General features: G+C 37.9%; 2 protein-coding genes across 2 annotated transcripts; one reads left to right on the forward strand and one right to left on the reverse strand.

Annotated features, from left to right (window-relative positions):
• The first annotated feature begins 41,130 nt into the window (after positions 1-41,130).
• LOC107611122 (protein FAR1-RELATED SEQUENCE 5-like) lies at positions 41,131-44,704 on the forward strand. The gene is made up of 3 exons (XM_088499349.1): positions 41,131-43,572; positions 44,088-44,375; positions 44,484-44,704. The coding sequence occupies exons 1-3, from the start codon at positions 41,662-41,664 to the stop codon at positions 44,511-44,513; spliced, it is 2,229 nt and encodes a 742-aa protein (XP_088355475.1). The 5' UTR covers positions 41,131-41,661; the 3' UTR covers positions 44,514-44,704.
• Positions 44,705-48,635: 3,931 nt separating this feature from the next.
• On the reverse strand, positions 48,636-52,049 carry LOC107619217 (uncharacterized). Its single transcript, XM_088499354.1, has 9 exons — positions 52,005-52,049; positions 51,802-51,899; positions 51,638-51,722; positions 51,456-51,530; positions 49,524-49,616; positions 49,295-49,429; positions 49,073-49,194; positions 48,874-48,943; positions 48,636-48,755 (listed from the first exon to the last, which is right to left on the reverse strand). Exons 1-9 carry the CDS (start codon positions 52,026-52,028, stop codon positions 48,636-48,638), a joined length of 822 nt encoding a protein of 273 aa, XP_088355480.1. The 5' UTR covers positions 52,029-52,049.
• Between the last annotated feature and the right edge of the window lie 8,899 nt (positions 52,050-60,948).

Here is a 60,948-nt window from a genome sequence, read left to right on the forward strand (position 1 = left end):
GCACATGATGAACATGAATCCATTCAAATCATCTAGGAAAAGCAGAATGCATCGGCTGCGTAGCACATTTCTTTAGTAGTGAGGAGAATACCTGATATGAGTAGTGAAGTAGTTATTTCCGTCTCACCTTTTGTGCTGGTGACACAAGAGACATGGGAGATGTGATGGGTAGCTATAATGGGTTGTGAGTTATTCCTGTAAGGTGTTATGTGTAGATCAGGTATGGTTGCATTGCATTTGGGCCAGGAGGGGAAAGAGTTCTTTTAGCCGTGCAATAGCTGAGGCTTCTTTGTTTTCCATTTTTTGACTCATGAATTTAGCAATGGGTGGTCAACATGACAGGAACGAGGGAGAAATAGAGTCAAATAGGGTATTGCATGCATATGTAGGTAAATAGCAATGGTTGGGTTGCGATCAGGTTTTTAACAACTTCTAGTTGTACTCGGCAGGGAATTCACTCGGAGAACGGCGACAACACCCATAATGTTCCAGATCGTGCTGTAACGACCTCAACTCAGTCAATGCATGTGTGTAGTCATGCGTATTGCAGCCCCCACATGGGTGTCGGCGGTGGGGGTTCCAACATCTTTCTCGGGGGGAAACACATCGAACAGTTTTTTTCTTCACAAGGTTACTCCGGTCACGTAGGGGGGTCTCACGGAGTACCAGCCAGCTCAGGCGCATTTAACCCCACAAGGCCCACCAATGAAGACCTGTTTGAGAAGTGGGTAACCCAGGTATGGTTGGAAGCATGCAGTTTGCTTTATGTTAAGTAAGGTAAAATTTGTGTATTCAGTTCCAACGATTCTTGGTTTTTTATGTTTCTTGTATGTCCCCGTGTACAGAATGCCTTGGGAAGACGGGGTGCAGCATGAGACAAGGGTTAGTACCATTTGCCTCTGCTCATGCTTGTTTCGTTGTTAATTTCTTTAATTCAGTTGATAATTGCTTTATAGTTAGTAGATTATTACTCAATAAGGTGATTGCTGCTGGTTAATAATGTAATGTATATTCGATTCATTGAGTCCTCTGGTATGGAAAAAATTATTCAAAAGAAGCCATCTGGCGGTAATTAATCTTCTCATTTTTGTGATCACTCAACAAATGCCCCAAAACTACACGTTCGATATTAAGATGAACTTGATTTGTAAAACCGAAGTGCACATTTGTTTCTGCCTGTAGATGAGTTCTGCGAGTCAACAATGCATTGCGATTTTACAATTTTTCCTGTAACCGTATGGCAAAGTAGAATGAAATAAGGCGAATGAAGAAATGGTCCTGGAGATTTGCTTTGGCTTTTGTTTATGTTCTCTTGTTAGTTGCATTGCTGCTTCTATTCATTTAGTTTAAATTCTTTCTGTTCTGCCGTTGGTTGCATTGGGCGGTCTTTATAGTTTATTGCATAGGAATTAGCGCAAAATGTTACTATGTGAGACATATAAGCCTGCGATGGTATAGTCGAATTTGATTCTCCTCTAGTCAAACGAGACTTTGATGGGTTAACATTATAAGGTATTGTCACTTTATTAAGTTTGTTTCATGGAAATAAGTGATGTCGTGACTGTTTTGGTAGCCTATGGATCCTTGTTTGTTTGTCTAGCTAGTCGCGTTTGGATTACAGTCGATTCTCCCCACCGATTGGAGTAACATCAAGTTGCGATAACTGTTAAGCATTACTTCTGTTGCACTTTTCCGTCCTATATTCATTGTCCTTTGTCCTTTTTAATCTTATTTTCTACTGTCTGTGATGCAGAATGCCACGTATAGAAGACTATGTTTTAGTGGTGTACCTTGCCTTACATGCAGATAACTTGGAACTAGTTTGGAGTGCATTTTGTGGCTTAATTTGTACTTGCAACTTGTCATGGGATAGCTCTTAGGTGGTGCAGTGGTTTTGTTATACTATTAATTTCCTTCTTAACTTATGCAAGGTTGTAATCCATGGTGGGGTTGTCCTCCATGATTTTTGTGCTCATCTCTTTGTAATGAATGGGATTCATTTGGGAATTATACAGTGTGCGCGGATGAATACTTTAGAGGAGAAGTAAGAAATATATTTAACCTGAAAATACCTCCAAATTAAAGTTTCCCCTTTATTTCAGTTAAAAAGTTAAGACGGAGGTCGAGAGAACCGAACCGGTCGATGACCTGGGAGAGGAACTGGTTCAACGGTTTAGAGGTTCAACCAACTCCAACAGACATTCAATCAGGGTTAATTAATTATAGATTAAAAATATTAAAAATTCAACGTGTATGCTTTTAAATATTAAAATTCAATTATTTATACCTTGATAGAAACTTAAAATTTTTCAATTTCACATAACAAATTATTCATTAAAAGTATACTGTTAATAAGTGTTTCAACATATGATCGTATTACATGTTATTCACTTTTTATTAGAAAGTTAAATTAGCAATGACTTTTATGTTACGACCAGTCTTCTTTGTCTATTAAGTCAAAAATTAACCTGACTATTGTGTTATGGTGAATGTATAAAGTGTGAGGCATACATGTTGACCAAAATTAATTGATTATGTCAAAGTATCAAAACCATGGGAGAAAAGAGACATATTTTTAGTAACACATGTGTGGACTTTGTTTCGTAAGAATAATGCTATTCTGTGGTTGGCCAGGTTTTTTTTTTTTTTTATTTCACCAAATTGCATCTGATAAGTCAAAGTAATATTTTAAAAGATTTATTGCAACAAAACCTAACGGGTCAATAGCCTGCTCATGCCCAGAAGACTTTTAGGATGTCCGCTTCTAAACACGGTGGAAAGAAGAAGGATTTCTTATTTTTTATTTGAATAATTAATGAGTTGGGTTGAAGACTCATTTATTGCTGGACCTCATTCGCGGTGAGTACATCACAGATTATTCCAAAGGGAGTCCTACGCATGTAAAGGTCTTCCCTTTCCTTGAAACTAAGCCCGGAACGTAGATCGAAGTACCTCGACAACAACATGGAGTCAGGGAGGCATCGTTTTTATGGTGTCCGCAGGGGTCGAGTTCCTGGGATTTACATGAATTAGGAGGATTGTAAGCAGCAGGTGAATGGGTTCAGGGACTGTGAGTTCAAGGGGTTCCCCAACGCTGACGATGCAGTGAGTTGGCTCCGTGCCGGGGGTGTTTTATTGGAACCCCCACCCCTACCCCCACCCCCACCCCCACCCCCATCGGCACCCCCATCGGCACCCCCATCACCCCCCCCCCCGCCCGCCACCATCACCACCACGGTTGGGTCTGGTTGGGAGCTCGGCGATTGTGGGTGGAAGTTCTTTATCGACACAGCTGCATGCGATGAAGGTTCGTTCCGGTCAGCGCACACGGTTGGAAGTAGGCTGCCGTCGTTCACGGAACGATTCAACACTGAAAGGTAGGTTCGACTCCTTGGGTATACTTTAGTTAAGCTAGTGATGTTCATTTTGTTTGGTCGCATTGCAGGCAAGGCACTTACAGGAGATACATGGGGGGCAGATTTCGTTATAACTGAAGACATGAAGGTGTATCTCATCCAAGTTTGTTCACAGTTACGTCTTGACTACCCGGTCTTCACCCGACGTGAGTCTTACACCCAAAATGGGGCGTAATTGCATGGTTTTTGGGTGGTGCTTTAGTCTGCGCAACATGGGGTAAATTGGGTGGTAGATGTATTGTTCTCTGAGGACGAAGCCGAAGCAAGGCAGGATGCTACGTTTCAGATGCTAGAGAAGGTGTTGACGATGACTGGGAGGGAGATTTGTGATTACAACTTCAGAAAGGTTGCTGCTTTGTAGAGGCGCGTTGAGGATCTAGAAAGACAGGTTTCGACCCCTCCGTACCACCAAATTCGCGAGCTTCAGAATGAGAACCAAATGATGCGGAATGAGCTGGAGATGTTTCACAAGATGTTCGATGATTAACTCTTGGAGATAGTTTAGGCTAGTTGACCATGGGCTGGTTTTCGTTGGTTTGGTTCATGTTCTAACCTGTGTTTGATTTGCCTTCATTGAAGTTGTTTGTTGTTTGATTTTGATGGTGGTTGTCTTGGTTAGCTCATGCCTGAATTTTACTTATCATTTTGTAAGCGTTGCCTTTGTTACAAGTCAATATTAACGCGGATATAGTATTTTCATGATTTCCATAACTCTTATATATCAAATTGAATTATTTTGGATGACTCCAATTGTCTGGTCGATTGAGTTATGGATTGGTTAAGGTGGCTGGAAATTATGATTCCTAATTGACGATGTGAAGTTCGGTTTAAATTGTGATTTACTGGAACAAGTTTGATGTTGCTAGTAATGAGTTAAGATTTGGAAATTCTGTGAAAAGGGTTACCGAAATAATTTCGACATTATGAGTCACTACCACAGAGCACATTTTGTTCTCTTTTCCATGCCTTTAGTTAGATATTACCCTGAATGGCCTCAAGGTTGAAAGTAAACTGGCGGGTTCAGTTTAAACAATTGAGTAGGGCCTTCTAAAGGTCTTAGTGGGTCGACATTTTACTATAGGGCTACAACTATAAGTTCCTTCCACGCTTTCCATGTTTTGAAGCTGCACCTTTAAGAACCAACTAAGTTTTCTCCTATGAATTTAAAATTTCTTTGGGATTTACCAAGTTGACTCTGACATCGCAGCCGGGTATTATAAACTGTCTTGCAAGAAACCCAAAACATTAAAGGAATACGGTTCATGTCACATTAGAAGGCGATAAGACTAAATCAACGCCATACATTTTTCCATCCAAGGCCCCGCTGTACTTCAAAATGGCATCCGTCCAGCAAAGATGCAAGATAAAGGTTTAACAATCTAGCTGATCATAGCACGCCGAAGGGCAAATCAAAAAAATCATTTAGCCCAACGGAAAGGGAACACAAGTGCTATCAAAAAATCAAATGTCCCGAAAGTTCCTAAACAACTGATCTGTACAAAAAATAATTTCCCCATGGTAACCAATACAGATGGGCGATCCAAAAAATAACTGCCCACACGTTACCGAGTAACAAATATTTACCATCGCGACTTGGCCTTGGAAAGGGCACGCTTAGTCTACGCAGTTTCCGTCTGCCAGTGTGCGAATGCTTTGGATACGGAGTCCTGTGCAAGTTGGTTTTGAGACTTCATCACCAAGTCTACTGCTAAGCGCATCCGAGTGGCAGCGTTGACATGCTGAGACGGCTCACAATAGCAACGGATGCAAGGTTAGTCACTTGCTAGTGGTGGCGCTAAAGAAGTAAAAAATTATAACTTCAGTTGGAATAAATTGTTAAGCTGTTTCCCACCGTACCTGCACCCCGTAGTCTTGCCACATGTGCGCTCGTATCATCCATTGTGCTACCCAGATGCCACAGTCCATGCTGCAAAGACACAAGTTTTAGTCAGTTCAGGATGCTTGTCAGTTCAACATGTGACTGAGACACCATCACAGCAAAGGGTTTACGATGCAATAATGACATTATGGCAAAGAGGGGTGTGTAGGATCTTACGAGTCTGCTGCCTGCTGAGGCACATCAGACTCTTCAAATTTAAACGCAGAGAACCGGGGACGCATCGCCCCGTCACCGGAGAGCCACGAATTTCCCAGTGTCATTCCCTCCAGGTAAAGCGCCTACAAGACGTTAAGAAAAACCATTGTTACTGGACGGTGCTCGATGGATATCATAAGCAGTGGGGTTATGGACTAGTGCCAGATAGCTAGAGTGGCTTACGACGCGCATCATGGCCGTTTTCCTTGCGTCCGCTTCACGTGGGTCTCTAAGTGAGTCTACGTAGATCAGCTTCTGCTCACGGACGTCGATTATCATTAGGTACCAGTGTTGGTCACACCACATGGGCTGATACACCTACAAACACCACGTAGCCAAACTCAAAGTACAAGGTAGGAGAAAATGTGTAGCCACATTATGAGTAACACAAAACTGGTGGTGGTGACAATACCCGGGTCACCTGGTCGACCTTACTGCGCATGTAATTGTTACGTATGGACCTTATGTTAGCTGAAGTGAGAGACTATCTGCCGATTGCAGCTTTCTGAACAGAGAAAAGAAAAAAACCCATCATACTACAAATATCATTATTAATAACAATAAGAATTCACCAATAATAGCGTTATCATTACTGAATAATAAGAAGTTCATAATTTATATTAAAATTATTGAAAGAATTATCTTTAATTAGTAAGATACGTGATCATTTTTAACCAAACCCGTTATAAAGTAGTGGTATTTTATAATTTTATTATGCACTATTCATATTCTTATATTTTTTTAATGTAGAAAATCCTATAAAAATTACAATTGGGAAAAAAATTATAATGATATATATATATATATATATATACTGATTAATCTATAAGAAAACCCACTCTAATATAGTACGATACATTGATGAATAGAGGTACCCCTAATTTTTGGTTTTTAATTTGAAAAAAATAATAAATACTTATAAAAAAAAGAATTAGCACATTCTTTATAGTTTTTTCATAGTATTTCAATGGTTAACTTTTAATAAAATATAAAATTATCTATATCTAAGTATTCTGTTACTGAATTTACTTCATTAAATATTCATGTGACGGTCATTTATATTTGTATGTTTTATATCAAGTAAAATATAAAGTACAGTAGTATAAATTAATTCGACTACCATATGTGTTATGTGAATTTGAAATTCATTAAAGTGTTTCTATCAACTAATAATAAGAGGAGAAATTCATAGGGCAATGATGACAAAGAAACAAGTACATAAAAATAGAAAAAGAAGAACTGCATGATAACTAATACCAAGCAATTCGTAACATATCATGGTTCCTAACATTAAGTTCCAAAAAATATACAAAACTCTAAACTATTGTGTTTCGCATCATGCCACATTAAATTAATTTATAGTGGTCCCTACTCTCACTACGACTAGACAGTGCCTTCTGCTGCACAACCATTTATGTTTCCATTTGTTCCTTGATTCCTAACGCCTACGAATTTTAAGGTTTAATAATTCATGCAACATTACTCCTAATAGTTGTTACTATTCCCAGAAAACCACATGGAAACGTGTACCTTTAGGGAGATGGAGGCAGAGCCTCATTTATTCTGCCTCCAGGTTTCCATCTAAGTCTTATTAATCTAGAGAGTTTTACCACATTGTAATGAATATTATTTGTTGCATTCCACAACCCAAAAGTCACAGATCGTTATGCAGACTACATGTCATAGTTGGCTTTAGATACATCAAAAAGAAAGGCCTTATCTGTGATATCTTTCTGGCTGCACAAATTTAACTTACAAGTTTTGTTATATTACACCATTCCTGGTGGTTATCTTGTTTCACCATAAGGTCTTAATTGTACCTAAAATTTGGTTAGAATGTTTGCAAATGTTAGCTGCTTTTTTTAGTAGAAGTGTTGACTTACTATCTTCTTATGACTAGTGCCTTACTTAGCAGATTCTTTTACTTTCTTTTATGAAGAGAACACAAAAGCTCTGCATAAGTTGGAAAATATAATGCGCAATGGTATTTGCAGGAAATTTTAATTTGGTTGTTCTGTGTATTGGTTTATTTGTTGGAACATTCTGCAACAATGAAAACAATGTTCACCACAGCTCTAATTTTTATTCAGTAACACATGTTGGGGGTTTATATAAAAATGTCCACCCCCTGGATCTGAGGTATATGTCCAGTATACTATCCTAATTTTTTCCCCGATGTATCAGTTCACAGAGGGCGCAGCAAAGCATTGGAAATCTGAATTAATCCCTAAATAGAGAAAGTACACTAAATAATTTAATTCATGCTTCTACCATAAATGTCTAACTATTCTTACCATGATTGTCATTGGCAGGAACCAAGCATTTGTATTCGATGCTAGTGTGAGCATGCAGACCACCGTGTTCAGCACCTGCAACCACACCAACACATATACACCGATTTAATGGAATATTGGCAGTATCTGAGATAACGGGGATGTCACAGGACTGGGCAACGAGTTAAGGAATTGGTGCTCACATCGTCCACAACCTCCATCTTCGGTGCCAGAGTCATGAGCGCTCCCCGAGTGGCATAGCAGTCCCCGATGTCTATAAGAATCTCGCTATCATCATAATAAACAGTCACAACTGCTGATCCATGCAATACATTGGAGTTCGGAACAGAGCGGAAGGATTGCATACCTCTCCGGAAGATGTCGCATGAAGATATACGTCGCGACGACCAACTCCACTCCGGACAGATTCATGTCATCGGTCGGGCGGAACACCAGGTTCATAGACTACATCAATACCACTGAGTTAGTTATGGCCCCTGCATATGTAACCGTGGTCCAATCCATACCAACTGGGAAGGACGAAGACATGACTACAATTAAATAGCTCACCTTTGGAATGTCCTGCACTGTCATACTCACTAGTTTGCCTATGTTAACGACAGCAGCAGGTTCCTTGCCTGCGAGAACGCTCCTTCGCCTGGCAGATGGGACGCCTGTCTCAAATTCATGATTTGCATGAATTTGCCATGGGATCTTCTCCGTCTGGTCGTCGGTGGTAAGATCAACCTGAAATTGAAGGAAGGGAATCCATGGGGATACCCACGGAAGGATAAAAATTGGTATAAAATTAGCTAAACGGGTAAAAGAAATCCTTGTTACATACGCACCACCTCCGGGATACGGAGGGATCGGGTCTCATTAGCAAATGGGTAAGGTTTCTTGGTGCACGAATTGCGAATCACACTTTTCACAACGCGTACCACTAACCAGCAAGTGCACTGGGTCGTCCAAGTAATACCTCACGTGAGTAAGGGTCGAATCCCACGGAGATTGTTGGTTTGAAGCAATCTATGGTTATCTTGTAAATCTTAGTCAGAAAGTCAATTATGTTTATCAGTTGAATTGTGAATAACCAAGAGAACATAAATTAAAGATTACTTGTTGTGCAGTAATGGAGAATATGTTGGAGTTTTGGAGATGCTTTGTCTTCTGAATCTCTGCTTTCCTCTGTCTTCTGATTCACGCACGCACGCCCTCCTATGGCAAGCTGTGTGTTGGTGGATCACCGTTGTCAATGGCTACCTTCCGTCCTCCCAGTGAAAACTACGCTCACGCGCTCTGTCACAGCACGGCTAATCACCGGTTGGTTCTCGATCCGGTTGGAATAGGATTTACTATCCTTTTGCGTCTGTCACTAACGCCCAGCCTTCAAGAGTTTGAAGCTCGTCACAGTCATTCAATCCTTGAATCCTACTCGGAATACCACAGACAAGGTTTAGACTTTCCGGATTCTCATGAATGCTGCCATCAATTCTAGCTTATACCACGGAGATTCTGATTAAGGAATCTAAGAGATACTCATTCAATCGTATATAGAACGGAGGTGGTTGTCAGGCACACGTTCATGATTTGAGGAAGGTGATGAGTGTCACAGCTCATCACCTCCATCACAGTTAAGCGCGAATGAACATCTTAGATAGGAACAAGCGTGTTTGAATGGAAAACAGAAATACTTGCATTAATTCATCGAGATACAGCAGAGCTCCTCACCCCCAACAATGGGGTTTAGAGACTCATGCCGTCAGAAAATACAAAGTTTTGATCTGAAATGTCATGAGATACAAAATAAGTCTCTAAAAGTTGTTTAAATACTAAACTAGTAGCCTAGGTTTACAAAAATTGGATAACTATGATGGATGATGCAGAGATCCACTTCTGGGGCCCACTTGGTGTGTGCTGGGGCCCACTTGGTGTGTGCTGGGGCTGAGACTTAAGCAATTCACGTGCAGAGGCCATTTGTGGAGTTGAACGCCAGTTTTTATGCCAGTTTGGACGTTCAACTCCAGCTTTTGATCCTTTTCTGGCGCTGGACGCCAGAATTGGGCAGAGGACTGGCGTTGAACGCCAGTTTACGTCGTCTATTCTTGTGCAAAGTATGGACTATTATATATTGCTGGAAAGCCCTGGATGTCTACTTTCCAACGCAATTGGAAGCATGCCATTTCGAGTTCTGTAGCTCCAGAAAATCCACTTTGAGTGCAGGGAGGTCAGAATCCAACAGCATCAGCAGTCCTTTTTCAGCCTGAATCAGATTTTTGCTCAGCTCCTTCAATTTCAGCCAGAAAAATACCTGAAATTACAGAAAAACACACAACTCATAGTAAAGTCCAGAAATATGAATTTTTCCTAAAAACTAATAGAAATAGACTAACAACTAACTAAAACATACTAAAAACTATATGAAATTATCCCCAAAAAGCGTATAAAATATCCGCTCATCACAACACCAAACTTAAACTGTTGCTTGTCCTCAAGCAACTAGACAAATAAAATAGAAGACTAATAGGTTGAGAAGCAATAATATCTCAGAGTTTTTGATTAAAGCTCAGATCCTAATTAGATGAGCGGGACTAGTAGCTTTTTGCTTCTGAACAGTTTTGGCATCTCACTTTATCCATTGAAGCTCAGAGTGATTGGCATCTATAGGAACTCAGAATTCAGATAGTGTTATTGATTCTCTTAGTTTAGTGTGATGATTCTTGAACACAGCTTCTTTATGAGTCTTGGCCGTGGCCCTAAGCACTTTGTTTTCCAGTATTACTACCGGATACATAAATGCCACAAACACATAACTGGGTGAACCTTTTCAGATTGTGACTCAGCTTTGCTAAAGTCCCCAATTAGAGGTGTCCAGAGTTCTTAAGCACACTCTTCTTTTTTGCTTTGGACCTTGACTTTAACCGCTCAGTCTCAAGTTTTCACTTGACACTTGCACGCCACAAGCACATGGTTAGGGACAGCTTGGTTTAGCCGCTTAGACCAGGATTTTAGTCCTTTAGGCCCTCCTATCCACTGATGCCCAAAGCCTTGGGATCCTTTTTATTTGCCCTTGCCTTTTGGTTTTAAGAGCTTTTGGCTTTTTCTGCTTGCTTTTTTTTTTTTTCTGCAAGCTTTGTTCTTTGCTGCTTTTTCTTGCTTCAAGAATCATTTTTATGATTTTTCAGATTATCAATAACATGTCTCATGTTCATCAATCTTTCAAGAGCCAACATATTTAACAGTCTTAAACAACAAATTCAAAAGATATATGCACTGTTCAAGCATTCATTCAGAAGACAGAAAGCATTGTCACCACATTTAACCAATTAGAATTTCTTTTTATTAAACTCGAAATTTTATTGCTTCTTATTCAAAAGATCTACTATTTTATTCATGTTTAATGATGATGAGAAAAATAAACTACAGCTTAATTGGAGATAAAATCAAATAGATACTAATTACTATTATATGACTTCTAAGGTAAACTTTTTATAAGGACACTGTCACAGAGTTAAGGCAGAAATTGGAAATTAACAACCTTTATTCTGGGGGTATGGGGGTTCCTCTGATCCTTGGGAGGCTTGGTATTACAGAAGACTTTTGGCGCTTCAGTTCCCTTAAGTCACGTCCCTGCTCCTCTTGTTCTTTAAACATCTGGGTCAGCATTTGACTGTGTTCCTTCTGTTGTTTTATTATTTGCTCCATAGCTTCCTGTATCTTGGTGACAGACGTCTCAAGATATTCCCAATATTCTGCTTGAGGAATCTCTGGGAGGAATTCCTGTGCTCTCTTCTTGATAAGATCCTCCTGTGCTTGTTGTCTCTCCATTGATGCTTTGGTGATTGACTTTTCAATTAGGATATATTCAGTTATTCCCATCTTGACTCCAGCGTCCTTGCAGAGCAGAGAAATCACGCTTGGATAAGCCAACCTGGCCTCTTTTGAATTTTTGTTAGCAATCTTATAGAGCTCAGTTGAAATCAGCTGATGAACCTCCACTTCTTTTCCCATCATGATGCAATGAATCATCACTGCTCTTTTAACTGTGACTTCAGAACGGTTGCTAGTGGGCAACAGAGAACGCCCAATGAAGTCCAGCCATCCTCTGGCAACTGGTTTGAGATCCTCTCTCTTGAGTTGATTTGGGACGCCCTTTGTGTTGGTGGTCCATCTGGCTCCAAGGATACATATGTCCTCTAGAATCTTATCCAGGCCAATGTCTACTCTCATCATCCTCCTGTTGAAGGAGTCTGGATCATCCTTTAGCTGAGGTAGCTTTAATATCTCTCTGATCTTGTCAGGGGTGGTATGAACAATCTTTCCCCTGACCATGGTCCGAAATTCGTAACAGGCTGTTCCAGATAGTCTTTTCTTGTCAGTCTGCCACATATTAGCATAGAACTCCTGGACCATGTTCCTTCCTACTTTCGTTTCAGGATTAGCTAAGACTTTCCAGTTCCTGGTTTGAATTTGCTCCTGGATCTCCGGATATTCATCTTCTTTCAGATCGAATCTCACTTCCGGGATCACTGATCTCAGACCCATTACTTTAAGATAATGGTCTGAATGTTCTTTAGATAAGAACTTCCCTTGATTCCAAAGTGATTTTGGAACGCTCTCTTTCTTGCCTCTTGGAGTGGATTGTTTTCCTTTGAGAGCCATAATCTTAGTAGTGATCTCGGATAAACACACCAAACTTAGAGGTTTGCTTGTCCTCAAGCAAAAGAAAAGAAAGGAGAGGGATAGAAGGAGATTGAGTAGCACTTGTTGATTGGAGGCCGAGCCCAATTTAAAGGGGTGGGGGGTGGGTTTTCGAAAAATTGGAAGAGATAAGATAAAAAGATTGAGTTGAAAAAGATAAGATAGAAGATAGAGTTTAATTTTGAAAAGATATGATAGATTTTTGAAAAAGATAACTCTGAATTTTGAAAAAGATAATATGGATATTTGAAAAAGATATGGATTAGTTGAAAATATTTTTGAGTGAAAAAGATAGATTTGTTTTCAGAAAAGATTTTGAAAAGAGTTGGATTGAATTTGGAAAGATGGATTTTTAGAAATTAAGGATTTTAGAAATCAGGGTTCTTGATATGTTCATGTAAAAATCATGCATTGAAGCATAAAATTTGAAATTAAAATGGAAATACGTGTGGGATTACTGGATTTGGCTCCTCCCTGTCCTCCTGGCGTTTGAACGCCCAAACACTGCCTGTTTTGGGCGTTCAGCGCCCAAATGCTGATCTCCTGGGCGTTCAGCGCCCAGTTGCTGCCATTCTTGGCGTTCAACGCCCAGTGGGTGGCCATTTCTGGCGTTGAACGCCCAATTGCTGCCATTACTGGCGTTCAGCGCCCAGTGGATGCCCATTTTGGGCGCTGAACGCCCAAAATGCCCCTTTACTGGCGTTTTCTTGCCATTGAGCTTCCAATCTCTGTTTTGTGTGCAAATTCCTTCTGTAACCCTGTAAACTTATGCAATTGATCCTTTACCTTAGTGTCAGTAAACTTTATATAAACAAATAAAAAAGAAAAATAGGGCAAAATGCTTAGAGGATTAATGCCCCATGGCTGGGTTGCCTCCCAGAAAGCGCTTCTTTATTGTCTTTAGCTGGACCTTGCTGAGCTTTTAATCTAGCTTCAGCCTTGAGCATTCTTGCTCAATGTTGCCTTCAAGATAATGCTTGATTCTTTGTCCATTGACAATGAACTTCTTATCAGAATCAATATCTTGAAGCTCCACGTAACCATATGGTGACACACTTGTAATCACGTATGGTCCCCTCCACCGGGATTTCAGTTTCCCGGGGAATAGCCTGAGTCTAGAGTTAAACAACAGGACCTTCTGTCCTGGTTCAAAGATTCTAGATGACAGCTTTCTGTCATGCCATTTTTTTTATTTTTCTTTATAAAGCTTGGCATTTTCGAAAGCTGTGAATCTGAATTCCTCTAGCTCATTTAGCTGGAGCAATCGTTTTTCTCCTGCTAATTTGGCATCTAAGTTTAGGAATCTGGTTGCCCAGTAGGCCTTATGTTCCAGTTCCACGGGCAAGTGGCATGCCTTACCATACACGAGTTGGTATGGAGAGGTCCCTATAGGGGTCTTGAATGCTGTTCTGTAAGCCCACAGAGCATCATCCAAGCTCCTTGCCCAATCCTTTCTACGGGTATTTACTGTCCGTTCCAGGATTCTCTTTAATTCTCTGTTAGAGACTTCAGCTTGCCCGTTGGTTTGTGGATGATATGGAGTGGCCACTTTGTGGCGAATTCCATACCGAACCATGGCAGAGTAAAGCTGTTTATTGCAGAAGTGAGTGCCCCATTCACTGATTAACACTCTAGGGACACCAAACCTGCTAAAGATATGTTTCTGGAGGAACTTCAGCACTGTTTTAGTATCATTGGTGGGTGTGGCAATAGCCTCAACCCATTTTGATACATAGTCAACTGCCACCAGAATATAAGTGTTTGAGTATGATGGTGGGAAAGGTCCCATGAAGTCAATTCCCCATACATCAAACAACTCTATTTCCAAGATTCCTTGTTGAGGCATGGCGTAACCATGAGGCAGATTACCAGCTCTTTGGCAACTGTCACAATTACGTACAAACTCTCGGGAATCTTTATAGAGTGTGGGCCAATAGAAGCCACATTGGAGGACTTTGGTGGCTGTTCGCTCACCTCCGAAATGGCCTCCATATTGAGATCCATGGCAATGCCATAGGATTCTCTGTGCTTCCTCTCTGGGGACACACCTACGGATAATTCCGTCTGCACATCTCTTAAAGAGATAGGGCTCATCCCACAAGTAGTACTTTGCATCAGTAATTAGTTTCTTTTTTTGTATTCTATTGTACTCCTTGGGTATGAACCTTGCAGCTTTATAGTTTGCAATATCGGCAAACCATGGTGCTTCCTGAATGGCAAATAAATGCTCATCAGGGAACGTCTCAGAGATCTCAAGGAAGGGGAGGGACGTCCCTTCCACTGGCTCTATCCGGGACAGATGATCAGCTACTTGGTTCTCTGTCCCTTTTCTGTCTCTTATTTCTATATCAAACTCTTGCAGAAGCAATACCCATCTGATGAGCCTGGGTTTTGAATCCTGCTTTGTGAGTAGATACTTAAGAGCAGCATGGTCAGTGTACACAATCACCTTTGATCCTACTAAGTAGGATCTGAACTTGTCAATGGCGTAAACCACTGCAAGTAATTCCTTTTCTGTGGTTGTGTAATTTTTCTGGGCATCATTTAAAATGCGACTGGCATAATAAATGACATGCAGAAGCTTGTCATGCCTCTGTCCCAATACTGCACCAATGGCATGATCACTGGCATCACACATTAGTTCAAATGGTAATGTCCAGTCTGGTGCAGAAATGACTGGTGCTGTGACCAGCTTAGCTTTCAGCGTTTCAAACGCCTGCAGGCACTCTGTGTTAAACACAAATGGCGTGTCAGCAGCTAGCAGATTGCTCAGAGGTTTTGTGATTTTTGAAAAATCCTTTATAAACCTCCTATAGAATCCTGCATGCCCCAGAAAGCTTCTGATTGCCTTAACATTGGCAGGTGGTGGTAATTTTTGAATTACCTCTATTTTTGCTTGATCCACCTCTATTCCCTTGTTTGAGATTTTATGCCCAAGAACAATTCCTTCAGTCACCATGAAGTGACACTTTTCCCAGTTTAAAACTAGGTTGGTTTCTTGGCATCTTTTCAGAACAAGTTTTAGGTGATCAAGACAGGAGCTGAATGAGTCTCCATATACTGAGAAGTCATCCATGAAGACTTCCAGAAATTTTTCCACCATATCAGAGAAAATAGAGAGCATGCATCTCTGGAAGGTTGCAGGTGCATTGCATAGCCCAAAGGGCATCCTTCTATAAGCAAACACTCCGGATGGACATGTGAATGCTGTTTTCTCTTGATCCTGGGGATCTACTGCAATCTGGTTATAGCCTGAGTAGCCATCCAAAAAGCAGTAATAATCATGACCTGCCAGTCTCTCTAGCATCTGGTCTATGAATGGTAAAGGAAAATGATCCTTTCTGGTGGCTGTATTGAGCCTTCTGTAGTCAATACACATGCGCCACCCTGTAACTGTTCTTGTAGGAACCAGTTCATTTTTTTCATTATGAATCACTGTCATGCCTCCCTTTTTTGGGACGACTTGAACAGGGCTCACCCAGGGGCTATCAGAAATGGGATAAATAATCCCAGCCTCTAGTAATTTGGTGACCTCTTTCTGCACCACTTCCTTCATGGCTGGATTTAGCCGCCTCTGTGGTTGAACCACTGGTTTGGCATTATCCTCCAATAGGATTTTGTGTATGCATCTAGCTGGGCTTATGCCCTTAAGGTCACCTATGGACCACCCAAGAGCTGTCTTGTGTGTCCTTAGCACTTGAATAAGTGCTTCCTCTTCCTGTGAATTTAAAGCAGAGCTTATGATCACTGGAAAAGTGTCACCTTCTCCTAGAAATGCATATTTCAAGGATGGTGGCAGTGGCTTGAGCTCTGGTTTAGGAGGTTTTTCCTCTTTCAGAAGAAAGTTCAGAGGCTCTTTCATGTCCCCTGAATCCTCCAAATCAGGCTGAACATCTTTAAAGATGTCTTCCAACTCTGATTCGAGACTCTCAGCCATGTTGATCTCTTCTACCAAAGAGTCAATAAGGTCAACTTTCATGCAGTCTGTTGATGTGTCTGGATGCTGCATGGCTTTGACAGCGTTCAACTTGAACTCGTCATCGTTGACTCTCAGGGTTATTTCCCCCTGTTGGACGTCAATGAGGGATCATCCAGTTGCTAGGAAGGGTCTTCCTAGAATGAGAGTGGCACTCTTGTGCTCCTCCATTTCCAGCACAACAAAGTCAGTGGGAAAGGCGAATGGCCCAACTCTGACAATCATGTCCTCAATCACGCCTGATGGGTATTTAGTGGAACCATCAGCAAGTTGGAGACATATCCGGGTTGGTTTAACTTCTTCAGTTAAGCCAAGCTTCCTGATAGTGGATGCAGGTATCAGGTTGATGCTCGCCCCAAGATCGCATAAAGCTGTCTTGGTGCAATCACCTTCTAATATGCATGGTATCAGAAAACTCCCAGGGTCTTTAAGCTTTTCAGGAAAGCTTTTTAGAATGACTGCACTGCATTCTTCAGTGATGAGAACTCTTTCTGTTTCTCTCCACTCCTTTTTATGACTCAAGATCTCTTTCATGAACTTGGCATAAGAAGGTATTTGCTCAAGTGCCTCTGCAAATGGAATCTTTATTTCAAGAGTCCTTAGATAATCTGCAAAGCGAGCAAATTGCTTATCCTGCTCCTCTTTCCGGAGTTTTTGAGGATAAGGTATCTTGGCTTTATATTCCTCAACCTTAGTGGTTAAAGAAGCCTTTTTAGAGGGGTTGTTATCAGCACTTGTGTGTGTCTGATCCCTCACTGGCAATTGAGTGCCAGAGTCAGAAGCTGGAGTGACGTTAGACGCCAGCTCACTGTCTGTTCCTGGAGCCTGAACGCCAGAAATGTGCCCATTTTGGGCGTTCAACGCTGGATTCTGCCCCATTTGGGCGTTCAACGCCAGATTCCTGCCCATTTCTGGCGTTGAACGCCAATCCTGCCTTGTTTCTGGCGCTGAACGCCAGTTTTGGGCATGGTCTGGGCGTTCAGCGCCAGCCTTCCACCCATTTTCTGGCGTTTTAGTGCCAGAATTATTTTTCCCTGGGCTCTTACTGTCCTCAGGTGAATCTTTGGTGGGTCGCTCATTTCTTGAATTTTTGATGCCTTGAGGTGGGGTATTTAATGTTTTCCCACTTCTTAATTGAACTGCTTGGCATTCTTCTGCTATTTGTTTTGATAGCTGCTGCTTTGTTTGTTTAAACTGTTCGTCCATATGTATATTAGCTATCCTTGTCTCCTGTAGCCTGTCCTTGAATTCAGCTAGCTGCTTTGTTAGAAAATCCAATTGCTGATTGAATTCAGCAGCTTGTTTTACAGTACTGAATTCAGCAGTTACTGTTTTAACCTCTTCATTCATGGAAGGGTTGCTGCTTAGATACAGATGCTGATTCCTGGCAACTGTATCAATGAGCTCTTGAGCCTCTTCAATTGTCTTTCTCATATGGATAGATCCACCAGCTGAGTAGTCTAGAGACATCTGAGCTCCTTCTGCAAGCCCATAGTAGAAGATGTCTAACTGAACCCACTCTGAAAACATTTCAGAGGGGCATTTTCGTAGCATCTCTCTGTATCTCTCCCAGGCATCATAAAGAGATTCATTATCTCCTTGTTTAAAGCCTTGGATGTCCAGCCTTAGCTGTGTCATCCTTTTTGGAGGAAAATACTGATTCAGGAATTTTTCTGTCAGCTGTTTCCATGTTCTTATGCTGGCCTTAGGTTGGTTATTTAACCACCTATTAGCTTGATCTTTTACAGCAAATGGAAACAGTAATAGTCTGTAGACATCCTGATCTATTTCCTTATCATGTACTATGTCAGCAATTTGTAAAAATTGTGCCAGAAACTCTGTAGGTTCTTCCTGTGGAAGACCGGAATACTGGCAACTTTGCTGCACCATGATAATGAGCTGAGGATTCAACTCAAAGCTACTAACTCCAATGGAGGGTATGCATATGCTACTCCCATATGAAGCAGTAGAGGGGTTAGAATATGACCCCAGAGTCCTCCTGGACTGTTCATTTCCACTTATGTCCATGATGGATATATGGATATAACTTGGACTGATTTATCTTTTTATTTATTTTATTTTATAAGAAGTAAATACTTAAATAAAATAAAATAACTAAAAAGAATTTGAATTTTGAAATTAAATTTTTTTTTCGTAAAAGAAAGTAAAAATTAATTAGTTAAAAAAAAAGAAATTTTTGAAAAAGAGGGAAGATATTTTCGAAAATTAGAGAGAGAGAGTTAGTTAGGTAGTTTTGAAAAAGTTAAGAAACAAACAAAAAGTTAGTTGGTTAGTTGAAACAAATTTTGAAAAGATAAGAAGTTAGGAAGTTAGAAGAGATATTTTGAAAAGATATTTTTGAATTTAGTAAGGAGAGAGAAAAACAATAAGATAGTACAAGATTTAAAATTTTTAGATCTAATGCTCCTTGTTTTTGAAAATTTTGGAGGGAAAACACCAAGGAACACCAAACTTAAAAATTTTAAGATCAAGGCACAAGGAAAACTCAAGAACACTTTGAAGACTCACAAGAACACAAGAACATGAAGAAAGAACACCAAACATAAAATTTTTAGAAAACCAAACCAAAATTTTCGAAAACCAAAGGGAAATCAACAAGAAAACACCAAACTTAAAGTTTGGCACAAGATTTAATAGAAAAATATTATTTATGAAAAAGAAGGTTTTGAAAAGAATATAAAAGACTCTAACCCAATTACCAAGAACACAGATTAACGCTCTAGCCAAATGAGTTATGAAAATTTTCGAAAATTTTAAGAAAGATTATTTTTGAAAACACCAAACTTAAAGTTTGGCACAGGATTTAACAGAAAAATTATTTTTGAAAAAAGTTTTAAAAAATATGATAGCCAATTACCATGAACATAAACACCACGTTCTAATTAACTGAGCTATAAATTTAAAGTGTTTTAACAAGGGATAAATAATAAAAGACTCTAAACCAAAAAGAGAAAATTTTTCCTAATCTAAGCAACAAAATAAACCGTTAGTTGTCCAAACACGAACAATCCCCGGCAACGGCGCCAAAAACTTGGTGCACGAATTGCGAATCACACTTTTCACAACGCGTACCACTAACTAGCAAGTGCACTGGGTCGTCCAAGTAATACCTCACGTGAGTAAGGGTCGAATCCCACGGAGATTGTTGGTTTGAAGCAATCTATGGTTATCTTGTAAATCTTAGTCAGAAAGTCAATTATGTTTATCAGTTGAATTGTGAATAACCAAGAGAACATAAATTAAAGATTACTTGTTGTGCAGTAATGGAGAATATGTTGGAGTTTTGGAGATGCTTTGTCTTCTGAATCTCTGCTTTCCTCTGTCTTCTGATTCACGCACGCACGCCCTCCTATGGCAAGCTGTGTGTTGGTGGATCACCGTTGTCAATGGCTACCTTCCGTCCTCCCAGTGAAAACTACGCTCACGCGCTCTGTCACGGCACGGCTAATCACCGGTTGGTTCTCGATCCGGTTGGAATAGGATTTACTATCCTTTTGCGTCTGTCACTAACGCCCAGCCTTCAAGAGTTTGAAGCTCGTCACAGTCATTCAATCCTTGAATCCTACTCGGAATACCACAGACAAGGTTTAGACTTTCCGGATTCTCATGAATGCTGCCATCAATTCTAGCTTATACCACGGAGATTCTGATTAAGGAATCTAAGAGATACTCATTCAATCGTATATAGAACGGAGGTGGTTGTCAGGCACACGTTCATGATTTGAGGAAGGTGATGAGTGTCACAGCTCATCACCTCCATCACAGTTAAGCGCGAATGAACATCTTAGATAGGAACAAGCGTGTTTGAATGGAAAACAGAAATACTTGCATTAATTCATCGAGATACAGCAGAGCTCCTCACCCCCAACAATGGGGTTTGGAGACTCATGCAGTCAGAAAATACAAAGTTTTGATCTGAAATGTCATGAGATACAAAATAAGTCTCTAAAAGTTGTTTAAATACTAAACTAGTAGCCTAGGTTTACAAAAATTGGATAACTATGATGGATGATGCAGAGATCCACTTCTGGGGCCCACTTGGTGTGTGCTGGGGCCCACTTGGTGTGTGCTGGGGCTGAGACTTAAGTAATTCACGTGCAGAGGCCATTTGTGGAGTTGAACGCCAGTTTTTATGCCAGTTTGGACGTTCAACTCCAGCTTTTGATCCTTTTCTGGCGCTGGACGCTAGAATTGGGCAGAGGACTGGCGTTGAACGCCAGTTTACGTCGTCTATTCTTGTGCAAAGTATGGACTATTATATATTGCTGGAAAGCCCTGGATGTCTACTTTCCAACGTAATTGGAAGCATGCCATTTCGAGTTCTGTAGCTCCAGAAAATCCACTTTGAGTGCAGGGAGGTCAGAATCCAACAGCATCAGCAGTCCTTTTTCAGCCTGAATCAGATTTTTGCTCAGCTCCTTCAATTTCAGCCAGAAAAATACCTGAAATTACAGAAAAACACACAACTCATAGTAAAGTCCAGAAATATGAATTTTTCCTAAAAACTAATAGAAATAGACTAACAACTAACTAAAACATACTAAAAACTATATGAAATTATCCCCAAAAAGCGTATAAAATATCCGCTCATCATTTCTCCATAGCCATTTTTGACCTCTTGGTGATGAAAGGGATGTGGTCGACGGTGAAGGTGGTATCCACGATGGGACTCCGCAATGGCTTCGTTGCTCTGGATGGTTTGCTGCCACCACTGTTTTTAATAACCTGTTTCTTCTTCTCCTTCTTGTTGGAGACCTTGGGGCAGGAGTTGCGTCGATCGCGTCTGCAACTCGTGCATTGCCCTCCAGCTGGCACCACAAATGGCGGCGGAGACCTCCTATCCATGAGAAGCTAGATTGCGTCTCTTATCTCCGACACCACCGCATCATGCCGCGATATTGCATCTGACAATCACCGGAGATCGGACTGTAGCCCGGAAACCGTGCTCACCACGCTCTTTGCTATGGGGCTGCATTCCTACAACATATTTACATTCCCTTCTACAATTACACCGATGGCATTCCACGTAACGACTAAGCTGCAAGTCTATATTATCATACTTACATGGCTCGGGCCTCGACTGGAGGAGCCGCAACTCCCAGCAGACCACTCTGGTTCATTGACAGCAGCCTGGGGAACCCTGTAATCAGATTTTTTGTCGGGCATTGTTGGTCAGCATGGAGTACTGAACATGAACACGCCAATGGCACCATATACTAACAACGTGAAAAGCAAATAGGGTCATACTCACCTGACGGGGCTTCCTCTCTACCTTTTCCTTGCACATGAAGAAGAGCATTTGGAATCAGAACCCGTGTGAGGCAACAATGTCTTTGCCAATGGCTTTGCCGCTGATCCGCTTGGGCTCTCACCAAATGAAAGCCGACGGGCACGCCTGCAACACAACCACACCTCACGTGTCAGTTTGCAATGTGAGTAAAATCAAACAAAGTTGTAAACGAACGACAAATAAGCCACAGGAAAAAGGAACATCCGTCGTAGGCGACCGCTGCGGAGGGGGGGTCGACGGCATGTGGGTATTCTGCGCCCTAACCCAACACCATATCCTGAACCCTATACCCGTGCCACCCACCACAGAGCGACTGGTCAACCCGCCCAAACCAACCCCCTTTCAAAACATTTAGGGCCGGACGCATCCAGTCTATCCAAGACATGGGCCCATACACAAAACTAAAGATAAACCAGTTGCAATTGGACCTCAAACTCTTTTTTCTTTCTTTAGTCCAAACAAGATAAATCCCCCCAGTTTTCTTTCTTCGGTTCCGTTAACATCGCAGCAAAATATTTTTTCCCTTTCAACGTTGCGACTGTCATGGACTAGGCCCACCTTTACCCTGCCAATTACTGTACTCACACAAGGCATCGGAGCCCCGCAAAAAGCCCAACAAAACCTACTCACGGGCGGTTAAAGGACTAAACAAAAAAGGACAGCAACTTCACCTCCTGCATGAACCCCCCTCCAGCGCCCCCAAACACTAACATGAAGTATTTGCCAAGGAGAAAGCGCTACTGTCAGGAATCTCACTTCGGTATCCATAGATACGCCAAAACGTGAGCAAGGGCACGGAAAAGACACGACGTTCGTAAAAAAAATGTGCAGTAAAAAAGGTTTCACGAATCTCATCAATAAACTACTCACATGTTGTCGAAGGGCACGTGGCACAATCACCGACGAGTTGCTGGTAGAAGGACGGGGCCGTTTCGTCTCTCAGAAGGCTATCATGGGGTGGGAGCCTCTCCAACATGGCGGTCATTGTCTACTAGCATCAGTAGATTCCCGCGTGCGATTCCACAGTCCCCACGACTTAGAACGTGACCTGTGGTTATGCAAGATTCTTTACCTTGCTGTCTATTGCAAGTGGAGTAGTGACCAACCACATTTCAGGACTTGTGACAACAATTCCCACCCGTGCCTGGCTATGCCTAACACAACTTCAGTGGTTTGATCGATTTGCCCATAATGACTTCCTTAAATGGCGGAAGGAATGCATGTCACTATGTCCTAGGGATTTCATGCATGTGTACCGGCATTCATGAAAGGGTGTCCAGTTTGGTCTTTTCGTTGAACCCTTCTCCCGAGATACCTTTCAGATCACAGCAGGTCATGTCATTCAGTCTGTCCCATCCAACTGGATTAGGGAGGAGAGGGTTTTGTTTTGGCACCAATGAAACATTACGTGGGAGCAAACATGAGAGGAATTGTTTAAAAACCCGAACTGCTTTTGCTTGGTCTGGAGGTGAAACCGGTTTGCCGGTCGACCGACCGGTCATCTTTTCAGTCGATCGATTTACGAATACCCATGGTGTGACCCAAAAGGAACCGTTGGACACCGAACGACATCCGTGACTATCGGTGCACTTAGTGACCGACCCAGAAAATTTAACGACCGGGGGGCAAAAATATATATGCTAAAATCAAATTTGTTCAATGTTATTCATTATGTGGGGACATAAAAATAAAAAATGCCACTGAACCATTTCATTCTCAAAATACTATTCATTACACATAATTTACTAAGAAAAATTTTTTTTGGATCTAGAAATACAAGTTCGAATATTTTACTTAAATTAAAGATAACTTATTATCCCAGCTAATTTTTTTTATACAAATTTAATAATTATATAGAGAATCAAAAGGCACAGTATCGTCTAATAATACACGAGTATTTATAATGTAAAAGTAGAACTAAATATAAATACCAAAAAAATTAACTCAGCACATGCAAATTATGTCTGCATAAGATTATACAAATATCATTTACGGTCTTTTTCTTTCTTTCTGTTTAAAATAGTTTAAGTTATTATATATTTTTTATTTCAATTCGTATATGATGTTGGATGAAAGACTTTATGCATATTCTTAACTATGTATTGTAATCAAAATATTTTTACCATTTCTATTTCTTAGAATAACCAATGTACTTCTGAATTAACAAGTTAATCAATTTATTTTAAGATTTTATATGCAAGACAGGTACATGGCATAGATCAAAGGATAAAAATTAAGTAATTAAATAGAATAAATAGAGAATAAAGCAAAACATATAAAGTTATTAGAAAAATAAAACATTAGATTAACACATAAACTATAATTGTTTGAATCAAAATTTGTAACTGAAAATATCAAAAGGAAAAACAACGATATCGAAAGATAGATAGAGTCATGGATAGCTGTATAAAAAAATGGATAAGTTAAATTATACTTTAACGAAAACAAAAAGAAGGTTAAAAATATAAAAACAAAAGAACAGAGTGCAACAGAATAAAGGGGAACCGGCATAACAACTGAACTTGATTAGGTTAAATAATAATCAAAATGATCGTAAAATTAAAACGTTAAATTAGGAGTTTAGCAAATTGAGTTTACTTTATTTATAACGGGGTTATTTAAAATTTGAAGTGGGGGCACATTATATAAAACTATATTCTTTAAAACAAAATAAACAATACAGTGGAAGCAAATGTTGCCGTAATTATTGTTGTTGTTGGGTCCGTTCGTGGTTACAGTCCGATTCAACCGAAAAGGTGTTGCATTAAAACATTTTCACCGCTGGCTCCGACTACGTCCAAAGCCTTAGAGCAACTCCAACGCTAAGAAATAGAGTTCCTCTTCTGACATATGAGGACTCAACTACCATTGGAGTGAAAAGGGAAGGGGGGCTTTTCACGTGGATCAAGGTTGAGAGTCCCTCTAAACAGGGACTTGCAACAACCAATAAAATCATGCCATGTGGTAAGTTAATAAAAAAATAAAAAATATATTAAATATATATTAAATAATTAAATTATAATTAAATTATTAATAATTATAATAATTTATTATATTAAATACTTATATATCTATTTAATTAATTATTTATATTAATTATTTAATAATTAGTTATATTAAATTATAGTTAATATAAATAATTATGTTAAATCAATATCAAATATTATTTATATTGTTATATTAAATCATAATTAATTAAATTTAATTTTTACGTATTATAAAATAATTTTTAGCTGTATTATTTTTTTTATTTATAAAATTTAAAATACTAATCAAATTTTTAGTTGGATTATTTATTTTGAATTTATAAATTTAAATAATATTATTATAAAAAAATAATAATTATATTAATTTTAATTACTTTAATTAATTAATTAAGTGGGATCACAATAGGAATTAAAGTTAGTTCCTTCTAATGGAGAAGAGAGAGATTCTTTGAGTTCCTATTTATTGTTTATGATGCAAAAGCTGATGTGGAGTTACTTTTTATGACAGGTGGGGCATAAATAGGAACTGGAATGAGTTCCTTATTAGAGATTGTCTAAACCTTATTCGTGCTGCATCCTCCCACGCAGGGAGAGACATAAGGGTGGGGCGAGTCATGGTTTCGGACCCCCAACTTATTCTAAAAACAGTTATCATTAATGAGTTACTTGGCATAATTTTAATTTAAAAAAAATTCCGGTAATTATTTTAGAACAGATAAAGATAAATTCATATGTAATTGTTAATAATTTCTAATATCCGACTGTACCACCACGTCAGCACTACTTCCATCAAAAAGCCCAGTCCGGTCGAACGTTCTTTACTATCGTCTGCATGCGATTACGCGATCTCAACTCTATGATCTAAACTTGACTTTGTCTTATCCGTTTTTCATATTAACTCTTTTGAAATCATGTGCCGTTGTTACCCTAAACATAATTTTCGCTAACTGTTTATTAATCTGATTCTTCTATTTCAATGCTAGTATTGCCATTACGGTTGTTTGTTTTTCATGCTAGTGACGATATTAGAGTTGCAAGGTACGTGTTCAGAATTACTTGTGACTTCTACGATGTCACGCTAACCCACTGTCATCGTAGTACTAAGTATCCCTCTGTTGTGATCGCATGTATTCTTAGAATTTGGGACTTCAAGCTTCGTAAAAATTAGGCGAATATAAGTTTTCCACCGTTTACCTTGTGTAAGTTTATTGTTGTCTTCGTTTCTTCTTGCCGCGCATTACCGGGATTACCGGCTCATTCAGCGATTCGTCGCTTGTACCAGTAACTCCATGAACCATGACTTCAACCAACTCAATCACTGGTGTGGTTCTGACTAGCATGATTACACGACGTCGCAAACCCGAGAATCTCCAATGTCCGCCACAATTTTTCATAACGCAACGCACACCTGACACCGCAGTGTGTATCAAACCAGACGGGACTTGCCGGTTCAACCGGAACAAAAATAAACCGGCTCGCCATCTGCACCGACTCATTGATTCTTCTGTCCAACTATTAGGGGTGGCAAACGGGCCTAAACCCGCCGGGCCGGCCCGCGTAACCCGCCAAAAAAGGCGGGCCGGACTGGAAAATTGGGACCGTCAAATAGCAAAAGCCCGCTTAACTCGCACCGCTTAAATCGCGGGTTTTGGCGGGCTTTGGCGGGGCGGGGCGGGCTTCCCGTCGGGCTTAGTATTTTTTTAGCAAGGGGTATTTTTACAATTTTTTTACCAAAATCTAACTTCTCCCAACCCAACTTACGAGAGAATGAAGATGAAAATACAGACAACATTGTTAATTATGTTTTGGATTATGTTTATTTTGCTTTGGAAACAATATTTATAATTATGTTTTGGATGAAAACTTGGTTTATAATTATGTTTATTAGATATTTATAATTACAAAGACTTTAATGTTTGTGAACACAAAATTATAATTTGTTTGTACTTTTAGAAATTATAATAGTTAAAATTAAAAAAAAAAGAGATTTTTTTATATCTTTATATATATTATTTAATAGTTAAAAGTAAAAAAAAAAGAGAGGATATTTGGTGGGCTTAGCCCGCCGGCCCGCCAGCCCGCCGTTAGGCGGGGCGGGCTGGGATTCTGGGACCACCTCACTAGGCGGGGCGGGACGGGTCAGCCCGCCAAATGGTGGGCTTCTGGCGGGGCGGGCTTCCCCGCTTGCCACCCCTACTAACTATCATACTCGGATTTGCAGCGGCCACACCGGTTTACCCATGTAACCGGTTGTTCCGGTTCAATCCGGTCCGACCCATCGGATACTTTCCAATAACCTATCAAACCCAACCGGTCCATCTTGTCCAAAACAAACCCAGTCGCTACCCAACCCTTTTTCTATAAATACTACTCTCCTAGGGCCATGCAAAAGCCATGCACACTAACGGGTGGCTCCCTCACACATCACCACCCATTTTTGCCACCAAAATGCCAAGCCTCCACACAGGAGCCAAGATGGCACTAGGTAAACCCCCCACATGTTGCAGAAACAACTTTCCATTCCACCAAGGTCATAACCAATTCAACACTTGGGATTGGGTGAAATTGGCAAAAAACTTATCAGCATCCTAAGACTCCGACTACTAGGATCCTCATAACTGTTGCAAGCGGCGGCAAATTTCACATTTAGGAAGGCTGCGGCGACTTGCAAGCTAGCCTCTCTCCCAATGTGTTTAGCGTCATTCCACGCAAGGCAAGCAAACAATTTTTTCCTCTTTTTTTAATTCTTTTTCTCCACGATAGCTCACATCGACAAAATTATGTATCTCCTTTATTTTAATGTCCATTAAAAAAATCTAATGTTGTTACTCTTGTTGAGGATCCTTATTTCTGTTAGTAACCACAATCATGCTTAAATTGGTTTTCCTATCAACTAACTTCTCAACCATACTGACACCTACTCAGAAATTACTATATATTTTTCCATTGGCATATGGTTTCGGGGTCAACCACTGCCGCTCAAAATGTTTCAGAGAGTTACCTATCAAAGTTTATACCGGTCAGGTGCATAATTTTATGTACAACAACAATACAATATGCCCAACCCGGCAAGAAAATATATGGCATGTTACGTGCAATTATACCCTGCATGATTGTTCACTTAATCCATGATGTCGGAATTCTTGTGCGGTGTGGCAAAGATGTGCAACATCTACTGGTTTACCAAGCTGCTGCCTCGTAACTTACCCTAATACTCGCATATATTCACACCTTGGATTGCATGCTGCCCACTGACCTCACCACTCAAACTAAAACTCGGTTTTTTTGGAAGTTTCTGCATGTATTGTCTTTGAATCTGCCCGCCGTTTATATTTCATGCCACTACGCGCGCATAACGTATCATCAGTTCCAACCCATTACCACAAATAACTGTGGTGTGGCGCCCGAGGGAGTTCATATGTTATTCTTGCCTAATTATTGAATGATCCCACCTGAATCAAATACATCAAAGAACAACGAAAAATTATTCCACCCCACAATACGACAAAGATAACTTTACTCCATAATGTTATACGAATCATTTCGGTAGTTAAATTATTTTGCCTTAATTTATCCACATGCTCAACCTTACCTTACATATACATTGTTATAAATGTGATACAAATATCATGCCAACTGGTTAGCATAAACGAAAGTACACCACACTTACTCCAATGAAATGATTCACAACATAACACAACCACTACCATCATTATATTATTAAATTAAGGCATATGTTATTAAATTGGTTAAAAGATTTTCTTTTCAAAAACAATAAAAACATTTAAATTGGATCTAAACAAAAAAAGTTAAAAAAAGACTGTTCGAATTTTTTCCCAAACTGTTAATATGAAAAAATACGTCATACTATATTATATATATATATATATATATATATATATATATATATATATATATATATATATATATATATACACACATCAAGCTCAAGACTTTCAAATTTTTTACAAATTAAAAATTAATTTATTTATATTCGTACAAAAAATAAAATACTTATCATATTGTAATTTTATTATAGATTAAGATTCATTATTTTAATTTCTTTTTTCCTTTTAATATAACCATTACAAATAAATATAATTGTGATAACTTCATGTAGTGTAACGAAATATATATAATACTAATTACTTTAAATAAATTCTAAACAACATTTACTTATTCAAATTTATTTTTGTTTTTAATATAACATTTAGGAATACATACAATTTTTAAAACTAGATGTACTGTAACAAAATATGTATAATATTAATTACTTTTAAAAAAATTTTGAAAAACGTTTTGGAAACTATTTAGAAAATTCTGGAAAAAGTAAATATAAAAAGCATTCATAGAAGTAAATGTTTAAAAATAAATTTCTATACATTTTTCAACTTAACAATATTATTTGATATTCGATCCAACAACAAAAAATGCGGATATCGCATTCGATCGGATGAGTTTAGGGTGGATTGTATCGAAATTTTAGCCATATCTGATTTGCGAACACCCCAAACAATAACAATTAAAAAAATTATAACGATATTACTCTTAACTAATAGGAAGTACCAAAAAAAGAGTACTAAATACAAGAACAATATAATCAAATTTAAAAAAAAAAATATACTTTACCTTAGTTGGACTTTTTTTGCCCATATATATATAGTATATATATGTATGTATAACAATAACAATAACAATAACAATAACAATAATAATAATAATAATAATAATAATAATAATAATAATATGGTAATTACTTAATATGTTACACAAGTATAAACTTTCTTTCAACAAACTTTACAAAGGTTTTGTAAGTCTCTAATCTTGTTATCGATTTTTTTGGGGTTAGCCCTTCTATTATCGATTTGATTCATATATAATTCGGATGATACATTATTTGGTGATATCTTTCTTTTTTTACTGTGATATAGATATATTATTATTATTATTATTATTATTATTATTATTATTATTATTATTATTATTATTATTATTATTATTATGACACCTTCAAAAATGTCTCGATAAAGGCCAAACAACAATGAAATGCAATCCTGACTTTAAAAATAACATGGTCAAACTATTCCCATAACATAATGGAAGCATAGAAGTTTATCATTCTCCTCTAACAGAAGGAACAAAATTCCTTTTAATAGTTTATTTAACGTTTAACACAATAAAAAGTGAATTTTACTCAAATATATTTCGGCACGAGTTTAATGTTCTTATTCATTGTAAAGTACGTATGGAATTACTCGTACTTAAGCTTTTGAAAAAAAACCATGCTTTTTAATTAAATTTTTAAATATACTTTATTTTACATTTTAAAATAAATCTAAACTTTATCTTTGAATATTATTAATTTCTTACTGTATATAACTATTTTTTTTTAATTAGATCTACATAACTTACACTTAATAAAAAAAATTTTATTATTCAATTAATTTTTTAGAAAATAATTAACTATTAATATAATTCAACTTCTCAGAACAGAAACAATCACAAAATTATGAACGAAGAAAAATTTAACCATCATGATAATTTTTTTTATTCAAATTTTAATTACAAACACGAACATAATTATGAGTATAGAATTGTTCCAGTATTTTTGTATGCGTGTCTAATGGACGGTGTTCAAACATCACTATTAGTTATAAACAAGATTTATAATTTAAAAAAAATCAAAGACTCAATTAAAATGATATGAAAAAGATGAGGTTAAAATACTCTAACTCTTTAAGGTAAAAGTTTTTTAACTTCAATTAAAAATTATTCAGAGTTTAAACTCAACAAAAACTTTTACTCAATCTATTTTGTATTAAGTATATTTAATAATTAAAATTTGCTTTTGTTAAGTTAATTTTCTTATAACAACTTCTTAGAAAAAAAACTCTTCTTTCAAAATTTTTTTAACATTAACTATTATTATATATATTTTGTTAACCTACAACTAGTTATAAAAATTTTACTTATTTGTAATGTATATATTAAAAATGAAAACAAATTTAAATTATTGAATTCTATTCTACAATACAATACAATAACAACATAGTTATTGTTTTATATATCGTACCTACATAAATTAGTTTATTTTTTATTGCATAACAATTTTAATACGCTTGAGCTTGTTATCGATCCAACTCGTACGATAAATTTTACTTCAAAACAATTAGCTGCACACACACACATATATATATATTGATTGATGAGTGTGATATATTTTTTAACATCAATAATTTTATACATAAATATCTAATACTTAATCTATTACTGTTTTGGTTTTAGGCCAATCTACATTTTTTATTATCTTTGGAAATAAATTTTTTTATAGAATTTAATAATATGTAATAAAGAACACCGAATAAACTATATAAAGCTCATTTAAAATGCAATACAAAAATATCTATAACATAAGATAAAATAAATATCCTTATTTGGATGTTCCCTTATTATTACTAGGATTTTTGTTCTTCCTATTTTCCCTCCTCCGGCATCAGATTTCTCTTTTCTTTTTTCCGACATTGCTACACATTCATGTTGTTACCTATAATTCACTATTCTATTTATGACAAAAAAATTTACTGATCCAAATACCCACCAAAGGTCCAGAGAGAATAAATAAGGTCCATCTTCTCCAAAGTCCAAATCCATTTGCAACAGGGCCCATAACCACACTAGCATCCTACCCAAAATCGTTCCGTTCTACGGTCTCCTACAGTGTGCGGCTCACCACCTGAGCCATCCCAGCGTATCTGGCTCACTCTGGACAATCATGAATCTCCAGCATCCCACAAGCTACGTGTCACACTCTGAGGGAATCTCTTTAACTCTATATGAATTAACCTCTGTACCGTATAAAAATCCATATATATATATATATCTGTGTGTGTGTGTGTGTGTGTGTGTGCAAGCTACAAAATATGATCTAATGATGATTTCTACCAACTACATAGGTATGGTTTCGTAGGTCTGAAACTATTCTCACTTCTCAATACTTTCATAGACATTGATACGTGTAGTTGGTTAGAAACTTTCAAATCAATTTATGAATTTTGTGTTTCTTAGAAAAGACCAGAGTTGGTGAAATTTGCAGGGAACAGAAATCACATAGAACTCTTCTTTTTTCAATTCTTTCATCTTTTATCTTTGGTCAAAGAAAGTGGGTGCATTATTTGTGGCCTACTACAACTCACACTCTCCATTGTTTTTTCTTGTTTCTATGATTTCTTCAACTCAATTGGCTCATCCCCACACCTGCCACCCTCCACTCCCACTTTTGCCCTTTGTCAGGAGGAGTGTTGTTCGCTTATGTTGAATCGCCAAGCAAATATCCAATCACTGGAATCACGAATTTAACGGCATTCAACATCCAAGGAAGCAGACTGAGCTAGAACCCAATTGAAAACCAAATTCTAACCCATTTTGATGATTAGGAAATAGAAACCTAGGTTTTGTCCCTGTTTTCTTCTCTCCCTAAACCTTGTTCTTTTGCGTCTTCTCTGACTTTGTTGGTAAAGGCTTCTGCATTTCTTTTTTTTAAAGGAAGAGGAGAGAATTTTGATTATTATTGTTGTTGTTGTTGTTGTTGTTGTTTTGTTGCAGTGTGGGCAGAGATTACGTTTTAGTTGAGAACAGAAAATATCTTATTTAAGGGATGACCCAAGAATAAATCTGTGAGATACGAGGATAAGGAGATTTTTATCGATGAGTATATCTGAAATAAAAGTTGTCCAGCATGCTGCAAAATGAGAGAACAAAGCCAAAAGAGAGGAACATGTATAAAGGTCTTTCTCTAGCATTTCTGTGACACATTTCAGATATAACTCATTTGTTGATAATGTCGCTGATTTTGCATCTATTATTTTTGTTGATTTATTGCTTTAGTTGTATCCTGGCATTCACTCAGCATTTTATTTTGAATAGCTTTATGACATGTTAATTATATTCAAATTACTGAAACTGATTTATAGAATAACTTGAGGGAGAGAAAATAGGAGTTTTGAAAAAGGAAGGAAAAAGAAGAGCAGGAAATGGAAAGCGGAAAGGAGGTAATCCAAAGAAATTAAAGCTTTATTTTGTGGAGACAATCAAAGACCCTTTTGGCATAACTTTCATTCTATATGTGGTACTGTTAATCTTATGGTTACCTTTAGGATGAGTTTGGGATGTGGTTGAAATAGAGAGAAAAATTATCTAGATCTATATGCACATAAATCTTTTAATTCATGCACAGCTCACCCCTAGAGGATGTACAAAGTCTTCTAATTGAAGTTTCAAGTTAAGACATAGTTTGTGATGAGATCACAAGTCTTATTTATAAATGAACCTTTTATGGTCTGTAGATGTGTTCTTTTTCTTTTTTAACTCTTTAATTGCAATATCATAAGTTTATTGGACTTGAGACTAAGATATCAAATCACTTGCAATCATGTCGTAAGAATTTTATTATAATCTAAATCTATGATGCCAAAAGTTGTGAAGCCAAAATTGGAGAGCAATAATAAGTGATAATGTTTTTCTTTGCCAGATAATTGGTTATGTTGATCTTGGTCCAACGGTCAGCAAATAAAGCTATCAAGAGTTGGAACCTCAACTTTAAAAGGAATAGATTGGTGAATTCAGTTAAAATCATAGCTTTTCTAAAATTTTGGCATGCAACTTTAAAAGATTTCCGCTACATTAATAGGTGGACACGCATTGCAAAATGAGTGAAACTATGAGCATAACTTGGTTTAACAATTTCTAGCTCATGTGCAGATTGGTGATTGGCTGGATTGGAAATAAATGATGATAAGTTCTAAGTCATTCTGTAGGGATATGCGAGTTTGTTCTGCCTTATACCCAATGATGTTGATGTTTTCATCTGGCTATTAGGGATTTTTAGTGGCACTTATGTTCCTTGCTACCTCTCTTTCTCTTGGTGGTAGAGTTTTTGGAACCAATCTACTGAACTACGGTGGGAGGAGCTTTTAAGTAAAAAATATGGGGGATGGAAGAGTAAAAAAGATGGGACAAGAGGATATATGTTATTAGGAATGATTATGTTTGGTTGTTATTGATGTCATCTTTATACTGAGAGTGGCGGTTTTATTTTGACTCTGTTGCTTTTGGAAGGTTATATGCATTTGAGGGTGGAATATCTTGGTAGTGACGTTTCTTGGCAAGAGTGTTGTTGTAGTTGGTGTCTTTCATGTTGGGATTGTTGTCTCTGTTTTGTTGTGTTTTTTATTTTTATGTTTTAGCTTTAGCATTGATGTTGTTGCTAGGCTCTTAGTGTTTGTTTTGTGTAAGACCCAAGACCTTTGAAAAAGGGCTATCATTAGCTAATTTCAAATTCAGTGTTTCTGTAGCCTTAATTTCGGAAATCATTTTATTAAAGATAATTAAGGCAAGCTTTGATTTATTGGATTTGAGACGAGTTATGATTATTATCCAATTTTATAATTATTGGGTTATTTTCTATATTCATATTATAAATTTGGCAGTTATGAAATAAGAGGGGTTTTACATGATTTGGATTAGATAAGTAATATTTTAAATATTAATACTACTGTTTTGAGGAAATAAAGGATTTAATTATATTACTCCTAATTATTTGATTTGGATATTTTATTGAAAATAATTTGCAAAATTGGTGAGCAAATAGTATTTTCTATATGCAATTAGTGTTGGATTTAAAATTGGATTTCAAGTACTATATTATTCCCAATTTTATGTGAAATTGCCAAATTACCCCTAATCCTAATTTTACTCAAAAACCCTAACCCTAAAACCCTACCCGGTTACCTGTTGCTCCCTCCCTGTCCCAGCAGCCAAACATACACGGTTCCCCCTTTCCCTTCCATGAAAGAAAGACACAGGAGCAGAAAGAGAGGAAGAGAAAGGAATCTGCGTCAGTGGCAATGGGAAGGCTGTCGCCTGTCCTCATTGCGAGTCACCGTCCCTGAGCTGTAGCACCATGGAGCCAGATTCGTCGCACTACCTCGGCCGTCTGTGCTATCGCCGCCGCCGCTGGTTCACCTGGCGCCGCCGTCGAAGTTGAAGCACGGGGAGAGAGGGTTCGCGAGTGAGAGAGGGGTGATGGCCTGGATCTGCCGCGCCTAGTCTCTTCTGCGAAGTCACTGTCGTCATCCAAGCCCGTCACCGCCACTCGCATCGTTGCCGTCTCTGCCCAGCGCCGCCGCAGATGATAGGTCGCCGGGAACCACCACTGAAGCCCGTGTAGTCATCATCCTTGCCAACAGCGAGAGAGGAGCAAGATGAACCCTTCTGTCTCTGTTGTTCTGGTCCGCTGAGAAAGGAAAGATGCTGCCTTTGTACTTCACGCGTCGCCAACGAGCACGGAGAAGAGGAGCTGTGTCCGCGTCACTGCCGTTTGAGGGGCTGTGCGTGGCCGCCGTTGTACCGCCCTGCTTCACCGTGACTGAGCTCTGTCACTCCCTGCTCTTTGGGCTTGTGATGTTGTTGCGGAAATTGCTACAGGAAGAGGAACAGGCTGAGTCACCGTGCTTTGGGCCACCGGGAGTGGTTATGTGGCTTCCGGGATCACCGCCGGAGCTCCGGGCTGAGCTTCTGCCACTTGAGACCCTGCTGCCACTGTGTTCCACCGCCGGTAAGAGTTTTGAGTTCGGTTTCTGCTCTTTCGGAATTCCGGAAAGGTTATTAATGCCATGTGATTGTAACAGTTGCCGTCACCGGGACTTTTGCTCGCGATTGTCACTTGGGGTTACTGATGGAGCCGCTGCTGGGTTGATATGGAACTGCGGCTGCTTCGTTTTGTTAATTCAGTGAGTGTTTATGTTTCAAAAAGTCTCGCATTAGTATTCGTATGTGTTTGATTAATGAATGAGTTTTGGTAACGTGGGATCGAGTCCTGATTATTATATATTGCGAATAGTGTTGCTATGGTTATTGTGAAAGTGGCTGGGAGCTGAGGTTTTGGTTGTTGATTTCGGACGGAGGCGGAAAGGACTCTGTGAGATGTTTGGGTTATGGAATTGCGTTTTGAGGTAGAGGCGCTTTCCAAAAACTATAGTTTATTATTGGAATTATTACATATGGGTACTGATATGAGATATTGTGTATTTGGTGATTGTATCTGCCTTATGTATTATTTAATTGACTCGAATGACTATGGATGTTGGTTTGGCTGAATTATTGTGCGGCTTGTGAAATGTAATGTTTGAAGTTGATTCTTTAAAGATTTGAAATGAGTTTAATCCGTTGAGGATTGGTTTGAATTGAGTCAATTATTTTGATGATGTGAAAGATAGAATACTCTTGAAATTCAGCCTGGGTTGCTTTAATTGATTTGGTTTTGATAAATGACTTATCGCTGAACTGATTCTTTAAAGCTTTGGAAATGAGTTAATTCGGTTGATATTGGTGTGATTTTGAAATGGTTTCTTTGAGATATGCCAATGAGGCGACTGTTGGATTTAGTTTAATTTTGAATTGATTTTGGATTTTGGGCGGTTGGAAAAGGATTGTGGAATGGTTTTGTTAGGACCCGAACCGGGTGGCAAAGTCCAAGTTTTAGGGGAGATGCTGCCGGAATTTCTATAAAATCCGAGTCTTTATTGAAAGGTTGTTTGGAAAAATGATGAGTTAAAGACTTCTGCTATTTTATTTGAATTATCAAGAAAAGGATGATTCATGCTTTCGAAATGAGTTAGTAAAGAGGGAATTGTGATTTAGTCTTGCTTCTTAAGAAAGGCATTGTATCTCTTTCAAGAGAACGTTATTTAGATGAAACTTGTGTTTTAAAGCTGTTTGAATGCGAAAAGGGTTTATGCCTTTGGATTTGACTTGGGGGTTTCAATTAAAGGAGTTTCAATGACTTTGAAAGAACCTGAATGTCTATTGACAAGTTTTATTTTGAAATGTTTTGAGAAAGGTTTTAAGTACTCTTTGAACTCTGAACTTTTGTAAGACTAAAACAATTTTGAACAGTTGAAATGCTTTAGAATTTATCATGGGGGTTGAAGCTGGTTTTGCCTAAGTAAAGGAAACGGCTTTGAAAGAAGTAAATGATTACGTGACTCGGTTTGGCTTAGATCCTATTTTATTACTCAAATTGGAAAGCCAATGTTTTAATGATTTTAAATGAATTTGGCGAAATGAGTTATGTTATTCTCCCCTAAAGACTTGGGACTCTGCCGAGAAACTTTTGTTATAAAATCCCATTGTTGGATGGGTGATTTTGAATATCTCAAAGAGGCTTTTAACTTGCCATGATTATGAAAGTTTTGGAAAGAGGATGCCGAGAGTGGCATTGTTTTAAAAGGGGAATTTACCTTGAGTAAAAGTGGCTTATGAGCTTGAGATGATTTGAGAAATGAGATCTTTAAAGCCAAGGCTGAAAAGAGTTGAAACTTGATTTCAAAGTGAAATGAATTGAGAAAATGATTTATGGCTTAAATGCCGATTTCATAAATCTGATGATTTTGAATGGTGGAAGTGCTGTTTTATTATGAGCCGGAATGGCTATGTATGATTATGAATATTGACTGGTTCTGGATTGAACCGTGAGCCGGAATGGCTGTGTGTGATTATCAATATTGGCTGGTTCTGGACTGAACCGTAAGCCGGATGGCTGAGATGGATGTTGATCCATGGATGAGAATGAATGCATGTATATGCTGAATTATTGATAATTGTGATTTTTGCACTTCCACTATTGGAGATGAGGGTTTCCCTGGGTAGTAGCAATGGCTAGCCACCATGTGCTCCAGGTTGAGACTCGAAGCTCTGTTAACCCAATGTTGTAAGTATGGCCGGGCACTGTGAAAGGCCCGGATGAGCTCGCCCCCATAAATATTCACCAGTGATGGTGATGGATAAATATTCACCAGTGAGGGTGATGGATATGGATCATGATTATGATCAAGTTTATGATGAGTATAACTCGAGTTGGGGATGCACGACAGAGGGACAGTCCAATGGTTAGCTACCAGGACTTGTCGGGTTGGCTCTATAACCGACAGATGATATCATCAGCCACTAGAGACAGGCATGCATCATATGCATCTATGTGACATTGTTTGGGTGTGCATATTGTACTTGGTTTGCCTATGTGATTAATTGCTAATTGTTCTACTTGCAATAACTGTTTGTTTGTGCTTGCATCCTCCTATCTGTGTTTGCAACTGGAACTCTGTTGGATTGTGGTGATTTGGTTGAGGGTTGGATTGTTTGGGCCTAAGGCCATGGTTGGATTGTTTGGGCCTAGGGCCGTAGTTGGAAAGAGATGAATTGATGGTTGATTTCGGTTTTGTGTTTCTGGTTTGGAATAAAATTATGAAAGGCTATTTTGGTTCTGCATAGATAAACCGTTTTGAAAGGCTTTTGAGTTTTTGAGCATTGAATGGTTCCTCTTTCAGAAAAGATTTCCGACCTTACTTTTACTGTAAATCGTTGTTTTTGAAAAGAGGCATAAGACGGTTATTAATCACTGGTGCGATTATCTTCACGTATCCTATTACAGTAATTCCCAAAAACCCTCTACTGAGAACCCTTTCGAGGATGATGTTCTCACCCCCCCCCCCCTACATTTTTCCCCTTTCAGGATACGGGCGCAGAAGTTACGAAGAGTTTATCTAGTTGTTGTTGAGATGCTCTGTATTGCTTTAGATTATTATTCTTGTACCCTCGCCTTTATCTTGATATAATCTGTAAGAGGGATAGGGATTGTATTGGATTATGTTTGTAATATTACTTATATATATGTACGTATATATATGGATGTACTCTTTATGAGTTTTGTGAGTTGTATGGTATTTATGGATGTATTATATCGGATGAAAGTAATTTTGGATCGGTATTGCGATTTAAAGTTTTAAACAGGCTCATATTTTAGTATTAAATAATATAAAAGTCGTCGTAATGTCCGAACTATCAGAGTCGCGCAGCCGGAAGTGTGAGCTTTGGTAGTTAGGGTGTTACATTTTGGGTGGTTGTTGGGTGATTATGTATCCATGATGCCTGTTGGGTGATTAAATTGGGTACTTTTTAATTATAATCTTGTCTTTTTCTCACTGTTAAACAAGTGGTTGATATTATTATTATTATTATAAATTTAGTTAAAGCATTATGAATACTTCATGCTGAAAAAGAGTGTAAAAATATAACAAGTTTGATATTATTGTAAATTTCATATTATTATACAACTATCGGATAGCCAATCACATCCACTATATTAGTTCAAATGCTTGATGAGTGTTCTGTGTCTTATCATGATATATTAATGGTTTGTAGTAGTTTTATTGAATGAACGACCTAGAGACTTTGATCATTTGATTCATCTAACTTGCACATTAATTTTGGAAAATCCAATGTCTGGTGATATGGTATTTTTAAAAATACAAGCACTTAAACAACAAATTATGGATAAACTAGAACCCTTAATTTTAACATTGGATATCATATATACTTTCACTTTTATCTCTTAAGAGTACTGATAAATTTTTCATTTGATATAATTTCTCTATAAAATGCCTTAAGAATGATTATCTTTCCTATTTAAGTTTGATATGCTGCTTTCTCCAAATTATATGTAGCATATTAGGAAAGAGAATAATGTCTTGTGTAATTGCTTATTTTTTTGTTCTTTTAATTTTGTAGATGATACCTCATACAAGATAGAAAATTGGGTGGAGCCCAGGAGAAAAAGTAGTGACCTGAACATAATCATACCATGTCTATTAGAGTTACTTATATCGTTTATTTTTTAATTTCTTACAGTTTTTTTATATGATGATCTGATATATTTTATTTAATTTTGTGTGAGTTAAGATGATATCACTCTTTTCGACAAAGACTAAGGATCAAATTACGCAATTGAAGCTCTAACTCAGCAGCCTCACTAAGTTGGCGGAGAATTTAATATGAATGAAAATACACACTAGCTTCAAAATTCAACAGAAAATGATTTTTCCAATGACATCTTAGCCAGTGGTGCATCAACATGTGGATCCATGGAAATCAGTAACCAATATGAAGGTTGCAATTCATATAAAATCCTGCTAATCATGTTTGATTAATTTTGGAATAACTTGTTTGATTATCATTTCCTTTTGATTGATATTGACATTAAGCACACTGGTAATTTTTAATAGCACTGAAAGTATTACAACTGAAATTTTTTAGTGTCCAATGTTAAATACATGCAGTATTAATTTTGAGTGGTTGGAGTCTTTCTTTTCTCACTTTAAGCACTAACCTTGATTTGATGTGCATGCATTAAGTGCAAAAATCATTCACTTTTGTATTTTATTACATTACATGTTCAATGCTTCTTTGATTTGATAATTATAAACTGTAATTGTCATTATGTCATTAAAGAAGTGAGATTATAATTCTTGATACAAAATGTCGAAAATGATAGAAAATTTGGACTGCTTAGTTAGTTTGTTAGTTTATTATTCAATAATAAATTTATCTTAGAGCTAACTCTGAGATATCCATTATTTAAGGTATGTGTTGCTTTTGTTAATATGACTCTTTAATAAAATATAAGACTGAGAATATATTCAATTTTGAGCAAATAAAATCTACAATATCAGTTACCAAGATTCATAGTTCTATGAATGGCTCGAGTGAAATGGCAAAAGTATTGATTTTTATGATTTTTTACTCTCTAAGTTGTCAAGGATATTAACCTCTGAACTCTAATGTGATTGTATTTCTAATATACTTGACTTAAATTTTTATAGGAATATGTGATCTTTAGTCTTCATCCTTTTAATGAGGCCCACATGTCGTAACAAAAAATCTTTTGCCATTAAAAAAATTATATTATCTTTTTGCTTTTCATTAATTAGTTTAGGAGTTTCATTGTATAAAAAACTGTAAATGCACATATGCAATGAGGAATTTCAATCAAAGAGAGTAGGTTATTAATCAAGGAGAGTAGGTAATGATACACTTCTCTAACTTGTGCCTCAGTCTTCTTTTTCTTTCTCTTTTACAACCTAGAATAACTGTCTTCAATAATGAGCTCTCAACTCACTACTTCATCCATTATAGAGGAACTTGAGGTCATTTTAAGGCTTTTACTATAGTGTAGTGAATGAGTCGATGAATGAGTCGATTCTGTGTTGCTGGTCATGTGTACGAGAGAAGTTTTTTTTTCTTTCGTGTAGTGAATGAGTCGATGAATTCGCTAGTCATATGGTGGGTAAGTTAGTTAGTTATAATGTTGGCAGTGAATAATGTCGTATTTAAGTATAACGAGTTGCTGAATTGTATGTTAAACGGGTTTCGGAGCAGTGGTCATGCATTATTTTAGACGGGGAATATTGCCTGGATATGGATATTTGTGGCTAATTTTATAGATGTGTACCTGGTGCAATTATGAAGTACTTTTCTCTGGTTTGAATGTGCTTAGGATAGAACGTTGGCCAGCCGTGTCCGATGGATTTCAGGCGCATGTTCAACAATGAGGGTGAAGAGTCAGATGGGGGTAGCTCGGAGGATCGCTGGGCACAATATTGTAGGAGCGACGATGATTATGATGACGAGGAGAGCCTTGAGGCCCGACGGGAGCCCGAAGCAGGAAAGAGGTGTGAAGCGGATGCCGTTTATGGTGAGGGGGCTTTTGGTGCTAATGATGTGGAAGGTGGAGGTCCCAGCCGACAAGTCGCCACGGAAGACTTCTTGGGTAGAGAGTTTGGTACGGAGGAGGATGCCTATGATGCCTACAAGGAATTCGCCAGATTCAGGGGTTTTGGCGTTCGGAAGGGAGATGTCGGTCGTGTCAATGGGATTTTGATAAGGAGAGACTTTTTTTGCCATCGACAAGGTACTAGACATCGTAAGCACTATGATCGACCTGAGCGAGTAAGAGAGGAAAGGCCTGAGAGTTGAACAGACTGTAAGGCCAAACTGAAGATTTACTACGATATGCAAAAGAGCGTGTGGAAGGTAAGAACCATCATTGACGAACACAACCACAAGCTTGCCCCAGCGATTTTTACAAATCTCCTTCCTAGTCATCGAAAGATTAGCGAAGGCGACAAGGCACAAGTGGATAGTTTCAAGCAGTTTGGGATCCCAACCTCGAAAATAATGGCTTACATGGCAGGGCAATCTGGTGGGTATAGTATGCTTCGGTTTACAAAACGGGATTTGTACAATTATGTTCACGGACAGCGGCTTGCGCGAATATCGGATGGGGATGCAGCAGCCACTATCGGTTACTTAGAGGGTAAGGCGAACGCGGACATGATGACCTCGGCACGCTACACACGGACCCCGGATAATCGACTGGGTAGCCTATTTTGGGCTGATGGGGAGATGATGGCGGACTATCAGCTATTCGGTGATGTTTTGGCCTTTGATTTTACGTATCGTGCTAACAAGTACAGGAAGCCGCTGGTGGTATTCTCTGGGTCAAATCACTGCAAACAAACATCCATTTTTGGGTTCGCGTTGCTTGAGGATGAAGAGGTTCGTACTTACCGGTGGGTGTTATTGAACCTGCTGGATGTGATGGGACATAAGAAGCCTTGTGTAGTAGTCACGGATGGGGACAAGGCGATGCGAGCTGCGATTACAGAGGTGATCCCGACCGCGAAACATAGGTTGTGCAGTTGGCACCTTGAGAAGAATTGCGTCCAGAGGGTTAAGGAGACAGAATTCCGCAAGGTTTTTCAGAAGGCGCTGTATGCCAACTTGGATATCAATGAGTTTGAGGAGTATTGGAAGACGGCGGTTGAGTCGCTTGGCTTACAAGATAACATCTGGGTTCAGAGCACATACGATAGTAGAGAAAGCTGGGCAATGGCCTACCTGAGGGGCACATTCTGTGCGGGATACAGGACTACCTCAAGATGTGAAGGGATCAATGCTTTCATTAAGGGTTTTCTTAGATCAACTGATAGCATTTTGGAACTTGTACACAGTTTAGATCGAGTTGTAAAAGACTATCAGAATAATGAAGTAACAGCCCAATTCTATTCCACCTATTATACTCCTGTGCTAACGACCGGACTTGATTCGATCGAGCTGTTTGCTTCGAAGGTGTATACACGAGCGGTTTTCAGAGAAGTGAAGAAACAAATAAAGGGTGTGGCAACGCTATTGTTTCGGGGCAGGGACAGCATTAGCACGACGTGTGTGTACAAGTTTTCAAAGATGGGGAAACCTAATAGGACATACAAGGTGTTGTATGATCCGAACGAGGAAATGATTGAGTGTGAATGTTCAATGTGGAACAGTGAGGGGATTCCCTGTAGTCATATATTCTGTGTGATGAAGTATGAGGGCTTGGAAAAAATACCGGGCGGTCTTATTTTGAGCAGATGGTGCAAGGATGCAAAGGATTGGAGATCGAAACCCCCCGAAAGTACAGAGGGCCATCAAGGACGCTTGCTTAGATATGGGGCCCTTTGCGGGGCAATGAGTGTGGTAGCAAAACTCGGGGCAGAAGATGCAAATGAGTTTGTTGTTGCTAGAAACGGGATTGCACGTCTCGCAGAAGAATTGCAACGACGAGCATACAACAAGCTAGGAGGCCCCCCGGGTTTATCGTCGCTATCTGGGCTGAAGGACCCGGTGGTGTCGAAGACTAAGGGTGCTCCGAGGAAGGGGAAGGAGATGCATCCCGGAAGCGAGGGTGACGTGCTGATGAAGCGACGACGTTGCACGACGTGCGGCGTACCTGGTCATACGAAGAGGACTTGCACGAGCCAGCGGGATCATGGTGTTGCTGGCACTGACGGTTGCACGGTCCACAGTTCCGCGGAGCGTTCCTCGGCGAAACCAAGTGCCCCGTATGGAGCTGGGCGGACGCAAGATGCCGACAACGACGAGGTAAGGGTACCGACCCATCCAACTTTAGATTAAATGATGGTACTGTTTATAGAATTAAAGAAATACGCACGTGATTAACATGAATCCATTCAAATCATCTGGGAAAAGCAGAATGCATCGGCTGCGGAGCACATTTCTTTAGTAGTGAGGAGAATACCTGATATGAGTAGTGAAGTAGTTATTTCCGTCTCACCATTTGTGCTGGTGACACAAGAGACATGGGAGATGTGATGGGTAGCTATAATGGGTTGTGAGTTATTCCTGTAAGGTGTTATGTGTAGATCAGGTATGGTTGCATTGCATTTGGGCCAGGAGGGGAAAGAGTTCTTTTAGCCGTGCAATAGCTGAGGCTTCTTTGTTTTCCATTTTTTGACTCATGAATTTAGCAATGGGTGGTCAACATGACAGGAACGAGGGAGAAATAGAGTCAAATAGGGTATTGCATGCATACGTAGGTAAATAGCAATGGTTGGGTTGCGATCAGGTTTTTAACAACTTCTAGTTGTACTCGGCAGGGCATTCACTCGGAGAACGGCGACAACACCCAGAATGTTCCAGATCGTGCTGTAACGACCTCAACTCAGTCAATGCATGTGTGTAGTCATGCGTATCGCAGCCCCCACATGGGTGTCGGCGGTGGGGGTTCCAACATCTTTCTCGGGGGGCAACACATCGAACAGTTTTTTTCTTCACAAGGTTACTCCGGTCACGTAGGGGGGTCTCACGGAGTACCAGCCAGCTCAGGCGCGTTTAACCCCACAAGGCCCACCAATGAAGACTTGTTTGAGCAGTGGGTAACCCAGGTATGGTTGGAAGCGTGCAGTTTGCTTTATGTTAAATAAGGTAAAATTTGTGTATTCAGTTCCGACGGTTCTTGGTTTTTTATGTTTCTTGTATGTCCCCGTGTACAGAATGCCTTGGGAAGACGGGGTGCAGCATGAGACAAGGGTTAGTACCATTTGCCTCTGCTCATGCTTGTTTCGTTGTTAATTTCTTTAATTCAGTTGATAATTGCTTTATAGTTAGTAGATTATTACTCAATAAGGTGATTGCTGCTGGTTAATAATGTAATGTATATTCGATTCATTGAGTCCTCTAGTATGGAAAAAATTATTCAAAAGAAGCCATCTGGCGGTAATTAATCTTCTCATTTTCGTGATCACTCAACAAATGCCCCAAAACTACACGTTCGATATTAAGATGAACTTGAATTGTAAAACCGAAGTGCACATTTGTTTCTGCCTGTAGATGAGTTCTATGAGTCAACAATGCATTGCGATTTTACAATTTTTCCTGTAACCGTATGGCAAAGTAGAATGAAATCAGGCGAATGAAGAAATGGTCCTGGAGATTTGCTTTGGCTTTTGTTTATGTTCTCTTGTTAGTTGCATTGCTGCTTCTATTCATTTAGTTTAAATTCTTTCTGTTCTGCCGTTGGTTGCATTGGGCGGTCTTTATAGTTTATTGCATAGGAATTAGCACAAAATGTTACTATGTGAGACATATAAGCCTGCGATGGTATAGTCGAATTTGATTCTCCTTTGGTCAAACGAGACTTTGATGGGTTAACATTATAAGGTATTGTCACTTTATTAAGTTTGTTTCATGGAAATAAGTGATGTCGTGACTGTTTTGGTAGCCTATGGATCCTTGTTTCTTTGTCTAGCTAGTCGCGTTTAGATTACAGTCGATTCTCCCCACCGATTGGAGTAACATCAAGTTGCGATAACTGTTAAGCATTACTTCTGTTGCACTTTTCCGTCCTATATTCATTGTCCTTTGTCCTTTTTAATCTTATTTTCTACTGTCTGTGATGCAGAGTGCCACGTATAGAAGACTATGTTTTAGTGGTGTACCTTGCCTTACATGCAGATAACTTGGAACTAGTTTGGAGTGCATTTTGTGGCTTAATTTGTACTTGCAACTTGTCATGGGATAGCTCTTAGGTAGTGCAGTGGTTTTGTTATACTATTAATTTCCTTCTTAACTCATGCAAGGTTGTAATCCATGGTGGGGTTGTCCTCCATGATTTTTGTGCTCATCTCTTTGTAATGAATGGGATTCATTTGGGAATTATATAGTGTGCGCGGATGAATACTTTAGAGGAGAAGTAAGAAATATATTTAACCTGAAAATACCTCCAAATTAAAGTTTCCCCTTTATTTCAGTTAAAAAGTTAAGACGGAGGTCGAGAGAACCGAACCGGTCGATGACCTGGGAGAGGAACTGGTTCAACGGTTTAGAGGTTCAACCGACTCCAACAGACATTCAATCAGGGTTAATTAATTATAGATTAAAAATATTAAAAATTCAACGTGTATGCTTTTAAATATTAAAATTCAATTATTTATACCTTGATAGAAACTTAAAATTTTTCAATTTCACATAACAAATTATTCATTAAAAGTATACTGTTAATAAGTGTTTCAACATATGATCGTATTACATGTTATTCACTTTTTATTAGAAAGTTAAATTAGCAATGACTTTTATGTTACGACCAGTATTCTTTGTCTATTAAGTCAAAAATTAACCTGACTATTGTGTTATGGTGAATGTATAAAGTGTGAGGCATACATGTTGACCAAAATTAATTGATTATGTCAAAGTATCAAAACCATGGGAGAAAAGAGACATATTTTTAGTAACACAGGTGTGGACTTTGTTTCGTAAGAATAATGCTATTCTGTGGTTGGCCAGGTTTTTTTTTTTTATTTCACCAAATTGCATCTGATAAGTCAAAGTAATATTTTAAAAGATTTATTGCAACAAAACCTAACGGGTCAATAGCCTGCTCATGCCCAAAAGACTTTTAGGATGTCCGCTTCTAAACACGGTGGAAAGAAGAAGGATTTCTTATTTTTTATTTGAATAATTAATGAGTTGGGTTGAAGACTCATTTATTGCTGGACCTCATTCGCGGTGAGTACATCACAGATTATTCCAAAGGGAGTCCTACGCATGTAAAGGTCTTCCCTTTCCTTGAAACTAAGCCCGGAACGTAGATCGAAGTACCTCGACAACAACATGGAGTCAGGGAGGCATCATTTTTATGGTGTCCGCAGGGGTCGAGTTCCTGGGATTTACATGAATTGGGAGGATTGTAAGCAGCATGTGAATGGGTTCAGGGACTGTGAGTTCAAGGGGTTCCCCAACGTTGACGACGCAGTGAGTTGGCTCCGTGCCGGGGGTGTTTTATTGGAACCCCCACCCCCACCCCCATCGGCACCCCCATCACCCCCCCCCCGCCACCATCACCGCCACGGTTGGGTCTGGTTGGGAGCTCGACGATTGTGGGTGGAAGTTCGTTATCGACACAGCTGCATGCGATGAAGGTTCGTTCCGGTCAGCGCACACGGCTGGAAGCAGGCTGCCGTCGTTCACGGAACGATTCAACGCCGAAAGGTAGGTTCGACTCCTTGGGTATACTTTGGTTAAGCTAGTGATGTTCATTTTGTTTGGTCGCATTGCAGGCAAGGCACTTACAGGAGATACATGGGGGGCAGATTTCGTTATAACTGAAGACATGGAGGTGTATCTCATCCGAGTTTGTTCACAGTTACGTCTTGACTACCCGGTCTTCACCCGACGTGAGTCTTACACCCAAAATGGGGCGCAATTGCATGGTTTTTGGGTGGTTCTTCAGTCTGCGCAACATGGGGTAAATTGGGTGGTAGATGGATTGTTCTCTGAGGACGAAGCCGAAGCAAGGCAGGATGCTACGTTTCAGATGCTAGAGAAGGTGTTGACGATGACTGGGAGGGAGATTTGTGATTACAACTTCAGAAAGGTTGCTGCTTTGCAGAGGCGCGTTGAGGATCTAGAAAGACAGGTTTCGACCCCTCCGTACCACCAAATTCGCGAGCTTCAGAATGAGAACCAAATGATGCGGAATGAGCTGGAGATGTTTCACAAGATGTTTGATGATTAACTCTTGGAGGTAGTTTAGGCTAGTTGACCATGGGTTGGTTTTTGTTGGTTTGGTTCATGTTCTAACCTGTGTTTGATTTGCCTTCATTGAAGTTGTTTGTTGTTTGATTTTGATGGTGGTTGTCTTGGTTAGCTCATGTCTGAATTTTACTTATCACTTTGTAAGCGTTGCCTTTGTTACAAGTCAATATTAACGCGGATATAGTATTTTCATGATTTCCATAACTCTTATATATCAAATTGAATTATTTTGGATGACTCCAATTGTCTGGTCGATTGAGTTATGAATTGGTTAAGGTGGCTGGAAATTATGATTCCTAATTGACGATGTGAAGTTCGGTTTAAATTGTGATTTACTGGAACAAGTTTGATGTTGCTAGTAATGAGTTAAGATTTGGAAATTCTGTGAAAAGGGTTACCGAAATAATTTCGACATTATGAGTCACTATCACAGAGCACATTTTGTTCTCTTTTCCATGCCTTTAGTTAGATATTACCCTGAATGGCCTCAAGGTTGAAAGTAAACTGGCGGGTTTAGTTTAAACAATTGAGTAGGGCCTTCTAAAGGTCTTAGTGGGTCGACATTTTACTATAGGGCTACAACTATAAGTTCCTTCCACGCTTTCCATGTTTTGAAGCTGCACCTTTAAGAACCAACTAAGTTTTCTCCTATGAATTTAAAATTGCTTTGGGATTTACCAAGTTGACTCTGACATCGCAGCCGGGTATTATAAACTGTCTTTCAAGAAACCCAAAACATTAAAGGAATACGGTTCATGTCACATTAGAAGGCGATAAGACTAAATCAACGCCATACATTTTTCCTTCCAAGGCCCCGCTGTACTTCAAAATGGCATCCGTCCAGCAAAGATGCAAGATAAAGGTTTAACAATCTAGCTGATCATAGCACGCCGAAGGGCAAATCAAAAAAATCATTTAGCCCAACGGAAAGGGAACACAAGTGCTATCAAAAAATCAAATGTCCCGAAAGTTCCTAAACAATTGATCTGTACAAAAAATAATTGCCCCATGGTAACCAATACAGATGGGCGATCCAAAAAATAACTGCCCACACGTTACCGAGTAACAAATATTTACCATCGCGACTTGGCCTTGGAAAGGGCACGCTTAGTCTACGCAGTTTCCGTCTGCCAGTGTGCGAATGCTTCGGATACGGAGTCCTGTGCAAGTTGGTTGTGAGACTTCATCACCAAGTCTACTGCTAAGCGCATCCGAGTGGCAGCGTTGACATGCTGAGACGGCTCACAATAGCAACGGATGCAAGGTTAGTCACTTGCTAGTGGTGGCGCTGAAGAAGTAAAAAATTATAACTTCAGTTGGAATAAATTGTTAAGCTGTTTCCCACCGTACCTGCACCCCGTAGTCTTGCCACATGTGCGCTCGTATCATCCATTGTGCTACCCAGATGCCACAGTCCATGCTGCAAAGACACAAGTTTTAGTCAGTTCAGGATGCTTGTCAGTTCAACATGTGACTGAGACACCATCACAGCAAAGGGTTTACGATGCAATAATGACATTAGGGCAAAGAGGGGTGTGTAGGATCTTACGAGTCTGCTACCTGCTGAGGCACATCAGGCTCTTCATATTTAAACGCAAAGAACCGGGGACGCATCGCCCCGTCACCGGAGAGCCACGAATTTCCCAGTGTCATTCCCTCCAGGTAAAGTGCCTACAAGACGTTAAGAAAAACCATTGTTACTGGACGGTGCTCGATGGATATCATAAGCAGTGGGGTTATGGACTAGTGCCAGATAGCTAGAGTGGCTTACGACGCGCATCATGGCCGTTTTCCTTGCGTCCGCTTCACGTGGGTCTCTAAGTGAGTCTACGTAGATCAGCTTCTGCTCACGGACGTCGATTATCATTAGGTACCAGTGTTGGTCACACCACATGGGCTGATACACCTACAAACACCATGTAGCCAAACTCAAAGTACAAGGTAGGAGAAAATGTGTAGCCACATTATGAGTAACACAAAACTGGTGGCGGTGACAATACCCGGGTCACCTGGTCGACCTTACTGCGCATGTAGTTGTTACGTATGGACCTTATGTTAGCTGAAGTGAGAGACCGTCCGCCGACTGCAGCTTGCTGAACAGAGAAAAGAAAAAAACCCATCATACTACGAATATCATTATTAATAACAATAAGAATTCACCAATAATAGTGTTATCATTACTGAATAATAAGAAGTTCATAATTTATATTAAAATTATTGAAAGAATTATCTTTAATTAGTAAGATACGTGATCATTTTTAACCAAACCCGTTATAAAGTAGTGGTATTTTATAATTTTATTATGCACTATTCATATTCTTATATTTTTTAATGTAGAAAATCCTATAAAAATTACAATTGGGAAAAAAAATTATAATGATATATATATATATATATATATATATATATATATATATATATATATATATATATATATATATATATATATATACTGATTAATCTATAAGAAAACCCACTCTAATATAGTACGATACATTGATGAATAGAGGTACCCCTAATTTTTGGTTTTTAATTTGAAAAAAATAATAAATACTTATAAAAAAAAGAATTAGCACATTCTTTATAGTTTTTTCATAGTATTTCATCGGTTAACTTTTAATAAAATATAAAATTATCTATATCTAAGTATTCTATTACTGAATTTACTTCATTAAATATTCATGTGACGGTCATTTATATTTGTATGTTTTATATCAAGCAAAATATAAAGTACAGTAGTATAAATTAATTCGACTACCATATGTGTTATGTGAATTTGAAATTCATTAAAGTGTTTCTATCAACTAATAATAAGAGGAGAAATTCATAGGGCAACGATGACAAAGAAACAAGTACATAAAAATAGAAAAAGAAGAACTGCATGATAACTAATACCAAGCAATTCGTAACATATCATGGTTCCTAACATTAAGTTCCAAAAAATATACAAAACTCTAAACTATTGTGTTTCGCATCATGCTACATTAAATTAATTTATAGTAGTCCCTACTCTCACTACGACTAGACAGTGCCTTCTGCTGCACAACCATTTATGTTTCCATTTGTTCCTTGATTCCTAACGCCTACGAATTTTAAGGTTTAATGATTCATACAACATTATTCCTAATAGTTGTTACTATTCCCAGAAAACCACATGGAAACGTGTACCTTTAGGGAGATGGAGGCAGAGCCTCATTTATTCTGCCTCCAGGTTTCCATCTAAGTCTTATTAATCTAGAGAGTTTTACCACATTGTAATGAATATTATTTGTTGCATTCCACAACCCAAAAGTCACAGATCGTTATGCAGACTACATGTCATAGTTGGCTTTAGATACATCAAAAAGAAAGGCCTTATCTGTGATATCTTTCTGGCTGCAAAAATTTAACTTACAAGTTTTGTTATATTACACCGTTTCTGGTGGTTATCTTGTTTCACCGTAAGGTCTTAACTGTACCTAAAATTTGGTTAGAATGTTTGCAAATGTTAGCTGCTTTTTTCAGTAGGAAGTGTTGACTTACTATCTTCTTATGACTAGTGCCTTACTTAGCAGATTCTTTTACTTTCTTTTATGAAGAGAACACAAAAGCTCTGCATAAGTTGGAAAATATAATGCGCAATGGTATTTGCAGGAAATTTTAATTTGGTTGTTCTGTGTATTGGTTTATTTGTTGGAACATTCTGCAACAATGAAAACAATGTTCACCACAGCTCTAATTTTTATTCAGTAACACATGTTGGGGGTTTATATAAAAATGTCCACCCCTGGATCTGAGGTATATGTCCAGTATACTATCCTAATTTTTTCCCCGATGTATCAGTTCACAGAGGGCGCAGCAAAGCATTGGAAATCTGAATTAATCCCTAAATAGAGAAAGTACACTAAATAATTTAATTCATGCTTCTACCATAAATGTCTAACTATTCTTACCATGATTGTCATTGGCAGGAACCAAGCATTTGTATTCGATGCTAGTGTGAGCATGCAGACCACCGTGTTCAGCACCTGCAACCACACCAACACATATACACCGATTTAATGGAATATTGGCAGTATCTGAGATAACGGGGATGTCACAGGACTGGGCAACGAGTTAAGGAATTGGTGCTCACATCGTCCACAACCTCCATCTTCGATGCCAGAGTCATGAGCGCTCCCCGAGTGGCATAGCAGTCCCCGATGTCTATAAGAATCTCGCTATCATCATAATAAACAGTCACAACTGCTGATCCATGCAATACATTGGAGTTCGGAACAGAGCGGAAGGATTGCATACCTCTCCGGAAGATGTCGCATGAAGATATACGTCGCGACGACCAACTCCACTCCGGACAGATTCATGTCATCGGTCGGGCGGAACACCAGGTTCATAGACTACATCAATACCACTGAGTTAGTTATGGCCCCTGCATATGTAACCGTGGTCCAATCCATACCAACTGGGAAGGACGAAGACATGACTACAATTAAATAGCTCACCTTTGGAATGTCCTGCACTGTCATACTCACTAGTTTGCCTATGTTAACGACAGCAGCAGGTTCCTTGCCTGCGAGAACGCTCCTTCGCCTGGCAGATAGGACGCCAGTCTCAAATTCATGATTTGCATGAATTTACCATGGGATCTTCTCCGTCTGGTCATCGGTGGTAAGATCAACCTGAAATTGAAGGAAGGGACTGGTCAACCCGCCCAAACACATTTAGGGCCGGAAACCAACCCCCTTTCAAAATATTTACGGCCGGACGCATCCAGTCTATCCAAGACATGGGCCCATACACAAAACTAAAGATAAACCAGTTGCAATTGGACCTCAAACTCTTTTTTCTTTCTTTAGTCCAAACAAGATAAATCCCCCCAGTTTTCTTTCTTCGGTTCCGTTAACATCGCAGCAAAATATTTTTTCCCTTTCAACGTTGCGACTGTCATGGACTAGGCCCACCTTTACCCTGCCAATTACTGTACTCACACAAGGCATCGGAGCCCCGCAAAAAGCCCAACAAAACCTACTCACGGGCGGTTAAAGGACTAAACAAAAAAGGACAGCAACTTCACCTCCTGCATGAACCCCCATCCAGCGCCCCCAAACACTAACGTGAAGTATTTGCCAAGGAGAAAGCGCTACTGTCAGGAATCTCACTTCGGTATCCATAGATACGCCAAAACGTGAGCAAGGGCACGGAAAAGACACGACGTTCGTAAAAAAAATGTGCAGTAAAAAAGGTTTCACGAATCTCATCAATAAACTACTCACATGTTGTCGAAAGGCACGTGGCACAATCACCGACGAGTTGCTGGCAGAAGGACAGGGCCGTTTCGTCTCTCAGAAGGCTATCATGGGGGTGGGAGCCTCTCCAACATGGTGGTCATTGTCTACTAGCATCAGTAGATTCCCGCGTGCGATTCCACAGTCCCCACGACTTAGAACGTGACCTGTGGTTATGCAAGATTCTTTACCTTGCTGTCTATTGCAAGTGGAGTAGTGACCAACCACATTTCAGGACTTGTGACAACAATTCCCACCCGTGCCTGGCTATGCCTAACACAACTTCAGTGGTTTGACCGATTTGCCCATAATGACTTCCTTAAATGGCGGAAGGAATGCATGTCACTATGTCCTAGGGATTTCATGCATGTGTACCGGCATTCATGAAAGGGTGTCCAGTTTGGTCTTTTCGTTGAACCCTTCTCCCGAGATGCCTTTCAGATCGCAGCAGGTCGTGTCATTCAGTCTGTCCCATCCAACTGGATTAGGGAGGAGAGGGTTTTGTTTTGGCGCCAATGAAACATTACGTGGGAGCAAACATGAGAGGAATTGTTTAAAAACCCGAACTGCTTTTGCTTGGTCTAGAGGTGAAACCGGTTTGCCGGTCGTCCGACCGGTCATCTTTTCAGTTGATCGGTTTACGAATACCCATGGTGTGACCCAAAAGGAACCGTTGGACACCGAACGACGTCCGTGACTATCGGTGCACTTAGTGACCGACCCAGAAAATTTAACGACCGGGGGCAAAAATATATATGCTAAAATCAAATTTGTTCAATGTTATTCATTATGTGGGGACATAAAAATCAAAAATGCCACTGAACCATTTCATTCTCAAAATACTATTCATTACACATAATTTACTAAGAAAATTTTTTTTTGGATCTAGAAATACAAGTTCGAATATTTTACTTAAATTAAAGATAACTTATTATCCCAGCTAATTTTTTTATACAAATTTAATAATTATATAGAGAATCAAAAGGCACAGTATCGTCTAATAATACACGAGTATTTATAATGTAAAAGTAGAACTAAATATAAATACCAAAAAAATTAACTCAGCACATGCAAATCATGTCTGCATAAGATTATACAAATATCATTTACGGTCTTTTTCTTTCTTTCTGTTTAAAATAGTTTAAGTTATTATATATTTTTTATTTCAATTCGTATATGATGTTGGATGAAAGACTTTATGCATATTCTTAACTATGTGTTGTAATCAAAATATTTTTACCATTGCTATTTCTTAGAATAACCAATGTACTTCTGAATTAACAAGTTAATCAATTTATTTTAAGATTTTATATGCAAGACAGGTACATGGCATAGATCAAAGGATAAAAATTAAGTAATTAAACAGAATAAATAGAGAATAAAGCAAAACATATAAAGTTATTAGAAAAATAAAACATTAGATTAACACCTAAACTATAATTGTTTGAATCAAAATTTGTAACTGAAAATATCAAAAGGAAAAACAACGATATCGAAAGATAGATAGAGTCATGGATAGCTATATAAAAAAATGGATAAGTTAAATTGTACTTTAACGAAAACAAAAAGAAGGTTAAAAATATAAAAACAAAAGAACAGAGTGCAACAGAATAAAGGGGAACCGGCACAACAACTGAACTTGATTAGGTTAAATAATAATCAAAATGATCGTAAAATTAAAACGTTAAATTAGGAGTTTAGCAAATTGAGTTTACTTTATTTATAACGGGGTTATTTAAAATTTGAAGTGGGGGCACATTATATAAAACTATATTCTTTAAAACAAAATAAACAATACAGTGGAAGCAAATGTTGCCGTAATTATTGTTGTCGTTGGGTCCATTCGTGGTTACAGTCCGATTCAACCGAAAAGGTGTTGCATTAAAACATTTTCACCGCCGGCTCCGACTACGTCCAAAGCCTTAGAGCAACTCCAACGCTAAGAAATAGAGTTCCTCTTCTGACATATGAGGACTCAACTACCATTGGAGTGAAAAGGGAAGGGGGGCTTTTTCACGTGGATCAAGGTTGAGAGTCCCTCTAAACAGGGACTTGCAACAACCAATAAAATCATGCCATGTGGTAAGTTAATAAAAAAATAAAAAATATATTAAATATATATTAAATAATTAAATTATAATTAAATTATTAATAATTATAATAATTTATTATATTAAATACTTATATATCTATTTAATTAATTATTTATATTAATTATTTAATAATTAGTTATATTAAATTATAATTAATATAAATAATTATGTTAAATCAATATCAAATATTATTTATATTGTTATATTAAATCATAATTAATTAAATTTAATTTTTACGTATTATAAAATAATTTTTAGTTGGATTATTTTTTTATTTATAAAATTTAAAATACTAATCAAATTTTTAGTTGGATTATTTATTTTGAATTTATAAATTTAAATAATATTATTATAAAAAAATAATAATTATATTAATTTTAATTACTTTAATTAATTGATTAAGTGGGATCACAATAGGGATTAAAGTTAGTTCCTTCTAATGGAGAAGAGAGAGATTCTTTGAGTTCCTATTTATTGTTTATGATGCAAAAGCTGATGTGGAGTTACTTTTTATGACAGGTGGGGCATAAATAGGAACTGGAATGAGTTCCTTATTAGAGATTGTCTAAACCTTATTCGTGCTGCATCCTCCCACGCAGGGAGAGACATAAGGGTGGGGCGAGTCACGGTTTCGGACCCCCAACTTATTCTAAAAACAGTTATCATTAATGAGTTACTTGGCATAATTTTAATTTAAAAAAAAATTCCGGTAATTATTTTAGAACAGATAAAGATAAATTCATATGTAATTGTTAATAATTTCTAATATCCGACTGTACCACCACGTCAGCACTACTTCCATCAAAAAGCCCAGTCCGGTTGGACGTTCTTTACTATCGTCCTCATGCGATTACGCGATCTCAACTCTATGATCTAAACTTGACTTTGTCTTATCCGTTTTTCATATTAACTCTTTTGAAATCATGTGCCGTTGTTACCCTAAACATAATTTTCGCTAACTATTTATTAATCTGATTCTTCTATTTCAATGCTAGTATTGCCATTACGGCTGTTTGTTTTTCATGCTAGTGACGATATTAGAGTTGCAAGGTACGTGTTCAGAATTACTTGTGACTTCTACGATGTCACGCTAACCCACTGTCATCGTAGTACTAAGTATCCCTCTGTTGTGATCGCATGTATTCTTAGAATTTGGGACTTCAAGCTTCGTAAAAATTAGGCGAATATAAGTTTTCCACCGTTTACCTTGTGTAAGTTTATTGTTGTCTTCGTTTCTTCTTGCCGCGCATTACCGGGATTACCGGTTCATTCAGCGATCCGTCGCTTGTACCAGTAACTCCATGAACCATGACTTCGACCAACTCAATCACTGGTGTGGTTCTGACTAGCATGATTACACGACGTCGCAAACCCGAGAATCTCCCATGTCCGCCACAATTTTTCATAACGCAACGCACACCTGACACCGCAGTGTGTATCAAACCAGACGGGACTTGCCGGTTCAACCGGAACAAAAATAAACCGGCTCGCCATCTGCACCGACTCATTGATTCTTCTGTCCAACTATTCGGGGTGGCAAACGGGCCTAAACCCGCCGGGCCGGCCCGTGTAACCCGCCAAAAAAGGCGGGCCGGGCTGAAAAATTGGGACCGCCAAATAGTAAAAGCCCGCTTAACCCGCACCGCTTAAACCGCAGGTTTTGGCGGGCTTTGGCAGGGCAGGGCGGGCTTCCCCGTCGGGCTTAGTATTTTTTTAGCAGGGGTATTTTTACAATTTTTTTACCAAAATCCAACTTCTCCCAACCCAACTTACGAGAGAATGAAGATGAAAATTGAGTGTTTTAGATTTTGTTTGTTTTACTTTACAGACAATATTGTTAATTATGTTTTGGATTATGTTTATTTTGCTTTGGAAACAATATTTATAATTATGTTTTGGATGAAAACTTGGTTTATAATTATGTTTATTAGATATTTATAATTACAAAGACTTTAATGTTTGTGAACACAAAAATTATAATTTGTTTGTACTTTTAGAAATTATAATAGTTAAAAGTAAAAAACAAAAGAGATTTTTTTATATCTTTATATATATTATTTAATAGTTAAAAGTAAAAAAAAGAGAGGATATTTGGCGGGCTTAGCCCGCCGGCCCGCCAGCCCGCCGTTAGGCGGGACGGGCTGGGATTCTGGGACCACCTCACTAGGCGGGGCGGGGCGGGTCAGCCCGCCAAATGGTGGGCTTCTGGCGGGGCGGGCTTCCCCGCTTGCCACCCCTACTAACTATCATACTCGGTTTTGCAGTGGCCACACCGGTTTACCCATGTAACCGGTTGTTCCGGTTCAATCCAGTCCGACCCATCGGATACTTTCCAATAACCTATCAAACCCAACCGGTCCATCTTGTCCAAAACAAACCCAGTCGCTACCCAACCCTTTTTCTATAAATACTACTCTCCTAGGGCCATGCAAAAGCCATGCACACTAACGGGTGGCTCCCTCACACATCACCACCCATTTTTGCCACCAAAATGCCAAGCCTCCACACAGGAGCCAAGATGGCACCAGGTAAACCCCCCACATGTTGCAGAAACAACTTTCCATTCCTCCAAGGTCATAACCAATTCAACACTTGGGATTGGGTGAAATTGGCAAAAAACTTATCAGCATCCTAAGACTCCGACTACTAGGATCCTCATAACTGTTGCAAGCGGCGGCAAATTTCACATTTAGGAAGGCCGCGGCGACTTGCAAGCTAGCCTCCCTCCCAATGTGTTTAGCGTCATTCCACGCAAGGCAAGCAAACAATTTTTTCCTCTTTTTTTTTTAATTCTTTTTCTCCACGATAGCTCACATCGACAAAATTATGTATCTCCTTTATTTTAATGTCCATTAAAAAAAATCTAATGTTGTTACTCTTGTTGAGGATCCTTATTTCTGTTAGTAACCACAATCATGCTTAAATTGGTTTTCCTATCAACTAACTTCTCAACCATACTGACACCTACTCAGAAATTACTATATATTTTTCCATTGGCATATGGTTTCGAGGTCAACCACTGCCGCTCAAAATGTTTCAGAGAATTACCTATCAAAGTTTATACCGGTCAGGTGCATAATTTTATGTACAACAACAATACAATATGCCCAACCCGGCAAGAAAATATATGGCATGTTACGTGCAAGTATACCCTGAATGATTGTTCACTTAATCCATGTTGTCGGAATTCTTGTGCGGTGTGGCAAAGATGTGCAACATCTACTGGTCTACCAAGCTGCTGCCTCGTAACTTACCCTAATACTCGCATATATTCGCACCTTGGATTGCATGCTGCCCACTGACCTCACCACTCAAACTAAAACTCGGTTTTTTTGGAAGTTTCTGCATGTATTGTCTTTGAATCTGCCCGCCGTTTATATTTCATGCCACTACGCGCGCATAACGTATCATCAGTTCCAACCCATTACCACAAATAACTGTGGTGTCGCGCCCGAGGGAGTTCTTATGTTATTCTTGCCTAATTATTGAATGATCCCACCAGAATCAAATACATCAAAGAACAACGAAAAATTATTCCACCCCACAATACGACAAAGATAACTTTACTCCATAACGTTATACGAATCATTTCGGTAGTTAAATTATTTTGCCTTAATTTATCCACATGCTCAACCTTACCTTACATATACATTGTTATAAATGTGATACAAATATCATGCCAACTGGTTAGCATAAACGAAAGTACACCACACTTACTCCAATGAAATGATTCACAACATAACACAACCACTATCATCATTATATTATTAAATTAAGGCATATGTTATTAAATTGGTTAAAAGATTTTCTTTTCAAAAACAATAAAAACATTTAAATTGGATCTAAACAAAAAAAGTTAAAAAAAGACTGTTCGAATTTTTTCCCAAACTGTTAATATGAAAAAAAAAAATATATATATATATATATATATATATATATATCAAGCTCAAGACTTTCAAATTTTTTACAAATTAAAAATTAATTTATTTATATTCGTACAAAATATAAAATACTTATCATATTGTAATTTTATTATAGATTAAGATTCATTATTTTAATTTCTTTTTTCCTTTTAATATAACCATTACAAATAAATATAATTGTTATAACTTCATGTAGTGTAACGAAATATATATAATACTAATTACTTTAAATAAATTCTAAACAACATTTACTGATTCAAGTTTATTTTTGTTTTTAATATAACATTTAGGAATACATACAATTTTTAAAACTAGATGTACTGTAACAAAATATGTATAATATTAATTACTTTTAAAAAAATTTTGAAAAACGTTTTGGAAACTATTTAGAAAATTCTGGAAAAAGTAAATATAAAAAGCATTCATAGAAGTAAATGTTTAAAAATAAATTTCTATACATTTTTCAACTTAACAATATTATTTGATATTCGATCCAACAACAAAAAATGCGGATATCGCATTCGATCGGATGAGTTTAGGGTGGATTGTATCGAAATTTTAGCAATATCTGATTTGCGAACACCCCAAACAATAACAGTTAAAAAAATTATAACGATATTACTCTTAACTAATAGGAAGTCCCAAAAAAAGAGTACTAAATACAAGAACAATATAATCAAATTTAAAAAAAAATATACTTTACCTTAGTTGGACTTTTTTTGCCCATATATATATAGTATATATATGTATGTATGTATAATAACAATAACAATAATAATAATAATAATAATAATAATAATAATAATAATAATAATAATAATAATAATAATATGGTAATTACTTAATATGTTACACAAGTATAAACTTTCTTTCAATAAACTTTACAAAGGTTTTGTAAGTCTCTAATTTTGTTATCGATTTTTTTGGGGTTAGCCCTTCTATTATCGATTTGATTCATATATAATTCGGATGATAAATTATTTGGTGATATCTTTCTTTTTTTACTGTGATATAGATATATTATTATTATTATTATTATTATTATTATGACACCTTCAAAAATGTCTCGATAAAGGCCAAACAACAATGAAGTGCAATCCTGACTTTAAAAATAACATGGTCGAACTATTCCCATAACATAATGGAGGCATAGAAGTTTATCATTCTCCTCTAACAGAAGGAACAAAATTCCTTTTAATAGTTTATTTAACGTTTAACACAATAAAAAGTGAATTTTACTCAAATATATTTCGGCACGAGTTTAATGTTCTTATTCATTGTAAAGTACGTATGGAATTACTCGTAGATAAGCTTTTGAAAAAAAACCATGCTTTTTAATTAAATTTTTAAATATACTTTATTTTACATTTTAAAATAAATCTAAACTTTATCTTTGAATATTATTAATTTCTTACTGTATATAACTATTTAATTTTTTTTTAATTAGATCTACATAACTTACACTTAATAAAAAAAAATTTATTATTCAATTAATTTTTTAGAAAATAATTAACTATTAATATAATTCAACTTCTCAGAACAAAAACAATCACAAAATTATGAACGAAGAAAAATTTAACCATCATGATCATTTTTTTATTCAAATTTTAATTACAAACACGAACATAATTATGAGTATAGAATTGTTCCAGTATTTTTGTATGCGTGTCTAATGGACGGTGTTCAAACGTCACTGTTAGTTATAAACAAGATTTATAATTTAAAAAATCAAAGACTCAATTAAAATGATATGAAAAAGATGAGGTTAAAATACTCTAACTCTTTAAGGTAAAAGTTTTTTAACTTCAATTAAAAATTATTCAGAGTTTAAACTCAACAAAAACTTTTACTCAATCTATTTTGTATTAAGTATATTTAAAAATTAAAATTTGCTTTTGTTAAGTTAATTTTCTTATAACAACTTCTTAGAAAAAAACTCTTCTTTCAAATTTTTTTTAACATTAACTATTATTATATATATTTTGTTAACCTACAACTAGTTATAAAAATTTTACTTATTTGTAATGTATATATTAAAAATGAAAACAAATTTAAATTATTGAATTCTATTCTACAATACAATACAATAACAACATAGTTATTGTTTTATATATCGTACCTACATAAATTAGTTTATTTTTTTTA

The sequence above is a fragment of the Arachis ipaensis genome, chromosome B1 (genome assembly GCF_059453495.1).
Source record: "Arachis ipaensis isolate K30076 ecotype BB chromosome B1, ASM5945349v1, whole genome shotgun sequence".
Taxonomy (NCBI): domain Eukaryota; kingdom Viridiplantae; phylum Streptophyta; class Magnoliopsida; order Fabales; family Fabaceae; genus Arachis; species Arachis ipaensis.

What these genes read in the sequence shown, in the direction of transcription:
- LOC107611122 (XM_088499349.1), top strand. Translation starts at nt 41,662, where the DNA reads ATGCAAAAGAGCGTGTGGAAGGTAAGAACCATCATTGACGAACACAAC. An exon ending in AAGATGCCGACAACGACGAG is followed by an intron (nt 43,573 to 44,087) that starts GTAAGGGTACCG and finishes TGTACTCGGCAG; the next exon opens with GGCATTCACTCGGAGAACGG. An exon ending in TTGAGCAGTGGGTAACCCAG is followed by an intron (nt 44,376 to 44,483) that starts GTATGGTTGGAA and finishes CCCCGTGTACAG; the next exon opens with AATGCCTTGGGAAGACGGGG.
- LOC107619217 (XM_088499354.1), bottom strand. Translation starts at nt 52,028, where the DNA reads ATGACAGTGCAGGACATTCCAAAG. An exon ending in TCCTGCCAATGACAATCATG is followed by an intron (nt 49,617 to 51,455) that starts GTAAGAATAGTT and finishes TTCTCTGTTCAG; the next exon opens with CAAGCTGCAGTCGGCGGACG. An exon ending in GGCAAGACTACGGGGTGCAG is followed by an intron (nt 48,756 to 48,873) that starts GTACGGTGGGAA and finishes GAGCCGTCTCAG; the next exon opens with CATGTCAACGCTGCCACTCG.